This window comes from Rutidosis leptorrhynchoides, chromosome 1, assembly GCF_046630445.1.
Source record: "Rutidosis leptorrhynchoides isolate AG116_Rl617_1_P2 chromosome 1, CSIRO_AGI_Rlap_v1, whole genome shotgun sequence".
In the NCBI taxonomy this organism is placed as follows: Eukaryota; Viridiplantae; Streptophyta; class Magnoliopsida; order Asterales; family Asteraceae; genus Rutidosis; species Rutidosis leptorrhynchoides.
The window spans coordinates 602,943,426-603,015,514 of record NC_092333.1 but is presented as its reverse complement, the minus strand read 5'-3'; the positions used below and the strand labels follow the sequence as shown (position 1 = coordinate 603,015,514).

At 32.9% G+C, this 72,089-nt stretch overlaps 3 protein-coding genes across 4 annotated transcripts; 2 read left to right on the top strand and 1 right to left on the bottom strand.

Annotated features, from left to right (window-relative positions):
- Window positions 1–39,976: 39,976 nt before the first annotated feature.
- Window positions 39,977–44,830, top strand: LOC139884377 (heparanase-like protein 3). 2 transcript variants are annotated; one of them, XM_071868415.1, is made up of 9 exons: window positions 39,977–40,481; window positions 41,514–41,550; window positions 41,848–42,031; window positions 42,122–42,270; window positions 42,887–43,117; window positions 43,207–43,396; window positions 43,531–43,656; window positions 43,811–43,910; window positions 44,314–44,830. In XM_071868415.1, the coding sequence occupies exons 1-9, from the start codon at window positions 40,254–40,256 to the stop codon at window positions 44,677–44,679; spliced, it is 1,611 nt and encodes a 536-aa protein (XP_071724516.1). In that variant the 5' UTR covers window positions 39,977–40,253; the 3' UTR covers window positions 44,680–44,830. The 2 variants fall into 2 exon arrangements, with proteins under 2 accessions (XP_071724516.1, XP_071724525.1); XM_071868424.1 differs by lacking the exon at window positions 39,977–40,481 and having other exon boundaries at window positions 41,513–41,603; window positions 44,314–44,828.
- A 1,085-nt stretch (window positions 44,831–45,915) lies between these two features.
- Window positions 45,916–48,131, top strand: LOC139884371 (protein LATERAL BRANCHING OXIDOREDUCTASE 1-like). The gene is made up of 4 exons (XM_071868408.1): window positions 45,916–46,145; window positions 46,973–47,220; window positions 47,418–47,745; window positions 47,838–48,131. The coding sequence occupies exons 1-4, from the start codon at window positions 45,921–45,923 to the stop codon at window positions 48,072–48,074; spliced, it is 1,038 nt and encodes a 345-aa protein (XP_071724509.1). The 5' UTR covers window positions 45,916–45,920; the 3' UTR covers window positions 48,075–48,131.
- Window positions 48,132–49,242: 1,111 nt separating this feature from the next.
- LOC139884359 (uncharacterized) lies at window positions 49,243–53,445 on the bottom strand. Its single transcript, XM_071868401.1, has 2 exons — window positions 53,328–53,445; window positions 49,243–52,560 (listed from the first exon to the last, which is right to left on the bottom strand). Exon 2 carries the CDS (start codon window positions 52,549–52,551, stop codon window positions 49,456–49,458), a length of 3,096 nt encoding a protein of 1,031 aa, XP_071724502.1. The 5' UTR covers window positions 52,552–52,560; window positions 53,328–53,445; the 3' UTR covers window positions 49,243–49,455.
- Between the last annotated feature and the right edge of the window lie 18,644 nt (window positions 53,446–72,089).

Below are 72,089 nucleotides of genomic sequence, written 5' to 3'. Positions count from 1 at the left end.
CGTCAACACCTTCAACAGCTTAAAATTTCGGGACGAAATTTATTTAACGGGTAGGTACTGTAGTGACCCGAACTTTTCCATGATTATATATTAAATGAAAACTATATTTACATGATTAAATGTTTCCAACATGTTAAGCAATCAAACTTGTTAAGACTTGATTAATTGATATAGGTTTCAGGTAGACAATTGACCACCCAAGTTGACCGGCGATACACGAACGTTAAAACTTGTAAAAACTATATGATGATATATATTTATATATGGATATATATATATACATATATATATATATATATATATATATATATATATATATATATATATATATATATATATATATATATATATATATATATATATATATATAGTTAACATGATATTATGATAAGTAAGTATCTCATTAGGTATATTAACAATGAGTTATATACATAATAATGAGACTACTAAGTTAAGAAACTCGAAACGATATATATAACGATTATCGTTATAACAACGTCTTACTAAATACATATGTATCATATTAAGATATAGTTACACTATATTTAACATGATAAAATGATAATTATATATATCATTAAGTATGTTAACAATGAACTACATATGTAAAACAAGACTACTAACTTAAGAATTTCGAAACAAGACATATATGTTACGATTATCGTTGTAACGACATTTTAATGTATATATATCACATTAAGATATATTCATACATCATAATATCATGATAATATAATAATTTAACATCTCATTAGATATAATAAACAATGGGTTAACAACATTAAATGAGATCGTTAACTTAAAGGTTGCAAAACAACACTTACATGTAACGACTAACGATGATTAACGACTTAGTTAAAATGTGTATACATGTAGTGTATTAAGATGTATTATTACACTTTTGAAAGACTTCATGACACATACCAAAGTACTTATACTTAACAAAAATGCATACAATTACATTCTCATTCATTTTCATCAACAATTCTACTCGTGTGCACCCATATTCGTACTCGTACAATACACAGCTCCTATATATATATACTATTGATATATACACTTCAATGATCAGCTCTTAGCAGCCCTTGTGAGTCACCAAGACATGTGGGAACCATCATTTGGCAACTAGCATGAAATATCTAACAAAACAACAAACTAATGGAGCCTATATTGACTCCATTCATTCACGTGAAAGAGCACACACAAACACACTTTCATTTTCAACTTTCATGCATCAAATTGATCTCTCTCTTGTTCTCTCATTATGTTCTAAGTGTTCTTGATCATTTTCTTCATAATCTACATCAATCTAGTTCATAAATTCTAACCTAAATCAACTTACAAAACAACTACTCAAGAAAACTTCAAGAACACTTTCAAGTTTGCAAGTCTACTTCCAAGCTTTCTAATCCATTCCAATCAATCATCTAAGATTAAGAAAACTTTGTTATTTACAGTAGGTTATCTTCCTTATTCAAGGTAATACTCATATTCAAACTTTGATTCAATTTCCATAACTATAAACCATCTTAATTAATTCAGGTAAAAATCTTACTTGAACTTGTTTTCGTGTCAAGATTCTATTTCAAGAAATTTCAAGCCATCCAAGATCCTTTGAAGCTAGATCATTTCTTGTCACTTCCAGTAGGTTTACCTACTATAATTGAGGTAGTAATGATGTTCATAACATCATTCAATTCATATATATATATAACTATCTTATTCAAAGATTTAAACTTGTAATCACTAGAACATAGTTTAGTTAATTCAAAACTTGTTCGCAAACAAAGTTAATTGTGATGACCCGTCCAAATCCACTTGGACAAATACATCATTCATTGATTTCATAGTGAGGTTTTGACCTCTATATGATACGTTTTGTAAACATTGCATTCTTTTGAAAAGGCACACCATAATTGAATATATAAATCCAAGGTTTTCAGCATCTGATGATTTCTACATATAGAAAATCACCGTAAATAATAGTTTTTAACAATACTACATCCGTTGACAATGCAGTCAAAATAAGATACATGGTGATGATTTTGTGAATGCAAAGTGTTCTCGAATAAAGCATGTATGACTCCATGCACATAGCTTGTATAACGTATAAGCAAACAGCGGAAGACTTCTAGAAACCTGAGAATAAACATGCTTAAAAGTGTCAACACAAAGGTTGGTGAGTTCATAGTTTTAATGTTGCGCATAATCTGTATATAAAGGTGAATCACAAGTTTTCAATTGTTTCATCCAGAAACGTTTATCAAAATATTCTACGAAATTGAGCACCCTGGTAACTAAACTTAACGTATATATAATTTATACCCTTTGTATAATCATCTTAATAATACACGCAAACCAACGTGTAAGCTTCTCAAATAGCATACGTTCGTTAAAAGGCTAGTGCTCTAGCTCAGACGGGGATATCAAGCCCTATGGATCCATATACAACTACTCGCGCCCACCAGTTCTTATAACTGGCAGTTACTAGTTACCAAAGCTAAGGGATTTTCGGTTCAAATTCAGTGTAGAATTCAGTATGTACTTGTGTCCATTGTGTTTAAAATAAAGTGCATGTATTCTCAGCCCAAAAATATAGATTGCAAAAGCAATTAAAAAGGGAGCAAATGAAACTCACCTTAGCAGCACATAAGGCCATTCACCGAAATGTGACCGAAACTCGGAATACAAAATAACTGTAGATCTCAACCTAGAGAACATATGTTGGTCAATACATGTCTAACAAGCTAGGTCAGGTCATAGTGTATCACAATCCTAATGCTCGAGACTGACATGCAAAAGTTAACAAAAGTCATCTCAAAAGTCAACCTGACCCAATATGATCTTTAAATCTATACATGTTTATTAACATAATATAAGTCTTGATAATTGAACGAATTTATAGTTTATCAAAATCAAAATATTATTTATTTCAGGAGCTATAATATATTTGAATTATTATGATAATCGAACATATTTTATTATTTCACATAGTTTTTTCAATACTTGTAAAATTAGATTATAGTGTTTATAAAGGTTTTAAAACATGATAATACAGTCAACTTTGACAATTGATTAACAAAACAAAATGTGCCTTATATAGAAATTCATTTACTCGATTAGTAATATCTAAAAATCCAATCTATCAATCTCATAGACAAGTTGTTTAAATATTAATTTACAGTTTCAAACACAATTTCAATTAACGTTAACCATCATTCAGTTGACCATATCTTTTAATCCGTTCATCGAAATCACGCGATTTCTAAATGAAAAGTTAATAATTTTTCGTCAGCTTTCCAAAAATATGCATATCATATACTAGACATGGATACACTATTAATATATAAAAGTTAAGTTATGAGTGCTCACGTATCAATATTGTGATTCAATATTGCAGGAAAGTACGTAGATGCAATGGAGATGATAAACACTAGATTTGACTCATGAGCATACCCCCGATCCATACCCATAACCTCCATAGCTATAACCCATAATTTCCTTAGCTCTATCCCTCTCGAAAAACTCCATTTGATATCGCTCCCACATACCCTCGTCGTAGTATTTTATGTATAATATTAATAATAATAATAATAATAATAATAATAATAATAATAATAATAATAATAATAATAATAATAATAATAATAATAATATTATGATTAATAATAATAATATAAATAATATAAATAATAATATGGAGTAAGAATATATACCTTATGTGTGTGCAAACTGAGAAACGAGTTCGATATATAAAGGAGTCTGGTGGCCGACAATCATGCGAGAGCATGAGTGTTCCATAGTTCATCCATGCGAGCGCAAGGATACATATAACACTTCAATCATTTGTTTTACGACACATTTTATTATTATTTAATATATAATATATTTAATCTTTAGAATTAATTAAATATTATATTATATTCTCGTGTATAGTTGATTTGTAATTTTAGCACCGATGAATAGTACGTTGACACTCGACTTACGTGCCAGTTTCGATTTCTCGAACGCTATTTCGTACGCTTAGAAAACTCGTACTTTACATTTTGTGACACGTACCTTTATCAATAATTAGACTTATTTCACCAATAATTATACTCCATGAAATGTAACTTACGCATTTGAATGTTTTGGTCATTTTCTTCTACAAATCGACGTCCCGTTATATATACATATGATAATTTAAATCAAAACATTTTGTATCTAGTTAATATTATATTTAATCATTTTGCAATATATATATATATATATATATATATATATATATATATATATATATATATATATATATATATATATATATATATATATATATATATATATATATATATATATATATATATATATATATATATATATATTCTCAAAGAAAAATATAATTTTGTACGTATTATATAAGATTGAAATATTTATTTAATAATATTATATTTTAGTTTTTCAAAAAAATAATTTATATTTCAACGTTCAATATATATAATTTGAAATAGATATTATTATATCACCTAACGTTTATGCTCTAGAACTTAATCTGATATAATTCATTTATACGCCAACGTTTATTTTAACTTCTCAAACGTTCTAAAAATTAATCGAATCGAATAACCAAATGTTACTATCGTTTATTTAACTAATTTTGAAATCACATATATTCAATATTCATAACCACGTTTTAAATACACGATGTAAGTTATTTATATGTATAGTTCTAACAATTTACATGATATAAAGATAAAGTTTAAATTTGGTCGGAAATTTTCGGGTCGTTACAGTACCTACCCGTTAAAGAAATTTCGTCCCGAAATTTGATTGGGATGGTCATGGCTGACAATAAGTATGTTTTCATGACTCATATGAGTTGGAAATTAGAGTTTTATCATCATTGAGTAATATGGATAAAACAACTCGATTATTTGAAGAGTATAAGTGAAGCTATTGTAAAAGAGTGAAATGAGTAATTGTAGATTCGTCATATCTTTTGACGTAGACAGGATTGATTCCCAGAGTTTAAGGGATTTGGAGAAAATCTTTGTAATAAGATTTAATTCTTCGGTAATTAAAGAAATTAGGATCCTCTTCGGTTAAATGCGATGATTTGTCTCGATTGCTCTGTCGGATTTTTCGCTATAAATCCACTCTCTTCGTTTACTTATTTTCAACAGCTCATACCTTTTGTTCTTTCTCCTCAATTCATATTTTAAAGCATTCGTCAATATGCTCCATCCAGTTCTGCTTCTTGATATACTCCTAACTTTCATATCTGTCATTCTTCTTTTTCATCTGCCACCAGAGGAAGTTATTTTCTTCTACTATTACCTTGGGGTTATAATGTTTTTAATTCTCCCGTGTCTTTACGTTGCAATACGTATTGATATACACGGTTTGTAATTTATGTGTTGTTGTCAGGCTTTATATTTTCCTTATATTTCGATGTTTCTGCTTCTGTCTTTTTATAATCATTGACATCCACAGTTAATGCTCTCTCCTATTTGCTGCGATTTATACTCCCATTTCTATTTCGGAGCTTCATGCTTTTGTTTTCTTCTTCTTCCCGACTTCAAGTCAAGCGAATAATGGTCCAGAATTCGTAGGTATGGAGTTTCAAATGATCATAATATACAAAGCAGAAAGGAAAGGTAATAGCACGATTTAATTTGCCAAATTACCAGAATATCCGGAAAAGACCGAATCATCAAGAAAAATATTTTCTTGATATGTTCAGAGGTTAAATAGAATGAAAGAGTTATGTAATATGGTTCATGATGAGGGCATGATCTGTGAACCTTTATCACGTTCCATTAGAAACTCAGCATGACTTACTGTAATATAATCACGTTGATCAAGTGTCATTATATTATACTAACTCATGCTTCAGTTCCCAACACTACTTCAATAACATTCATAATTTAAGTTCAAACTTTTCAGAATTTAGAAACTAAAACAGTTTACTTTTTGATGTATACAGATAACGCGAAGAGATATATGATTTCAGATAAGAATAGTTATGAAAATATCTTCAGAAATATCGAGGATATTTATAATGAAAGATACGATAATATCTTAGAATTTCTAATATTGAAAGATGATAAAGAAGATTTGTCCGTAAAGGTTTTGAGTCAGGAGCAAGGTATTCGTTAATGACTTCAGCAGATACTGAATCATTTGGATTCTTTGAAGGCAGGTTTAATCTTTGTGATTTATCCACAGCCTCCTTCATGGTTTGCTCAATCCGTTTTTCAGTACCAAATTTTCTCTTTTTCTGAGCTTTGCTAACACCTATTCTTTATCATCAAACTTTTGGCTGTTAAGGTCATTTACAGTTTTTGCTGCTTCATCAGTATTTTTCAAAATTCAGAGTATTGATTCGTAGACTGGTTGCTTTTCAGATTTTCAGAATGAAAGCTCACAATTCTAAGAGATGAATGTTATATGTATACATATGATGTTCTAGTACAGTTTTGAATTCAAAGTATGACATTTGATAGATGTAAGAATCTAAGAGTGATGTTTTCTGTTAAATCTTGGCTTGGATTCTGATTTTTCAAAATCAGAATATGTAATTGAATTTGAATGAGTATGGTTGTTTTGATTTCTATGAAAGAATATATCTCGTTGTGAAAGTAGTGAGTATAGTAGATGATTTGTTGAATCAGAATCGAAGAATGTAACATATTAAATGTGAATTTATATATCTTTCGGGTATTACCTACCCGTTAAAAGTTTCACAAGTAATATTTCGTACCAGAGATTTTTATTACAGTCTTTATGAAAATATATATATGTATATTTTCTTCAGATGTAATACAGATTTAATGAGTTAATATCATATTAAGCTCATTTGATTTTCGGCTGGATTAGAAGTGAATAATCTCTAAAATATTAAAGATTTCATAATCTTCCCGGAGTATTTCACTAATGTAATTAATACTTCGTTATTCAGTTTTATTGATATTTCCTCAGTGAATCATGTTGGTGCTTATGTAACTCTTGCTAACTTCGCAAGGTATGAATGATGTTTTCTGGAAAGTTTCAAGTACATCGAAAATAAAAGTGTAAAATCAAACATGTATTTGAATAATACACTTGATTTATTATGAAATAGAATATATTAAGTCGAAGCAGAGATTATAGTTAACGATTGTTAAGTCATTAACGAAGGATGTACATCATAGCATATTAATAACATGAACTAACCGAGTAGTTAAGATTCACACGTAATAGCTTAGTACGAAAAGATTTATTTTGATCTCAAAATTCATATATATATATATATATATATATATATATATATATATATATATATATATATATATATATATATATATATATATATATATATATCAAATATACATATAATTTGTTTAGATGGAATGAGTTAATACTTCATAACTCGTTAATGAGATATACGTGTTGTTGATTAGTGATGATGTTTGCGGTGATTATGGATCTGGCGGAGCTTGTGATGTTGTAGATGCTGCTGATGCTGACGATGCTGATGGTACTAACGGTGCTGGTGATGCTGACGGTACTGTTGATGCTGCTGGTAAAATAGATCTAGCTTGTAAATCGTGCACCATTTCGATCAGGGTTTTATTTCATCATTTCTATTCGCTTACTCATCTGGTTTACAATTAGAACTAGAATAAGTAATCTCTAAAACTTTTAGAAACTACATATTCTCTGTAGAATATTTCTTCGATGAAGTTATGAATCAATACTTCATCGTTTGTTGTTGTTGGTATTCCTTAGTATCTATGATGCGTATGACGTTGATGTTCGAGGTACAGATTGTGATATTGAGGTGTGGGATGCAGATGTTGTTGTTGGTAGTGGTAATGATACTGTTGGTGTTGATGATGGTGGTACTGTTGATGCCGGTGATGCTTGTAATCTTTGCACCGTATTCTCCAAAGTCACTACCCGAGCGCGAAGCTCGTTGACTTCTTCTACTACACCGGGATGATTGGCGGTTCGGACGAGCGGATGAATAAGATCCAGAATTTGAGATAGTATATAATCATGACGAGATACTCTGGAGATGAAAGAGAAAATGGTATTACGAACAGGTTCACCGGTAAGTGCTTCAGGTTCTTCGCCAAGAGGGGAATGTGGTGGATGGAAGGGATCACCTTCTTCTTGTCTCCAATGACTAAGTAGGCTACGAACCCATCCCCAATTCATCCAGAATAGGTGATGGCTAATTGGTTGATCCATTCCGGTTACACTGTCTTTAGAGTTCAGGTGAATATTCATATTGGAATAGCTGTCGGAGTTTAAGGAATTTGAACTAGATACAGGATCCATTTTGTATAATCAGGGAAATGATTTTTGATGTGAAATAGATTATAGGACTTAGATTTGGTATTCTTCAATACATAATTTACATATGTATATATAATACCAAAATCCCATAAATTACGGAGAAATTTTCGGAAGATGTCAGGAAAAGTTTAAAGTAACAGATACTCTAAGATATGAATTTTGTCGATACACTATCTATGCAGTAAATGTAGTAAGATATGTCTAGACTTAGGAATGATAAGCAAGTAATTTCTGACAAGAAATGATAAGTAAAACTCGGTAAAAACAGATACGGTCATAGTCCAGACTCACTAATGCATCCTAACAATTACCAGTGAAACACACTAATGCAAATCCTGGTTCCCTATGACCTCAAGCTCTGATGCCAACTGTGATGACCCGTCCAAATCCACTTGGACGAATACATCATTCATTGATTTCATAGTGAGGTTTTGACCTCTATATGATACGTTTTGTAAACATTGCATTCTTTTGAAAAGGCACACCATAACTGAATATATAAATCCAAGGTTTTCAGCATCTGATGATTTCTACATATAGAAAATCACCGTAAATAATAGTTTTTAACAATACTACATCCGTTGACAATGCAGTCAAAATAAGATAGATGGTGATGATTTTGTGAATGCAAAGTGTTCTCGAATAAAGCATGTATGACTCCATGCACATAGCTTGTATAACGTATAAGCAAACAACGGAAGACTTCTAGAAACCTGAGAATAAACATGCTTAAAAGTGTCAACACAAAGGTTGGTGAGTTCATAGTTTTAATGTTACGCATAATCTGTATATAAAGGTGAATCACAAGTTTTCAATTGTTTCATCCAGAAACGTTTATCAAAATATTCTACGAAATTGAGCACCCTGGTAACTAAACTTAACGTATATATAATTTATACCCTTTGTATAATCATCTTAATAATACACGCAAACCAACGTGTACGCTTCTCAAATAGCATACGTCCGTTAAAAGGCTAGTGCTCTAGCTCGGACGGGGATATCAAGCCCTACGGATCCATATACAACTACTCGCGCCCACCAGTTCTTATAACCGGCAGTTACTAGTTACCAAAGCTAAGGGATTTTCTGTTCAAACTCAGTGTAGAATTCAGTATGTACTTGTGTCCATTGTGTTTAAAATAAAGTGCATGTATTCTCAGCCCAAAAATATAGATTGCAAAAACAATTAAAAAGGGAGCAAATGAAACTCACCTTAGCAGCACATAAGGCCATTCACCGAAATGTGACCGAAATTCGGAATACAAAATAACTGTAGATCTCAACCTAGAGAACATATGTTGGTCAATACATGTCTAACTTGCTAGGTCAAGTCATAGTGTGTCACAATCCTAATGCTCGAGACCGACATGCAAATGTTAACAAAAGTCATCTCAAAAGTCAACCTGACCCAATATGATCTTTAAATCTATACATGTTTATTAACATAATATAAGTCTTGATAATTGAACGAATTTATAGTTTATCAAAATCAAAATATTATTTATTTCAGGAGCTATATTATATTTGAATTATCATGATAATTGAACATATTTTATTATTTCACATAGTTTTTCCAATACTTGTAAAATTAGATTATAGTGTTTATAAAGTTTTTAAAACAAGATAATACAGTCAACTTTGACAATTGATCAACAAAACAAAACGTGCCTTATATAGAAATTCATTTACTCGATTAGTAATATCTAAAAATCCAATTTATCAATCTCATAGACAAGTTGTTTAAATATTAATTTACAGTTTCAAACACAATTTCAATTAACGTTAACCATCATTCAGTTGACCATATCTTTTAATCCGTTCATCGAAATCACGCGATTTCTAAATGAAAAGTTAATAATTTTTCGCCAGCTTTCCAAAAACATGCATATCATATACTTTATATCAGTAGCATATGTATCAAATTCGTGATTCATCATAAACTATCTAACGACAAAATTAAAGCATACAAGCATGCATAAACATATATACTTGAGCACTAGACATGGATACACTATTAATATATAAAAGTTAAGTTATGAGTGCTCACGTATCAATATTGTGATTCAATATTGCCGAAAAGTACGTAGACACAACGGAGATGATAAACACTAGATTTGACTCATGAGCATACCCCCGATCCATACCCATTACCTCCATAGCTATAACCCATAATTTCCTTAGTTCTATCCCTCTCGAAAAACCCCATTTGATATCGCTACCACATACCCTCGTCGTAGTATTTTATGTATAATATTAATAATAATAATAATAATAATAATAATAATAATAATAATAATAATAATAATAATAATAATAATAATAATAATACTATTATTATGATTAATAATAATAATAATATAAATAATATAAATAATATAAATAATAATATGGAGTAAGAATATATACCTTATGTGTGTGCAAACTGAGAAACGAGTTCGATATATAAAGGAGTCTGGTGGACGACACTCATGCGAGCGCATGAGTGTTCCATAGTTCATCCATGCGAGTGCATGGATACATATAACACTTCAATCATTTGTTTTACGACACATTTTATTATTATTTAATATATAATATATTTAATCTTTAGAATTAATTAAATATTATATTATATTCTCGTGTATAGTTGATTTGTAATTTTAGCACCGATGAATAGTACGTTGACACTCGAGTTACATGCCGGTTCCGGTTTCTCGAACGCTATTTTGTACGCTTAGAAAACTCGTACTTTACGTTTTGTGACTCGTACCTTTATCAATAATTAGACTTATTTCACCAATAATTATACTCCATGAAATGTAACTTACACATTTGAATGTTTTGGTTATTTGCTTCTATAAATCGACGTCTCGTTATATATACATATGATAATTTAAATCAAAACGTTTTGTATCTAGTTAATATTATATTTAATCTTTTTGCAATATATATATATATATATATATATATATATATATATATATTCTCAAAGAAAAATATAATTTTGTACGTATTATATAAGATTGAAATATTTATTTAATAATATTATATTTTAGTTTTTCAAAAAAATAATTTATATTTCAACGTTCAATAGATATTATTATATCACCTAACGTTTATGCTCTAGAACTTAATTTGATATAATTCATTTTACGCCAACGTTTATTTTAACTTCTCAAACGTTCTAAAAATCAATCGAATCGAATAACCAAATGTTACTATCGTTTATTTAACTAATTTTGAAATCACATATATTCAATATTCATAACCACATTTTAAATACACGATGCAAGTTATTTATATGTATAGTTCTAACAATTTACATCATATAAAGATAAAGTTTAAATTTGGTCAGAAATTTCCGGGTCGTCACATTAATCCTTCTAACTTAAATTTTAAAATCAACTAAACAAATGTTCTATATCTTTATGATATGCTAACTTAATGATTTAAAATCTGGAAACACGAAGAACACCGTAAAACCGGACATACGCCGTCGTAGTGAAACCGAGTGCTGTTTTTGGTTAGATAATTAGAAAATATGATAAACTTTGATTTAAAAGTTGTCCTTCTGGGAAAATGATTTTTCTTATGAACATGAAACTATATCCAAAAATCATGGTTAAACTCAAAGTGGAAGTATGTTTTTCAAAATTGTCATCAAGACATCGTTCTTTCGACTAAAATAGCTACCTCTTACAAAAACGACTTGTAACTTGTATTTCCGACTATAAACTTATACTTTTTTTGTTTAGTTTCATAAATTTCAGTTCATTATGAAACCATAGCAATTAGATTCACTCAAAACGGATTTAAAACAAAGAAGTTATGGGTAAAACAAAATTGAATATTTTTGCTTGTTGTAGCTACTTGAAAGTTGTAACAAATCCATACTAACCATAACTTAACTAACTTATATTGTATTATACATGTCTTGATAGACCATAGACACGTATACAATGTTTTGACATATCATATCGACGTCATATATATATATATTATTTGGAACAACCATAGACACTCTATATGCGGTAATGATCGAGTTAGCTATACAGGGTTGAGGTTGATTCCAAAATAATATATATACTTTGAGTTGTGATCGAGTCTGAGACTTGTATGCACTGGGTCGTGGATTGATTCGAGATAATATATATTGATTTATTTCGGTACTACTAACTTTGGACAATTATTTGTGAACTACAAACGTTGGACTATCAACTTAACAAACTTAAATCGTTAAAATGTAATAAAATATGGTATAATTATATTTTGCTCATAATTTGATATATATATATATATATATATATATATATATATATATATATTTGTTATAGGTTCGTGAATCAACCCGTGGCCAAGTCTAATTCTCGAGGAATTGATAATCTGTGAAAGTGAGTTATAGTCCCACTTTTAAAATCTAATATTTTTGGGATGAGAATACATGCAGTTTTATAAATGTTTTACAAAATAGACACAAGTACGTGAAACTACATTATATGGTTGAATGGATCGAAACCGAATATGCCCCTTTTAGCATGGTAATCTAAGAATTAGGGAACTGGCCCCTAATTGACGCGAATCCTAAAGATATATCTATTGGGCCCAACAAGCCCCATCCATTGTTGCGGATGCTTTAGTACTTCGAAATTATCATGTCCGAAGGATGTCCCGGAATGATGGGGATATTCTATATGCATATTGTTAATGTCGGTTGTGATGACCCGGAAATTTTTGACCAAATTTAAACTTAATCTTTAACGTTTTCGACACGATAAGCAAAGTCTATGAAGTTGAAACTCAAAATTTTGAACTATTCAATTACCCTTCGATTGTTATCAACGATTCGCGAACAATTATATGTAAATAGATACATATACTATAACTTGAAAACGTAATAAAGTGTTAAGTAAATGATACTGTGCATTAAACTTATTGGTTTGATTATCTGATTGATATATTCAACTACGGAGTTAAAATATTATGCCAAACGATTGAATTAAAAGATATTTATTAGGCCTCATAATGATTATGATATTTTTACGGGTCTCTGTTATGAGGTCCACACTGATTTGAGAAATCATTCATTTTTAATGGTATTCGGAAAATGGTAAAGTGTTAGATAATGAAAGTTAGATAAAAGTTAATGGAGAACTAAACTGCATAATATTGAATTGATTTTGTTTCAAACGTGCGAGAATGTATTTCGATATAATAAGATTGGTTAATTAAGGGTGGTTGTTTAAATAACGTAATTTGGACACATACAATAATTAGAATATTAATTGTTAAGAATTAGATATATGAATAACTTGAGAGATGTATTTTAAAAACGTGTTTATAAATGTTGAAAATATATATTTAACAATACGATAAAATATAATATTAACTTGGTCATAAAACGAATTGTTATTCTATATATATATTAACAAATAGCGAGACGATGATTTATAGAAGTAAATGACCAAAATACTCAAAAGTTTAAGATATACTTTGAGTGATATAATTTAGGGATAATTTAAGGCTATATTTTGACAAAGGTACGTGTCCTAAAATGTAAATTACAAGTTTTCTCAGCGTACGAAGGGACACTCGAAAAACCGGAACCGGGGCATAAGTCGAGTGACGACGTACGACTTATCGAAGCAAAAGTTACAAGTCCACTACGCACGGGAATAAAATATAATATATAATTAATTAATTTAAATTATATATATTATATATATTATTATTAAATTATGTCGACAAACAAAAAGTTAAAACAATGTGAGCTGGATCAGAGGGCCATGCGATCGCATGGCCTTGATGCCCAAAAACCATGCGATCACATGTCAGGGGCTGGTGGCTCAAATCTATAAATTCGCACAAGTTCGTTTCAGTTCTTCATTTCCTCATCAATCTATCTCTCTGATCTCTATATATATTTATATTATAATAATAATAATAATAATAATAATAATAATAATAATAATAATTATTATTATTATTATTATTTATATTATTATTAAGATTAATATTATTATTAATCTTATTATTATTAGTAGTATTATACATAAAATACTACGACGAGGTCATGAGCGTGTCACTTTCAAAATGGTTTTTAAGCGGGATAGAGCTAAGGAAATTATGAGTTATTGCCAAGGAGGTTATGGGTAATGTTCGGGGGTATATTTGTGAATCAAACCTAGTGTTTATCATCTCCGTTACATCTACTTACTTTCCTACAATATTGAATCTCAATATTGATACGTAAGCACTCATATTTTATCTTTTATATATTAATTGTGTATCTCTGACTAGTACTCGAGTATATATATTTATACATGCTGGTATGCTAAATTTCGTCGTTAAACAGTTTATGATGAACCACGAATTAAATACATATATTACTGGTAAAAGGTATATGATATACATGTTTTTGGAAAGCTGGCGAAAAATCAATAACTTTTCATTTAGATATCAAATAGTTTCGATGAACGGATTAAAAGATATGATCAACTGAATTATGATTGACGTTAATTGAAATTGCTTTTGAATCTGCAATTAAGATTTAAACAACTTATTTACAAGATTGATAAAATGGATTTTTAAATATTACCAGCCGAGTAAATGAATCCTTATATAAGGTACGTCTCGTTTATTGAACTATTGTCAAAATTGACTTTTTGAAAAAACATTGGATAACTTTTGTATGTCGATATCGAGCATTAGGATTGTGATACACTATGACCTGACCTAGCTTAATAGACATTTATTGACCAACATATGTTCTCTAGGTTGAGATCTACGGTTATTTGGTAATCCGAGTTTCAGTCACATTTTGGTGAACGACTTTATATGCTGCTAAGTTGAGTTTCATATGCTTCCTTTTTAATTGCTTTTGCAATATATATTTTTGGGCTGAGAATACATGTAATTTATTTTAAACGCAATGGACACAAGTACATACTAAATTCTACACTGAGTTTGAACCAAAAATCCCTTAGCTTTGGTAACTAGTAACTGCCGGTTATAAGAACTGGTGGGCGCGAATAGTTGTATATGGATCCATAGGGCTTGACATCCCCGTCTGTTCTAGGTATAGAAACCCTAGCCTGAACTATAAAACAGACGTATGCTATTTGAGGTTAGTACACGTTGGATTGCGTGTATTGTACATGTTGGTTGCATGTATGTTAAAACAGGGGTACTTATTATAACGTTAAAGCTTAGTTACCAGAGTGCTCAATCTTGAAGAATATTTTGATAAACATTTCTGGATGAAACAACTGAAAATCTTGTAATCCACCTTTATATACAGATTATGCGAAACACTAAAACTATGAACTCATCAACCTTTGTGTTGACACTTGTTAGCATATTTATTCTCAGGTTCCCTAGGACTCTTCAGCTGTTTACTTATATGTTAGACAAGCTATGTGCATGGAGTCTTACATGGCATATTTATCAAGGAAACGTTGCATTCACAAAATCATCACCATGTATCTTATTTTGATTGCATTGTCAATGGAAGTACTATTGTAAACTATTATTTACGGTGATTGTCTATATGTAGAAATCATCAGATGTCAAAAACCTTTGATTTAAATATTCATTTATGGTGTGCCTTTTCAAAAGAATGCAATGTTTACAAAATTGTATCATATAGAGGTCAAATACCTCGCAATGAAATCGATGAATGACGTGTTCGTCCATATGGATTTGGAGCGATCGTCACAGTTGGTATCAGAGCGTTAGTCCTAGCGAACCAGGTCTTGCATGAGTGTGTCTAACTGATAGTTATTAGGATGCATTAGTAAGTCTGGACTTCGACCATGTCTGCATGTCAAAAGTTTTGCTTAGCATTTCTTGTCGGAAATTACCTGCTTATCATTCCTAGTTTAGACACGTTTTACTGCATTGATTGCATGAATAGTGTATAGACAAAATTCATATCTTAGCGTATCTGTTACTGTAAACTTTTCCTGGCATCTTCCGAAAATTTCTCCGTGATTTATGGAATTTGGTATTATATATACATATGTAAATTATGTATTGAAGAATACCAAACTAAATTCTATAATCTAATTCATATCAAAGATCATCTCCCTAATTATACAAGATGGATCCCGTATCTAGTTCAAATTCCTTAAACTCCGACAGCTATTCCGATATGGATATTCACCTGAATTCTGAAGACAGTGTAACCGGAATTGGTCAACCAATTAGCCATCATCTATTCTGGATGAATTGGGGATGGGTTCATAGTCTACTTAATCATTGGAGACAAGAAGAAGGTGATCTCTTCCATCCACCACATTTCCCTCTTGGCGAAGAACCTGAAGCAATTACCGGCGAACCTGTTCGAGACACCATTTTCTCTCTCATTTCAAGAGTATCTCGTCACGATAATATACTATCTCAAATTCTGGATCTTATTCATCCGCTCATCCGAACCGCCAATCATCCCGGTGTAGTAGAAGAAGTTAACGAGCTTCGCGCTTGGGTAGTGGCTTTGGAGAATATGGTGCAAAGGTTACAAGTGAAATGTCCCGTTCTTATTGATTAAAAACGTTCCATATTAATTGATTTCGTTGCGAGGTTTTGACCTCTATATGAGACGTTTTTCAAAGACTGCATTCATTTTAAAACAAACCATAACCTTTATTTCATCAATAAAGGTTTAAAAAGCTTTACGTAGATTATCAAAAAATGATAATCTAAAATATCCTGTTTACACACGACCATTACATAATGGTTTACAATACAAATATGTTACAACAAAATAAGTTTCTTGAATGCAGTTTTTACACAATATCATACAAGCATGGACTCCAAATCTCGTCCTTATTTAAGTATGCGACAGCGGAAACTCTTAATAATCACCTGAGAATAAACATGCTTAAAACATCAACAAAAATGTTGGTGAGTTATAGGTTTAACCTATATATATCAAATCATAATAATAGACCACAAGATTTCATATTTCAATACACATCCCATACATAGAGATAAAAATCATTCATATGGTGAACACCTGGTAACCGACATTAATAAGATGCATATATAAGAATATCCCCATCATTCCGGGACACCCTTCGGATATGATATAAATTTCGAAGTACTAAAGCATCCGGTACTTTGGATGGGGTTTGTTAGGCCCAATAGATCTATCTTTAGGATTCGCGTCAATTAGGGTGTCTGTTCCCTAATTCTTAGATTACCAGACTTAATAAAAAGGGGCATATTCGATTTCGATAATTCAACCATAGAATGTAGTTTCACGTACTTGTGTCTATTTTGTAAATCATTTATAAAACCTGCATGTATTCTCATCCCAAAAATATTAGATTTTAAAAGTGGGACTATAACTCACTTTCACATATTTTTACTTCGTCGGGAAGTAAGACTTGGCCACTGGTTGATTCACGAACCTATAACAATATATACATATATATCAAAGTATGTTCAAAATATATTTACAACACTTTTAATATATTTTGATGTTTTAAGTTTATTAAGTCAGCTGTCCTCGTTAGTAACCTACAACTAGTTGTCCACAGTTAGATGTACAGAAATAAATCGATAAATATTATCTTGAATCAATCCACGACCCAGTGTATACGTATCTCAGTATTGATCACAACTCAAACTATATATATTTTGGAATCAACCTCAACCCTGTATAGCTAACTCCAACATTCACATATAGAGTGTCTATGGTTGTTCCGAAATATATATAGATGTGTCGACATGATAGGTCGAAACATTGTATACGTGTCTATGGTATCTCAAGATTACATAATATACAATACAAGTTGATTAAGTTATGGTTGGAATAGATTTGTTACCAATTTTCACGTAGCTAAAATGAGAAAAATTATCCAATCTTGTTTTACCCATAACTTCTTCATTTTAAATCCGTTTTGAGTGAATCAAATTTCTATGGTTTCATATTGAACTCTATTTTATGAATATAAACATAAAAAGTATAGGTTTATAGTCGAAAAAATAAGTTACAAGTCGTTTTTGTAAAGGTAGTCATTTCAGTCGAAAGAACGACGTCTAGATGACCATTTTAGAAAACATACTTCCACTTTGAGTTTAACCATAATTTTTGGATATAGTTTCATGTTCATAATAAAAAGCATTTTCTCAGAATAACAACTTTTAAATCAAAGTTTATCATAGTTTTTAATTAACTAACCCAAAACAGCCCGCGGTGTTACTACGACGGCGTAAATCCGGTTTTACGGTGTTTTTCGTGTTTCCAGGTTTTAAATCATTAAGTTAGCATATCATATAGATATAGAACATGTGTTTAGTTGATTTTAAAAGTCAATTTAGAAGGATTAACTTTTGTTTGCGAACAAGTTTAGAATTAACTAAACTATGTTCTAGTGATTACAAGTTTAAACCTTCGAATAAGATAGCTTTATATTTATGAATCGAATGATGTTATGAACATCATTACTATCTTAAGTTCCTTGGATAAACCTACTAGAAAAGAGAAAAATGGATCTAGCTTCAACGGATCCTTGGATGGCTCGAAGTTCTTGAAGCAGAATCATGACACGAAAACAAATTCAAGTAAGATCATCACTTGAAATAAGATTGTTATAGTTATAGAAATTGAACCAAAGTTTGAATATGATTATTACCTTGTATTAGAATGATAACCTACTCTAAGAAACAAAGATTTCTTGAGGTTGGATGATCACCTTACAAGATTGGAAGTGAGCTAGCAAACTTGAAAGTATTCTTGATTTTATGTAACTAGAACTTGTAGAATTTATGAAGAACACTTAGAACTTGAAGATAGAACTTGCGAGAGATCAATTAGATGAAGAAAATTGAAGAATGAAAGTGTTTGTAGGTGATTTTGGTCGTTGGTGTATGGATTAGATATAAAGGATATGTAATTTTGTTTTCATGTAAATAAGTCATGAATGATTACTCATATTTTTGTAATTTTATGAGATATTTCATGCTAGTTGCCAAATGATGGTTCCCACATGTGTTAGGTGACTCACATGGGCTGCTAAGAGCTGATCATTGGAGTGTATATACCAATAGTACATACATCTAAAAGCTGTGTATTGTACGAGTACGAATACGGGTGCATACGAGTAGAATTGTTGATGAAACTGAACGAGGATGTAATTGTAAGCATTTTTGTTAAGTAGAAGTATTTTGATAAGTGTATTGAAGTCTTTCAAAAGTGTATAAATACATATTAAAACACTACATGTATATACATTTTAACTGAGTCGTTAAGTCATCGTTAGTCGTTACATGTAAGTGTTGTTTTGAAACCTTTAGGTTAACGATCTTGTTAAATGTTGTTAACCCAATGTTTATAATATCAAATGAGATTTTAAATTATTATATTATCATGATATTATCATGTATGAATATCTCTTAATATGATATATATACATTAAATGTCTTTACAACGATAATCGTTACATATATGTCTCGTTTAAAAATCATTAAGTTAGTAGTCTTATTTTTACATATGTAGTTCATTGTTAATATACTTAATGATATGTTTACTTATCATAGTATCATGTTAACTATATATATATCCATATATATGTCATCATATAGTTTTTACAAGTTTTAACGTTCGTGAATCACTGGTCAACTTGGGTGGTCAATTGTCTATATGAAACATATTTCAATTAATCAAGTCTTAACAAGTTTGATTGCTTAACATGTTGGAAACATTTAATCATGTAAATATCAATCTCAATTAATATATATAAACATGGAAAAGTTCGGGTCACTACAGTACCTACCCGTTAAATAAATTTCGTCCCGAAATTTTAAGCTGTTGAAGGTGTTGATGAATCTTCTGGAAATAGATGCGGGTATTTCTTCTTCATCCGATCTTCACGCTCCCAGGTGAACTTGGGTCCTCTACGAGCATTCCATCAAACCTTAACAATTGGTATCTTTTTTTGCTTAAGTCTTTTAACCTCACGATCCATTATTTCGACGGGTTCTTCGATGAATTGGAGTTTTTCGTTGATTTAGATTTCATCTAACGGAATAGTGAGATCTTCTTTAGCAAAACATTTCTTCAAATTCGAGACGTGGAAAGTGTTATGTACAGCCGCGAGTTGTTGAGGTAACTCAAGTCGGTAAGCTACTGGTCCGACACGATCAATAATCTTGAATGGTCCAATATACCTTGGATTTAATTTCCCTCATTTACCAAATCGAACAACGCCTTTCCAAGGTGCAACTTTAAGCATGACCATCTCTCCAATTTCAAATTCTATATCTTTTCTTTTAATGTCAGCGTAGCTCTTTTGTCGACTTTGGGCGGTTTTCAACCATTGTTGAATTTGGATGATCTTCTCGGTAGTTTCTTGTATAATCTCCGAACCCGTAATCTGTCTATCCCCCACTTCACTCCAACAAATCGGAGACCTGCACTTTCTACCATAAAGTGCTTCAAACGGCGCCATCTCAATGCTTGAATGGTAGCTGTTGTTGTAGGAAAATTCTGCTAACGGTAGATGTCGATCCCAACTGTTTCCGAAATCAATAACACATGCTCGTAGCATGTCTTCAAGCGTTTGTATCATCCTTTTGCTCTGCCCATCAGTTTGTGGATGATAGGCAGTACTCATGTCTAGACGAGTTCCTAATGCTTGCTGTAATGTCTGCCAGAATCTTGAAATAAATCTGCCATCCCTATCAGAGATAATAGAGATTGGTATTCCATGTCTGGAGATGACTTCCTTCAAATACAGTCGTGCTAACTTCTCCATCTTGTCATCTTCTCTTATTGGTAGGAAGTGTGCTGATTTGGTGAGACGATCAACTATTACCCAAATAGTATCAAAACCACTTGCAGTCCTTGGCAATTTAGTAATGAAATCCATGGTAATGTTTTCCCATTTCCATTCTGGGATTTCGGGTTGTTGAAGTAGACCTGATGGTTTCTGATGCTCAGCTTTGACCTTAGAACACGTCAAACATTCTCCTACGTATTTAGCAACATTGGCTTTCATACCCGGCCACCAAAAATGTTTCTTGAGATCCTTGTACATCTTCCCCGTTCCAGGATGTATTGAGTATCTAGTTTTATGAGCTTCTCTAAGTACCATTTCTCTCATATCTCCAAATTTTGGTACACAAATCCTTTCAGCCCTATACCGGGTTCCGTCTTCCCGAATATTAAGATGCTTCTCCGATCCTTTGGGTATTTCATCCTTTAAATTTCCCTATTTTAAAACTCCTTGTTGCGCCTCCTTTATTTGAGTAGTAAGGTTATTATGAATCATTATATTCATAGATTTTACTCGAATGGGTTCTCTGTCCTTCCTGCTCAAGGCATCGGCTACCACATTTGCCTTCCCCGGGTGGTAACGAATCTCAAAGTCGTAATCATTCAACAATTCAATCCACCTACGCTGCCTCATATTCAGTTGTTTCTGATTAAATATGTGTTGAAGACTTTTGTGGTCGGTATATATAATACTTTTGACCCCATATAAGTAGTGCCTCCAAGTCTTTAATGCAAAAACAACCGCGCCTAATTCCAAATCATGCGTCGTATAATTTTGTTCGTGAATCTTCAATTGTCTAGACGCATAAGCAATCACCTTCGTTTGTTGCATTAATACACAACCGAGACCTTGCTTTGATGCGTCACAATAAATCACAAAATCATCATTCCCTTCAGGCAATGACAATATAGGTGCCGTAGTTAGCTTTTTCTTCAATAACTGAAATGCTTTCTCTTGTTCATCATTCCATTCAAATTTCTTCCCTTTATGCGTTAATGCAGTCAAGGGTTTTGCTATTCTGGAAAAGTCTTGGATGAACCTTCTGTAGTAACCAGCTAGTCCTAAAAACTGGCGTATGTGTTTCGGAGTTTTCGGGGTTTCCCACTTTTCAACAGTTTCTATCTTTGCCGGATCCACCTTAATACCTTCTTTGTTCACTATGTGACCGAGGAATTGAACTTCTTCCAACCAAAATGCACACTTTGAAAACTTAGCGTACAATTCTTCCTTCCTCAATACTTCTAACACCTTTCTCAAATGTTCACCGTGTTCTTGGTCATTCTTTGAGTAAATAAGTATGTCATCAATGAAAACAATGACAAACTTGTCAAGGTATGGTCCACACACTCGGTTCATAATGTCCATGAACACAGCTGGTGCATTAGTTAAACTAAACGGCATGACCATAAACTCGTAATGACCGTAACGTGTTCTGAAAGCAGTCTTTGGAATATCATCTTCTTTCACCTGCATTTGATGATACCCGGAACGTAAGTCAATCTTTGAATAAATAGACGAGCCTTGTAGTTGATCAAATAAGTTGTCGATTCTCGGTAGTGGGTAGCGGTTCTTGATGGTAAGTTTGTTCAACTCTCGGTAGTCGATACACAACCTGAATGTACCATCTTTCTTCTTGACAAACAAAACAGGAGCTCCCCACGGTGATGTGCTTGGTCGAATGAAACCACGCTCTAAAAGTTCTTGTAATTGGCTTTGCAGTTCTTTCATCTCGCTGGGTGCGAGTCTGTAAGGAGCACGAGCTATTGGTGCAGCTCCTGGTACAAGATCTATTTGAAATTCAACGGATCGATGTGGGGGTAATCCCCGTAATTCTTTCGGAAATACATCGGGAAATTCTTTTGCAATGGGAACATCATTGATGCTCTTTTCTTCAGTTTGTACTTTCTCGACGTGTGCTAGAACAACATAGCAACCTTTTCTTATTAGTTTTTGTGCCTTCAAATTACTAATAAGATGTAGCTTCGTGTTGCCCTTTTCTCCGTACACCATTAAGGGTTTTCCTTTTTCTCGTATAATGCGAATTGCATTTTTGTAACAAACGATCTCTGCTTTCACTTCTTTCAACCAGTCCATACCGATTATCACATCAAAACTCCCTAACTCTACTGGTATCAAATCAATCTTAAATGTTTCGCTAACCAGTTTAATTTCTCGATTCCGACATATATTATCTGCTGAAATTAATTTACCATTTGCTAATTCGAGTAAAAATTTACTATCCAAAGGCGTCAATGGACAACTTAATTTTGCACAAAAATCTCTACTCATATAGCTTCTATCCGCACCCGAATCAAATAAAACGTAAGCAGATTTATTGTCAATAAGAAACGTACCCGTAACAAGCTCCGGGTCTTCCTGTGCCTCTGCCGCATTAATATTGAAAACTCTTCCGCGACCTTGTCCATTCGTGTTCTCCTGGTTCGGGCAATTTCTAATAATGTGGCCCGGTTTTCCACATTTATAAGAAACTACATTGGCATAACTTGCTCTGACACTACTTGCTCCACTATTACTCGTTCCGACACTATTTGTTCCTTTCGTTCTATTAACCCCTGGTCCGTAGACCTCACACTTCACCGCGCTATGACCATTTCTTTTACACTTGTTGCAAAATTTGGTGCAGAACCCCGAGTGATACTTTTCACACCTTTGGCATAGCTGCTTCTGATTGTTGTTGTTGTTGCAGTTATTATTGTTGTTGGGATGATTGTTGTAGTTGCTGTTGTTGTTGTTGTTGTTGTTGTTGGGCCGTTTGTTGTAGTTGCGATTGATGTTGAGATTGTTGCGATTATTGTTGTAATTGCTGTTGTTGTTGTATTGGTGATTCTTATCACCGTTTTCCTCCCACTTTCTTTTGACTTGCTTCACATTGGCCTCTTCAGCAGTCTGTTCTTTAATTCTTTCTTCAATCTGGTTCACTAGTTTGTGAGCCATTCTACATGCCTGTTGTATGGAGGCGGGCTCGTGTGAACTTATATCTTCTTGGATTCTTTCCGGTAATCCTTTCACAAACACGTCGATCTTCTCTTCCTCATCTTCGAATGCTCCCGGATACAATAGGCACAATTCTATGAATCGTCTTTCGTACGTGGTAATATCAAATCCTTGGGTTCGTAACCCTCTAAGTTCTGTCTTGAGCTTATTGACCTCGGTTCTGGGACGGTACTTCTCGTTCATCAAGTGCTTGAATGCTGACCACGGTAGTGCGTACGCATCGTCTTGTCCCACTTGCTCTAGATAGGTATTCCACCATGTTAACGCAGAACCTGTGAAGGTATGCATAGCGTACTTCACTTTGTCCTCTTCAGTACACTTACTTATGGCAAACACCGATTCGACCTTCTCGGTCCACCGTTTCAATCCGATCGGTCCTTCGGTTCCATCAAATTCCAAAGGTTTGCAGGCAGTGAATTCTTTGTAGGTGCATCCTACACGATTTCCTGTACTGCTAGATCCAAGGTTATTGTTGGTATGTAGCGCAGCCTGTACTGCGGCTATGTTTGAAGCTAGAAAAGTACGAAATTCCTATTCATTCATATTCACGGTGTGTCGAGTAGTCGGTGCCATTTCCTTCAAAATAGTCAAATGGAACAAGTTAATCATACAGAATATTAAGAGTAGTTAATAGTATTTCATAGCATAATATGAACTCATTTATAAAAGCTTTTTCTTCATATTAGCGTTTTATAAGTTTAAATTCGGGTAGTACCTACCCGTTAAGTTCATACTTAGTAGCTAATATACAATTCAACTACTACAATTCTATATGAAAAACTGATTATAATAATATTTCGCGTTCAAACTTTTACACAATATTTTACAAACTTACAATACCGCTTATTTTACATATAGCATGAAATATAGCACACAATAAATTTGATACAAGATGGTTGTGAAGATAATTCTAGCTAGTACACAAGTCGTTCAGCAAAGGCAATAAAGACACGTAATTCATACGTCCAGAAACAAGTCATGCATTCTGGTTTTACTAGGATTACTTCCCATCCTTGGTCTTGTGGGACATAACCGTTATGGCCGTTGATAAGACAGCGTGTTGTAACGTCGTCAAAGGGACGAGGGTTACGTAATGTCCAACAGTCCCGTAACAATCTAAAAACCTCATTTCTTACCCCAATTATCGACTCCGTCACTTGTGGGAACGTTTTGTTTAATAGTTGTAGCCCGATGTTCTTGTTCTCACTTTGGTGAGAAGCGAACATTACTAATCCGTAAGCATAACCTGCTTCTTTATGTTGCATGTTAGCCGCTTTTTCTAAATCACGAAGTCCAATATTCGGATATATTGAGTCAAAATAATTTCTTAACCCATTGCGTAAAATAGCATTTGGGTTCCCCGCAATATATGCATCAAAGTAAACACATCGTAACTTATGGATTTCCCAATGTGATATCCCCCATCTTTCGAACGAAAGCCTTTTATAAACCAAGGCATTCTTGGAACGTTCTTCGAATGTCTTACAAACTGATCTCGCCTTAAATAGTTGTGCCGAAGAATTCTGACCGACTCTAGACAAGATTTCATCAATCATGTCTCCGGGTAGGTCTCTTAAAATATTGGGTTGTCTATCCATTTTGTGTTTTTATACTGTAAAATAGACAAGAGTTAGATTCATAAAAAAAAATACTTATTAATACAAGCAATTTTTACATATATCATAAAGCATAAGCACACTATATTACATATATTACACCACACGAATACAACTATCTTATTCCGACTCGCTTGTTTCTTCTTCTCCGGTTTTGGTTTGTTTTGCCAAGTTTCTAGGGATATATGATGTTCCCCTAATACGAGCCGTCGTTTTCCACATTGGTTTAGAAAAACCTGGTGGTTTAGAGGTTCCCGGGTCATTGTTACAACTTAATGACTTCAGGGGTTGACGATACATATAAAGTTCATCGGGGTTGGAATTAGATTTCTCTATTTTTATGCCCTTTCCCTTATTATTTTCTTTTGCCTTTTTAAATTCAGTTGGGGTAATTTCTATAACATCATCGGAATTCTAGTCGGAATCCGATTCATCGGAGAATTGGTAATCCTCCCAATATTTTGCTTCCTTGGCGGAAACACCATTGACCATAATTAACCTTGGTCGGTTGGTTGAGGATTTTTTTTTTACTTAACCGTTTTATTATTTCCCCCACCGGTTCTATTTCTTCATCCTGTTCCGATTCTTCTTCCGGTTCCGATTCTTCTTCCGGTTCCGACTCTTCTTCCGGTTCCTCTTTGGAAACTTGTGAATCAGTCCACGAATCATTCCAATTTACATTTGACTCTTCATTATTATTAGGTGAGTCAATGGGACTTGTTCTAGAGGTAGACATCTATCACATAATATCAAACGCGTTAAGTGATTAATATATCACATAATATTCACATGTTAAAAATATATAGTTTCCAACAAAATTTGTTAAGCAATCATTTTTCAAGTAAACACGGTCGAAGTTCAGACTCACTAATGCATCCTAACAAACTCGATAAGACACACTAATGCAAAATTCTGGTTCTCTAAGACCAACGCTCAGATACCAACTGAAATGTCCCGTTCTTATTGATTAAAAACGTTCCATATTAATTGATTTCATTGCGAGGTTTTGACCTCTATATGAGACGTTTTTCAAAGACTGCATTCATTTTAAAACAAACCATAACCTTTATTTCATCAATAAAGGTTTAAAAAGCTTTACGTAGATTATCAAAAAATGATAATCTAAAATATCATGTTTACACACGACCATTACATAATGGTTTACAATACAAATATGTTACAACAAAATAAGTTTCTTGAATGCAGTTTTTACACAATATCATACAAGCATGGACTCCAAATCTCGTCCTTATTTAAGTATGCGACAGCGAAAACTCTTAATAATCACCTGAGAATAAACATGCTTAAAACATCAACAAAAATGTTGGTGAGTTATAGGTTTAACCTATATATATCAAATCATAATAATAGACCACAAGATTTCATATTTCAATACACATCCCATACATAGAGATAAAAATCATTCATATGGTGAATACCTGGTAACCGACATTAACAAGATGCATATATAAGAATATCCCCATCATTACGGGACACCCTTCGGATATGATATAAATTTCGAAGTACTAAAGCATCCGGTACTTTGGATGGGGTTTGTTAGGCCCAATAGATCTATCTTTAGGATTCGCGTCAATTAGGGTGTCTGTTCCCTAATTCTTAGATTACCAGACTTAATAAAAAGGGGCATATTCGATTTCGATAATTCAACCATAGAATGTAGTTTCACGTACTTGTGTCTATTTTGTAAATCAAATTATAAAACCTGCATGTATTCTCATCCCAAAATATTAGATTTTAAAAGTGGGACTATAACTCACTTTTACAGATTTTTACTTCATCGGGAAGTAAGACTTGGCCACTGGTTGATTCACGAACCTATAACAATATATACATATATATCAAAGTATGTTCAAAATATATTTACAACACTTTTAATATATTTTGATGTTTTAAGTTTATTAAGTTAGCTGTCCTCGTTAGTAACCTACAACTAGTTGTCCACAGTTAGATGTACAGAAATAAATCGATAAATATTATCTTGAATCAATCCATGACCCAGTGTATACGTATCTCAGTATTGATCACAACTCAAACTATATATATTTTGGAATCAACCTCAACCCTGTATAGCTAACTCCAACATTCACATATAGAGTGTCTATGGTTGTTCCGAAATATATATAGATGTGTCGACATGATAGGTCGAAACATTGTATACGTGTCTATGGTATCTCAAGATTACATAATATACAATACAAGTTGATTACGTTATGGTTGGAATAGATTTGTTACCAATTTTCACGTAGCTAAAATGAGAAAAATTATCCAATCTTGTTTTACCCATAACTTCTTCATTTTAAATCCGTTTTGAGTGAATCAAATTGCTATGGTTTCATATTGAACTCTATTTTATGAATCTAAACATAAAAATTATAGGTTTATAGTCGGAAAAATAAGTTACAAGTCGTTTTTGTAAAGGTAGTCATTTCAGTCGAAAGAACGACGTCTAGATGACCATTTTAGAAAACATACTTCCACTTTGAGTTTAACCATAATTTTTGGATATAGTTTCATGTTAATAATAAAAATCATTTTCTTATAACAACAACTTTTAAATCAAAGTTTATCATAGTTTTTAATTAACTAACCCAAAACAGCCCGCGGTGTTACTACGACGGCGTAAATCCGGTTTTACGGTGTTTTTCGTGTTTCCAGGTTTTAAATCATTAAGTTAGCATATAATATAGATATAGAACATGTGTTTAGTTAATTTTAAAAGTCAAGTTAGAAGGATTAACTTTTGTTTGCGAACAAGTTTAGAATTAACTAAACTATGTTCTAGTGATTACAAGTTTAAACCTTCGAATAAGATAGCTTTATATGTATGAATCGAATGATGTTATGAACATCATTACTACCTTAAGTTCCTTGGATAAACCTACTGGAAAATAGAAAAATGGATCTAGCTTCAACGGATCCTTGGATGGCTCGAAGTTCTTGAAGCAGAATCATGACACGAAAACAAATTCAAGTAAGATCATCACTTGAAATAAGATTGTTATAGTTATAGAAATTGAACCAAAGTTTGAATATGATTATTACCTTGTATTAGAATGATAACCTACTCTAAGAAACAAAGATTTCTTGAGGTTGGATGATCACCTTACAAGATTGGAAGTGAGCTAGCAAACTTGAAAGTATTCTTGATTTTATGTAACTAGAACTTGTAGAATTTATGAAGAACACTTAGAACTTGAAGATAGAACTTGAGAGAGATCAATTAGATGAAGAAAATTGAAGAATGAAAGTGTTTGTAGGTGTTTTTGGTCGTTGGTGTATGGATTAGATATAAAGGATATGTAATTTTGTTTTCATGTAAATAAGTCATGAATGATTACTCATATTTTTGTAATTTTATGAGATATTTCATGCTAGTTGCCAAATGATGGTTCCCACATGTGTTAGGTGACTCACATGGGCTGCTAAGATCTGATCATTGGAGTGTATATACCAATAGTACATACATCTAAAAGCTGTGTATTGTACGAGTACGAATATGGGTGCATACGAGTAGAATTGTTGATGAAACTGAACGAGGATGTAATTGTAAGCATTTTTGTTAAGTAGAAGTATTTTGATAAGTGTATTGAAGTCTTTCAAAAGTGTATAAATACATATTAAAACACTACATGTATATACATTTTAACTGAGTCGTTAAGTCATCGTTAGTCGTTACATGTAAGTGTTGTTTTGAAACCTTTAGGTTAACGATCTTGTTAAATGTTGTTAACCCAATGTTTATAATATCAAATGAGATTTTAAATTATTATATTATCATGATATTATCATGTATGAATATCTCTTAATATGATATATATACATTAAATGTCTTTACAACGATAATCGTTACATATATGTCTCGTTTAAAAATCATTAAGTTAGTAGTCTTATTTTTACATATGTAGTTCATTGTTAATATACTTAATGATATGTTTACTTATCATAGTATCATGTTAACTATATATATATCCATATATATGTCATCATATAGTTTTTACAAGTTTTAACGTTCGTGAATCACTGGTCAACTTGGGTGGTCAATTGTCTATATGAAACATATTTCAATTAATCAAGTCTTAACAAGTTTGATTGCTTAACATGTTGGAAACATTTAATCATGTAAATATCAATCTCAATTAATATATATAAACATGGAAAAGTTCGGGTCACTACAACAAGCACCAGCAGCATCACCGACATCAACAGTACCACCGACAACAACACCAACAGTACCATTACCACCACCAACAACATCTGCATCGCAAACCTCAACTTCACAATCTCTTCCACGAGCATCAACGTCATACGCACCATAGTTACCAAGAAATACCAGCAACAATAATCGATGAAGTATTAACTCATTTCCCCTGAAGAAATTTTATGTATATTTAATATATATGAATTTTGAAATCAAAATAAATCTTTTCGTACTAAGCTATTACGTGTGAATCTTAACTGGTAGGTACTACTCGGTTAGTTTATATTACTAATATGCAATGATGTACATCCTTCCTTAACAACTTAACCATTGTTAACTACAATCTCTGTTTCAACCCAATGAATTCCATTTCATAATAAACCAAGTGTATTAATCAATTACATAATTGATTTTACATTTTCAATTTCGATATACTCGAAACTTTCCAGAAAACATCATCTGTGCCTTGTAAGGTTCACAAAAATTCCACGAGCACCAACATCCTTCACCGAGGAATATCAATAAGAATAAATAATGAAGTGTTGATTTCATTAGTGAAAAACTCCGCAAAGATTATGTAATCTTTAATGTTTTAGAGATTAATCATTTCTAAGTCAAGCCAAAAATCAAATGAGCTTAATATGATATTAACTCATTAAATCCGTATTACATCTGAAGAAATATACATACATATATTTTCATAAAGACTGTAATGAAAATTCTTTTGTACAAAATATTACTTGTGAAATCTTTAACGGGTAGGTAATTCCCGGGAAATATATAAGTTCACAATTAATATGCTATACTGTACATTCTTCAACTTTATTTCAAAAATTATTAACTATGCTCACAGCTATATACAATCATTTCCATACAAATTCAATTACATATTCTGATATTGACGGATCATAATACAAGTCAAGATTTAACGGGTGACATCATTCTTAGATCTCTACATCTTTCAAAGCTATACTTTGACTTCAAAAATGTGAAAGATCCTTTAGCATTGTTATTACTGAAAATAATATTGCAATCCCTTTTCAAAGTATCCAGTTTTACCACACTTTTAACCAGTCAACTTCGACTTTTCAGATTAACCTTATTATAACCTTGACATATACGTTCTTGTTACTGGGAAACCTTTCATGTTCCACCACATTAGTAGTAAATTTACCAACAACTTTATTAATCCTTGACCTTTCGAAAAATCCTTATACTCATTGAAACCCTATCATGTACTCATCCACATCTTGTAACAATAATTGCCATACCAACCACCGGGAATTAGCAATCAGTATTTTGAATCTCGAAGCATTTTCTACGACAACAGTTATATATAGATAACATCTATCCTCTAGACTTACATACTTTGAATGTGAAGTTTCTGAAAAACATCCCAAACTATGAACTAGTTTTCTGAAATTGGAACAATGCTGATGAAGCAGCAAAAACTGTAAACGACCTTAACAATCAAAAGTTTGATGATAAAGAATAGTAAGGTGGTAAAGCAGAGAAAAAGAGAAGGTTTGGAACTGAAAAACGGATTGAGCAGACCAAGAAGGAAGCTGTGGACAAATCACAAAGATGAAATCTACCTTCAAAGAATACAAATGATTCAGTGTCTGCTGAAATCATTAGCGAATACCTTACTCCTTACTCTAAAACCTTTACGGACAATATTCTTCATCATCATCTTATCTTAAATATGCTAAGATATCATCGTATCTCCCATTATAAATATCCTCCATATTTCTGAAGATATTTTTCGAAATCATTCTTATCTGAAATCATTACCTCTTCGCAATATCTGTGTTACAATATAAAAGAAACTATTTTAGTTTCTAAATTCAGAAACCTTCAAGTTTAAAATATGAATGTTTTGAAGTAGTGTTGGGAACTGAAGCATGAATTAGTATAATATAATGACACTTGATCAACGTGATTATATTACAGTAAGTCATGCTGAGTTTCTAATGGAACGTTATAAAGGTTCACAGAACCCACCCTCATCATGAACCATGTTACATAACTCTTTCATTCTATATAATTTCTAAATATATCAAGAAAATATATTTCTTGATGATTCGGTCTTTTCCGGATATTCTGGTAATTTATCAAATCAAGATCATGCCATTACAATTTCTTTCTTAGAACATTAAGTATGTTCATTTTAAAATCCATACCTACGAATTCTGAACCATTAATCGCTTGACTAGAAGTCGGGAATGAAAAACGAAAGCATGAAGCTCCGAAATATAATAGAGAATATAAAGCCCGATAAAAACACATAAATCACAAACCATGTATATCAATAAGTATTGCAACGTAAAGATACGGGAGAACTAAAAACAATATAAAGCCAAGAGTATAGTAAAAGTGAATAGATTCCTCCGGCGGCAGATGAAAAAGAAGAATGATAGATATGAAAGTTAGGAGTATATCAAGAATCAGAAATGGATGAAGCATTTTCACTATCTTTTGGAAGTATGAAATAAGGAAGAAGATTATAGGAGTGGTGAAAATAAATGAAACGGAAGAGGTCAATTTATAGCGAAATATCAGACATAGCAATCGTGGCAGATTACGCATTTAATCAAAGAAAATCCTAATTTCCGAAAATTTCGAAGAATCAAATCTTATTTAGATAATGAAGATTTTCTATTCCTTAAATTTCGAAAATCAATCGTTACTACGTCAAGAGATAAAACGAATCTCTATTCTTCATTTCACTCTATTACGATAACTTCTCTCATACTCTTCGAGTAATTGGATTGTTTTATCCATATTATTCAACGGTGATAAAAATTCTATTTATCAACTCATATTCGTCATGAAAACATTTTTATTGTTAGCCATGACGACCTCACTCAAATTTCGGGACGAAATTTCTTTAACGGGGAGGTACTGTGATGACCCGGAAATTTCTGACCAAATTTAAACTTAATCTTTAACGTTTTCGACACGATAAGCAAAGTCTATGAAGTTGAAACTCAAAATTTTGAACTATTCAATTACCCTTTGATTGTTATCAACGATTCGCGAACAATTATATGTAAATAGATACATATACTATAACTTGAAAACGTAATAAAGTGTTAAGTAAATGATACTGTGCATTAAACTTATTGGTTTGATTATCTGATTGATATATTCAACTACGGAGTTAAAAGATTATGCCAAATGATTGAATTAAAAGATATTTATTAGGCCTCATAATGATTATGATATTTTTACGGGTCTCTGTTATGAGGTCCACACTGATTTGAGAAATCATTCATTTTTAATGGTATTCGGAAAATGGTAAAGTGTTAGATAATGAAAGTTAGATAAAAGTTAATGGAGAACTAAACTGCATAATATTGAATTGATTTTGTTTCAAACGTGCGAGAACGTATTTCGATATAATAAGATTGGTTAATTAAGGGTGGTTGTTTAAATAACGTAATTTGGACACATACAATAATTAGAATATTAATTGTTAAGAATTAGATATATGAATAACTTGAGAGATGTATTTTAAAAACGTGTTTATAAATGTTGAAAATATATATTTAACAATACGATAAAATATAATATTAACTTGGTCATAAAACGAATTGTTATTATATATATATTAACAAATAGCGAGACGATGATTTATAGAAGTAAATGACCAAAATACTCAAAAGTTTAAGATATACTTTGAGTGATATAATTTAGGGATAATTTAAGGCTATATTTTGACAAAGGTACGTGTCCTAAAATGTAAATTGCAAGTTTTCTCAGCGTACGAAGGGACACTCGAAAAACCGGAACCGGGACATAAGTCGAGTGATGACGTACGACTTATCGGAGCAAAAGTTACAAGTCCACTACGCACGGGAATAAAATATAATATATAATTAATTAATTTAAATTATATATATTATATATATTATTATTAAATTATGTCGACAAACAAAAAGTTAAAACAATGTGAGCTGGATCAGAGGGCCATGCGATCGCATGGCCTTGATGCCCAAAAACCATGCGATCGCATGTCAGGGGCTGGTGGCTCAAATCTATAAATTCGCACGAGTTCGTTTCAGTTCTTCATTTCCTCATCAATCTATCTCTCTGATCTCTATATATATTTATATTATAATTATAATAATAATAATTATTATTATTATTATTATTATTATTATTATTATTTATATTATTATTAAGATTAATATTATTATTAATCTTATTATTATTAGTAGTATTATACATAAAATACTACGACGAGGTCATGAACGTGTCACTTTCAAAATGGTTTTTAAGCGGGATAGAGCTAAGGAAATTATGGGTTATTGCCAAGGAGGTTATGGGTAATGTTCGGGGGTATATTTGTGAATCAAACCTAGTGTTTATCATCTCCGTTACGTCTACTTACTTTCCGACAATATTGAATCTCAATATTGATACGTAAGCACTCATATTTTATCTTTTATATATTAATTGTGTATCCCTGACTAGTGCTCGAGTATATATATTTATACATGCTGGTATGCTAAATTTCGTCATTAAACAGTTTATGATGAACCACGAATTAAATACATATATTACTGGTAAAAGGTATATGATATACATGTTTTTGGAAAGCTGGCGAAAAATCAATAACTTTTCATTTAGATATCGAATAGTTTCGATGAACGGATTAAAAGATATGATCAACTGAATTATGTTTGACGTTAATTGAAATTGCTTTTGAATCTGCAATTAAGATTTAAACAACTTATTTACAAGATTGATAAAATGGATTTTTAAATATTACCAGCCGAGTAAATGAATCCTTATATAAGGTACGTCTCGTTTGTTGAACTATTGTCAAAATTGACTTTTTGAAACAACATTGGATAACTTTTGTATGTCGATATCGAGCATTAGGATTGTGATACACTATGACCTGACCTAGCTTAATAGACATTTATTGACCAACATATGTTCTCTAGGTTGAGATCTACGGTTATTTGGTAATCCGAGTTTCAGTCACATTTTGGTGAACGACTTTATATGCTGCTAAGGTGAGTTTCATATGCTCCCTTTTTAATTGCTTTTGCAATATATATTTTTGGGCTGAGAATACATGTAATTTATTTTAAACGCAATGGACACAAGTACATACTAAATTCTACACTGAGTTTGAACCAAAAATCCCTTAGCTTTGGTAACTAGTAACTGTCGGTTATAAGAACTGGTGGGCGCGAATAGTTGTATATGGATCCATAGGGCTTGACATCCCCGTCTGTTCCAGGTATAGAAACCCTAGGCCGTAACTATAAAACAGACGTATGCTATTTGAGGTTAGTACACGTTGGATTGCGTGTATTGTACATGTTGGTTGCATGTATGTTAAAACAGGGGTACTTATTATAACGTTAAAGCTTAGTTACCAGAGTGCTCAATCTTGTAGAATATTTTGATAAACGTTTCTGGATGAAACAACTGAAAATCTTGTAATCCACCTTTATATACAGATTATGCGAAACACTAAAACTATGAACTCATCAACCTTTGTGTTGACACTTGTTAGCATGTTTATTCTCAGGTTCCCTAGAAGTCTTCCGCTGTTTGCTTATATGTTAGACAAGCTATGTGCATGGAGTCTTACATGGCATATTTATCAAGGAAACGTTGCATTCACAAAATCATCACCATGTATCTTATTTTGACTGCATTGTCAATGGAAGTACTATTGTAAACTATTATTTACGGTGATTGTCTATATGTAGAAATCATCAGATGTCGAAAACCTTTGATTTAAATATTCATTTATGGTGTGCCTTTTCAAAAGAATGCAATGTTTACAAAACGTATCATATAGAGGTCAAATACCTCGCAATGAAATCGATGAATGACGTGTTCGTCCATATGGATTTGGAGCGATCGTCACATCGGTTACCAGGTGTTCACCATATGAATGATTTTTATGCAGATTGCATGTTATTGAAAGATGAAATCTTGTGGTCTATTATTACAATTTGATAAATATATAGGTTAAACCTATAACTCACCAACATTTTTGTTGACGTTTAAAGCATGTTTATTCTCATGTGATTATTAAGAGCTTCCGCTGTTGCATGCTAAATAAAGACAGGATTGGAGTCTGCATGCTTGTATAATATTGTTTAAAAATTGCATTCGAAGACTTAAGTTGTTGTGTAATATTATTGTAAACCGTTATGTAATGGTCGTGTGAAAACGCTATATTTTAGATTATCATTATTTGATAATCTTTGTAATGTTTTTAAACCTTTATCGATAAAATAAAGGTTATGATTTGTTTTAAAAATCGAATGCAGTCTTTGAAAAACGTCTCATATAGAGGTCAAAACCTCGCAACGAAATCAATTAATATGAAACGTTTATAATCGATATGAACGGAACATTTCAAAAGATAGCTTAAAGTAAGTTAAATACGGACGACTATCCTACCCTCGATCTTGTTTTCCCTAAAAACCTTTCATCACCTATTCCTATCCCAGAAAAAAAATACCCCTGTTGATAATGCTAAAAACGAACATTTATTTCATAGCATTATCCCTCAAGAAAGACAAGCTTTTAGTTGCAATTGTTCTATTTACAAGTGATATTCGTTTAAATAATAAAAGGTGAAGACAAAAGACAGATTCGACGAATTGAAGACGCAAACGACCAAAAAGCTCAAAAGTACAAAGTACAATCAAAGTGGTTCAAATTATTGATAAGAAACGTCTCAAAATTACAAGAGTACAAGTCGCAAAACGCAAAATACAAGATATTAAATTGTACGCAAGGACGTTCGAAAATCCGGAACCGGGACCAGAGTCAACTCTCAACGCTCGACGCAACGGACTAAAAATTACAAGTCAACTATGCACATGAATATAATATAATATATAATTAATTCTTAAAATTATATATATATATATATATATATATATTATATTATTATATAAAACCGTCGGCAAGAAGAAAACAACCAAAGTTGAGCTGTCCCAGCTGGCCATGCGATCGCATGGCTTTGAAGAAGGATTTCCATGCGGTCGCATGACCCAAAAAGTCAGGCCACACCCCTATAAATTCGCAGTTTGGTGATCGATTAAACATCCATCTACCTCTCTATCTCACTCGTATAATATATATATATATATATATATATATATATATATATATATATATATATATATATATATATATATATATATATATATATATATATATATATTATATTTTAATTTTAATTTTAATTTTAATTTTAAATTCTAATAATAAGGGTATGTTAGCGAATGTTGTAAGGGTGTAAGTCGAAATTCTGTCCGTGTAACGCTACGCTATTTTTAATCATTGTAAGTTATGTTCAACCTTTTTAAATTAATGTCTTGTAGCTAAGTTATTATTATGCTTATTTAATGCCGAAGTAATCGTGATGTTGGACTAAATATTAAAATTGAGTAATTGGGTTTTGGACCATAATTGGGGTTTGGATAAAAGAACGACACTTGTGGAAATTAGACTATGGGCTATTAATGGGCTTTATATTAACTAAACGATACCTCGTTAATTTAATATATAGACTTATAATTTGACGTATTTATATATAACCACATACGCTTGACTGGGTACGGTGGGCGGGATATCTATAAATACCAATAATTGTTCATTTTACCGGACACGGAACTGGATTAATAGTTAATAGACTTGTTGAAACAGGGGTGGATTACATTCAAGGGTAATTGGTGTAATTGTTAACAAAGTAGTAAAACCTTGGACTACACGCAGTCGATAACCTGGTGTATTCATTAAACAAAGTATTAAGACCTTGTTACAATTCGAATCCCCAATTAGTTGGAATATTTGACTTCGGGTATAAGGATAATTTGACGAAGACTCTCGCGCTTTATATTTATGACTGATGGACTATTATGGACAAATCCGTATGGACATATCGAATAATCCAGGACAAAGAACAATTAACCCATGGTACTAAACTAAAAACAACACGTCAAACATCATGATTACGGAAGTTTAAATAAGCGTAATTCCTTTATTTCATATTTAATTTCCTTTATTTCATATTTAATTGCACTTTTAATTATCGTACTCTTTAATTATCGCAATTTTATTTTATTGCACTTTTAATTATCGCAATTTTATTTACCGTTATTTTATTTATCGCATTTTAATTATTGTCATTTACTTTACGCTTTAAATTAAGTTATATTTATTTTTAATATTTTACATTAGGTTTTAACTGCGACTTAAGTTTTAAAATCGACAAACCGGTCATTAAATGGTAAAAACCCCCTTTTATAATAATAATACTACTTATATACATTTTTGTATTTTTACAATTATAAGTTAAAAAAATATAGCTTTAAACTTGGCGAGTTCCCTGAGGACGAACCGGACTTACTAAAAACTACACTACTGTACGATTAGGTACACTGCCTATAAGTGTTGTAGTATGGTTTAGGTATATCCATTCTATAAATAAATAAATATCTTGTGTAAAATTGTATCGTATTTAATAGTATTTTGTAGTAAAAATATAACTATTTTGTACACCACCTCGCACACATCACCTGTTAACCCTTCTTATATCGAACTCGACATCTCCTTCGCGGCCAAAGTCAACATAAATCGAAATTCACCACAGGATATTGAAAACAAATATCGAACCCGACATCTCCTTCGCGGCCAAAGTCAACATAAATCGAAATTCACCATAGGATATTGAAAACAAATGCATCGGTACTAGCTGTCGCAAATCTTGTGAAGAAATTAAAAACCGTTGCAACCTGGAAAATTGCAATAAAACTATTTTTCTAGAACCAAAAGTGGCAGCCAAAAAGAAGGGTAAAAACAAGGTACATAGTTGGATCGACGAGGTTCCAAACATATTCGATTTATTCGACACAACGAGCGAGATCAGTTATGTAGTCGGGCAAAAATGTTCTCTTAACAACAACAATCAAGGTGGTAAAGAATTCCGGTATAAAAAGCTCACCTATAAAGAAGAGTTACAAAACTTCGGCATGTTAATGCAAAAAATGGCGGACGAGGAGACTCCCACCAAAAATTCTAAACAACGAGGCTAGCCTCATCGGACCCGACGTCTCCTTCGCTTTACGATTTAATTAAAGCCCATGAACTTAATTGCTTTCTGTCAGGTCTTAAGCTTTTGGATAATGAAATGGACCAGGTTGTTCGGGCCGCTGACCCAACTGGCATGTTCTCTGTACGATGCTATTTGCATTGTTAGGCAATCCGAAAACATTGTTCTTCCCGTGTGGCCCAAAGTTATTTGGGGTAACGTCCTGTCAAAAATAATGCTTTTTCATTGGCTCGCAATTAATAATAGTTTTTCGGTGAGAGATGTCTTGGCCAGAAGACATTTTCTCCCGTCAAATCAAACGACCTTATGTGTTTGGCGTATGGTAGAGGTTGAGACCAATGAGCTTTTGTTGTTACATTGCAAATGATCCTTTGGTATTTGGTTGATTTTATTTCTTTGGTAGAATTTACGGTGGATCTTACCGAAATCGATGGTCGATTTTTTCTTCGATTGGTACTTTTTCATGGGCGTCAAGGTCTCGAGTTTTTGGATATTGATTGGACCCGCAACCATTTGGGCTATTCGGATGGCTCAAAACGACATCTTCTTTGATGGTAAATTCACATGCCGATCAACCATTGTGCGAAATATCTTACTAAAAGTCTTCCTTTGGGCTTCTATTCTCAATTTGGTGCATTGTCTCTAAGCTTTCATTTGGAATTAAAGTCCCTTCCTTTTATGCTTTTAGACTTTTTAGTCTCTTGTATGTGTTTTCTTTCATGAACGACTAGATCCGTTATTGTACTTGTTATCGATATTCTTCATTGTTTTGATGAAGTTATCGTTATTATTAATAATATTCTCCTTTTCGCCGTTAAAAAATAAAATAAAATAAAAAAAAAAAGTTTTTTAAGGGTTTTCAGTTGGTAGTTAACATAAATGAACGTAACTTTTTGAAGTGGATTGCATCACTCGAGTCATACTATTTTTGTTGGGACTTCAACATCATATTCCAAGCAGAAGAGTCAAAACAAAGGCACAAACACACACGATACCCCACCGCCACAGCATCCAAATCTCTACCAAAAATCTAGTATCCATATACTTTTTCAATAACCCTAAATCTTTTCAAGAATCAGTCTTTTTTCCCCATATTTTTCTCAACAATCTTGTTACAAAAACAGTATAAAGTTCCCATCTTTTTTCAGCTCCCAGTTTGTTACAAGATAAACTTTTTATTCATTATTGAATAGTGTTATGTATTACTAACAAATAGGTTAAAATTGATGGGTTTTTTGTCCTGTCAAATGGGTATCTGTTTTTTGGTTTTGTTGTTCATTTCCAGGTGTGTATTTGTAGAATCAAAAGCTGAAAATGGGACTGTTTATATAGATGGGGAAAGTGGTATAGCAGAGATTGATAATGATTTTGTTTGTGCTACTATGGATTGGTGGCCACCTGAAAAATGTGATTATGGTACCTGTAGCTGGGATCATGCTTCACTCCTCTATGTGGTATGCTCTTTTTATTTTTAGATTATTGTTTTCTTTTCAAAAATAAAAAAATCCAATAAATAAAAGAGAAGAATGATTTATATGATGATATTGGTTTACTTAATAATTAATGAACTAACCATTACTTTCCTAACTTACTAGGCTTCTAATTAGTTGGTTATCATTTATGTGCGACCAGTGGCGATTATAGGATCAAAACTCATTAGAAACCTATACAATTTGAGTAATTTGAGTGGTACTTTGTATTTTTTTTTCTCTAAAGAATGACTATTTAGTTCAAATAAAACCACTAATTTTAAAAATAAGGGGTCATATATATAAAGTTAGTGGTGTCCTATATAATTTTAATAGCATATTACTTGGTATGCTATACATTCGCCACTGTGTGCAACCAGTGGCGGTACCAGGATTTTTTTTCACTGGGGGCAAAAAAAAATTTAAAACCGTAGCAATTTTTTGGGCAAAATATGGAAGTTTTGGGGCAAAAAATTGAGGTTTTTAGGCAAATTATAGAGGTTTGTGGGCAAAATTTGAAGGTTTTGGAATAAAATTTGGAGATTTTTGGGCAAAATCTGAAGGTTTTGGGGTAAAATATGTAGGTTTTGAGGCAAAAAAAAAAAAAAAAAATCCACCGGGGGCAAAGTCAAAAAATCCAAAATTTTTACACTGAAAATTGCAAATCCACTGGGGGCGGCTGCCCCCGCTTGCCCCCAAATAAAACCGCCCCTGTGTGCAACGGTCTAATCATTGATCATATATGTTAATGGATGAGTTATTGTCTTTGTAATCTTTCTAACACATTTGTTAGCATAATTTGACGTTTATCATGTGTCAAATGTCTCATTCTCATTTTTGGTTATTTTATACGTAGTACTATGTTTCAATTACATGGACTCGATGTTACATGCTTGTGAAAAGACTATTAAACCGTTTGTTCAGTTATGAGTATGTTGTTGTTTCACAATTTTTGTTTCTACATTTATAAGTTTTTAGAAGATATCAATACTATTCTTTGTCTGATTGTCTTTGCAGGATCTTAACAACACGATTTTTCAAAACGCAATCAAAGGTGCAGAGTACTCACTTGTCACTTTTTTGTGATCTGCTTCTGGCATTTTGAAAGTCAGTGTTAGTAATTTTAAAATCGAATAAATACAGATACTTTTAGTGTTTCAAATTTAAATGTTTCAGCTTGTTTAAAATCTCTTTTAGTTCAATGTAGTTCACAACTAGGAGCCTACTACTACACAATGCTATAAAACATTTGAGTAAAAAAGTCAAGTCATTTAAATAATCAAATCATTAAAGTCAAACTGTTAGATATATAAATAGCTTAAATTTTCGCCTTTCTTGAAAAATTATGCAGCATTTTCACCGTTGAAGATAAGATTAGGGGGAAGTTTGCAAGACAAACTTATATATGAAACTGAAAATCAAACGGAACCATGCAATCCCTTCGCCCAAAACACATCAGCAATGTTCGGTTTCAACGAGGGCTGCCTGCCTTTAACCCGATGGGACGAACTAAATAGTTTCTTCAACATAACCGGGTAACCAAAATTACATCTTCTTGTCTTTAAAATTTAATCATAATTTGTTATTTAGAAACTAAACCGACTCATTCAGTCTTTTCTAATCAGGGCTGTAATTATTTTTGGTTTGAATGCTCTTAACGGAAGGACGTTGTTAGATGATGGTTCATCTGATGGTGCATGGGACTCGACTAATGCTGAATCTTTTATGCGTTATACGGTTAAGAAAAATTACAAAATGTATGCTTGGGAACTCGGTAAGTTATCTACCCAATACTTGTTTATACTATTTTGGTTTTTTTGTATATTTTTTTAAAAAAAGTTGGTTATGTGAGTGTTTAAAAGTAAGTTAATTTGGGTATGGAACTATGGATTGGAGACATGTGGCATGTCTATGACTTCAGATTACAACACAATTTTCTAAAGGTGGCAGTTTTGACCCAATTACTCAATACTGGGTCGATTAGGATTGTGTTTTGTCTCAAACGGGCCAATGGGTCATATAGAAAGAATGAACAAATGGGTCAAATCAGTCAAATTGGATAAAAGTCGTTCAAGTCTATTTCTATACAAACCACCTTTTTGATTCTAAGATCTAAATTACTACTTAATTAGTGTAATTACGTTGTTACTGAATTATAATTTAATAATTAGTTTACTAGGAGCTTGTACAAGAAGGGCCAAAAGTGTTTGTGGGTCAACCCGAACTGACTTATTCATTAGTACTTGAAATGACCCGTTTAAACAGAGCCCATACCAGCTCAGCCCGCCCATCTTGTGACATCTACTATTTGTCTTTCCTTTCTGTTTAAAGTAAGCTTATAATTTGAATAATTTACTTTGAGGCTCAATAATTCACTCTTCATTTATTAGGAAACGAGTTAAGTGGAAGTGGAGTCGGAACAAAAGTAACAGCATCTCAATATGCCATTGACACATTGACCCTAAAAAACTTAGTCGAAGAAATTTATGATAGTATCGAGCCTAAACCAAGGATTATCGCACCTGGAGGCTTCTTTGATGCGAGTTGGTTCAAGACGTTCATAAACGAAACAACCGACATCCTTGATGTGGTCAGTCACCATATATACAATCTTGGTGCAGGTATCTTTTTGTAAAATTATTAAACTAGAACAGTTTGATTTCATAAAATGATTTTAAAGTTTAGAACTTTACAATGTTGTCGCAAGCAGGAGTTGATGAGGACCTAGTTGATAAGATTCTTGATCCATCTTATCTTGATGGTGAGGCTGATACGTTTGCGCAACTCGAGAACATTCTAGAAACTTCTGGAACGTCGGTATCGGCTTGGGTTGGCGAGGCTGGTGGAGCTTATAATAGTGGTCATGATCTCGTGACTAATGCATTCGTGTTCAGTTTTTGGTAAACAAAGTTCTATATTTATACAAAGTACTCTAGTTGATGCGCGAGGTGATACCATTTTGTTTGCTTGGTTTGACTTGTTTGCGGATGCTGTCATAACTTGTACCCTGTGCATCAATATGTATACTGTACAGGTATCTCGATCAGCTAGGAATGTCGGCTGTTTATGACACGAAGACATACTGCAGACAAACATTAATAGGAGGAAATTATGGTTTACTCAACACAACTACTTTTGTTCCTAACCCGGATTATTACAGGTATACCCTGACTTTTAAGGTCAAACTATGACTTATATAATTCAACATTAATATGGCTTGTATGTAAAATATATTACTAATGATTTAGTTAGAACCATTTTTCTTTATAAATAGTTGGAAATCAAATGCGTAATTCTATTTATCTTCGTACCAGCGCTCTTCTTTGGCATCGACTAATGGGAAGAACGGTTCTCTCCACAAATTTCACCGGGACCAAGAATTTGCGCTCTTATGCACATTGTGCCAAAGAACCTGTAAGTTTGAATAACAAACTGTAAATCATAATAAAAAAAAAATAAAAAAATCCTTTATAATTAAATGTAAGACAATTTTACAGGTCTATGTGGTTATCAGATTACACTCATGGTCCTATTGCTTTTTACCGGTCAAGGATGGTCCCGTGGTTTGCACTTGAATCACTGGTGGCGATGACGATGATGATGAGTCTCGGAAAAGTTAACTGGCGTTAATGACAGAGACCACCGGTGATTCAAGTGCAAACCACAAGGATCATCCTTGACTGAAATTAGCACATGGACCATGAGTGTAATCCGATAAAAACCACAGGGACCATCCGTGAAATGTTCTGTAAATTTAATAAACAGGGTTGCGAATGCATGGTAATTGTTAAATGTGTCTTCTAATTTTGTTTTATAGGATGGAATAACACTCTTACTCATCAATCTAGACAATGTAACTACCGTTAATGTGAATTTGACACTTGCTACACAACTCGAATCTCTGCCACAAATTCGACTGGTAACACGAGATACAGAAATGGGCGGATCAAGTACACGAGAGGAGTACCATCTGACAGCAAAAGATGGAAACTTGCATAGTCAAACAATGGTGCTTAACGGTAAGGATTTGACATTGAATCCTGCTAGTGAGATACCTCCATTAGAGCCTTTGTATGTAAGCTCATTAGAACCAATAGTTGTGGCCCCTTACTCTATTGTATTTGCCCACATCCCATATCTTACTTTGGATGCTTGTGGTGGTGATTCGGCCGTTGAGTTATAAGAGTATACTAAAACTCTTTGTAAACAATCTCGTTTCTTTATTTGTTTTGCGAGTTTAATATCGAAAGCACTGTTGGTGTTGTTGTTTCCGAATGAAAGATTGATTGTTCGAGTCATGAAAATAGCTTTTGAAAGTGAGGAGTTCTAATTCTAATAATGTTGTTGACAAATCTTAAAATGGTTTTGCTAGCAACTCATAGGACTATGTATAGTCAACATACAACCTCTAAAGCATAGATTATGGGTTTACTTTTTTTTTTCTTTCTAATTTGCATGTTTCCATTTGACTCTCTTTAAGAAGAGGTGTTTAATTTTATGTCTCATAGAAACAGACTAATTTTCATATTAAGTGACAAAGATCATTAAGTGGAAGATAAATAGGTTCACAGTTTAGATAAATTTTGAAAGTGCGATCACTTTCAGAAAATTAGTCACTCGGTCTTGGCCTTTTCAGTAAATTTAAATATGAAAGTATTAGTTGTTGATTGATGGGCTATTATCATTTGTTTTACAACTAGATTTTTCTTCCGCACTTCGCAGTGGAGTTAGGAAACCCAAAAAAAAAAAAAAAAAAAAAAACAACCTACAGTGTTTACTACAGTGCCGGAATAGTGACCGGTGGGGTCGACCCGATCGGTCAGCCCCTTTGGAACGATGAGGTGGCATTTTGTGGTTGGATGTTGACCTACTATAATTGAATTTAAAATCGCTATATAATAGTGAAGCTGGAAGTTTGACTACAAATTCACAACTTTGAAATGGTTTGATCGCATTGTAATATAATATAATAATAGGGTGATGATTTTCACACACAGTATTTTTTGATCCTCACACACCCTTTTACCCTATTATTAGGGAGGAGTTCAAGTAAATTGATGTGTGAGAATCAAAAAACAGTGTGTGAGAATCATCCCCATAATAATAATAATAATAATATGATAGATATGATGATGATAGAGTATTAAATATTAAATTAAATTTTAAATATTAATAATCCAATATAATAAAAAAAATGTTTGTTCTCAATCTCAATAAAATGCTATGACTCTGCCTTCAAAGATGCTGATTAAAACTGCAGATGGTTTACAATGAGTGGGTGAGTACAAGGTGATAAAGTTGACCATTGACTTTGGATTTATATATCAATCTGATCAGTGTTTCCATAACCAAATACCATACGTTGATCATCAATCAATCAATATTCAGTCAAATACAGAAACAAATACGTAGTAATAGTTAGCAATGAATACGCAAGTTCAAGAAATAGCAGAGGAGGACTGTAAACAGGTACCGGAAAGATATGTACGTAAACAAGATGAAGAATACGGTCATGCTACTACCACCTATGATGCCACATCTCCTAAAACTGCCCAGATTCCTATTATTGATTTAAGTCTATTAGCTTCATCATCAACCTTAGAGCTCCAAAACTTAAAATCTGCAATTTCAACTTGGGGTTGCTTTCAGGTCTATATCTTCTATCTTTGTTACAATCATCAATTGAGTTACGAGTATTATTTATTTATTGAATTATTACAACAACAACAACAACAACAATACCCAATCCCGCACATGCGAGGTATGGGGAGGTGAGATGTAGACAATCCTTCCTCTACCCTAGAGTAGAAGAGAAGTCGTCCCTCTAACCACAAGTTAGTTTAATTGATGTAGTATTTACAGAATGGTAGATTATATCTTATGTTTGTTGTGAGAGTTAGTTGAGTACTAATGATTTTGACAATTAAGTCATATATAGTCACTAGTCATGTATTTTTATTTATTTTTCACATATATAAAGCTTTTTTACACATATAAAGCTGGTGTTAGTGGTTAATACTAAGTTACTAACATGTGGTTCTCATCTAAAGGTAGAAGGTTTTCCCTGTTCGACTGATGTACGCAGCCTAGCAGGATTACTCCCTGGCTGTTTCCAACCCTTCCTTGGCCATCACAAAATATTCGTCATGGACAAGATTCGAACATGAGACCTCCTAATCACTGGGGTATCTTGTGATGGTTCTCATCTGTTATATATATTTTGCCTATAATTTTTCATATAGAATAGAAATAAAAATGAGATTGGAATAACACAAACATTTTCCTTATGATTCTTACTAAATAGATTTATAAAATAAACACTACTTTGTATAATAAGTTTCAGATGTAATGAATAATTAGATTGACAGAAAGGGATGGAACTGAATCTGTTTCCTCAACACAACGTACTTTAACACCAAAGAATATTTATGTTTGTAGATATATCTCTTATGAAATACATTGTCATTGGTTTCCAGGCAATTAACCATGGAATTGAAAGTTCCTTTTTGGAAGAAGTACGCGAAATCAGCAAACGTTTCTTTAAATTACCAGCGAATGAGAAGAAGAAATACTCGAGAGAAGAAAATGATGTCGAAGGTTATGGGAACGACATGGTTCTCTCTGATAAACAAACTCTTGATTGGACCGATCGGCTTTATCTAACCGTTCTTCCGCAAGACCAACAACGACTTCAGTTTTGGCCTCAAAATCCCACTCACTTCAAGTAAGCCTCCCAGTTCACAAATGTTTACGTTTATGTTTTACATTACGTTTTACATTCACGTTTACCTTTATGTTTTAGGGTTTTTTTTTTACATTTAGGTTTTTGTTTTACGTTTTACTTTACACTTATGTTTATGTTTTAAAGGATACTTATATTATATATATTTTCACTGAACTCTTGCAATTGTGATGTCTCAGGGAAGTTGTTGATGAATATAGCTCTAAAATAGAGTTAATTAAAGATGTTGTACTTAAGGCACTGGCTAGATCACTGAACTTGGATGAAAACTGCTTTTTGGATCAATACGGATCGACGGCCAAGATGCAAGCAAGATTTAACTACTACCCTCCATGTCCATGGCCTGAAAAAGTGTTGGGAGTTAAACCGCATGCTGATGGTTCGGCCATCACCGTTTTGTTGCAAGACAAAGAGGTTGAAGGGCTTCAACTTTTGAAAGATGATCAGTGGTTTGAAGTTCCTATTGTCCCTGATGCTTTGACCATAAATGTCGGTGATCAAATCGAGGTACTCTGCGACTAACCCGATTATTAACTATTGGTTTCTATAGCAGGACTAGATGTACGAATATAAAGTTTACGGATCCTAATTTTTTGCAGGTAATGAGTAATGGGATATTCAAGAGCCCAGTGCACAGGGTGTCAGTAAACTCAAAATGTGAACGGATGACTCTGGCAATGTTCTGCATGCCTCAAACAGAAAGGGATATCGGACCCGTGGAAGAGCTGATTACGGATGTAACACCGAGGTTATATAAGAATGTCACGTTTACTATCGACTTCTTTTTCAAGAATTACCAGCAAGGTAGGCGAGCCATCGATGCTTGCAAGATTTGACTATGCTTAGAAGATGGTCTTTTCATCAGCTCTTGAGTGTTGTATTATATTTTGCAAAAATACTATATTTTTTTTAGTCTGTAAGTGTTGCAAAATGAGATTATATACCACTGTTGTATGGTGTGTATAAGCTTATTAGTATCCTGGTAGTAAGAGAAAATAACATATAAACAAGTATCCTGTAATTTTCTGTCATGTTTTTTGGTCAACGATACGAGCAATACAAAATAAAAAAGCTACTATTGCGTCCATTTAAATGTACTTGTATTTGCCTCCTGTCCTATTTCTATTGCGTACCCTTCAGTTATGAATAGTGGTATCAATCACCGTTGCAGCTAAGCTTACCGGGTATAATTTATAATTTAATAATACATACAAAATCCAAATTTGGCATGTGTTCCTGTTATATATGAAACCTTATTAAAACCTGTTAAGTCTCATTTATGGAGGAAGTCCATTGACTATTTGAGTGTCTTTTTAAACCAAATTGTGAAACACTTTTCCTCAGTGTCAAGCTCTTCATACCACATTCAATGTTAGTATGTTTCATTTTGATTTTGAGTACAACAAAATTTCTGAAACTTAAGTTTAAATGATCATTTTCATTTTTTGTCTATTGCAGCCTTCAAGTTACATGACTCTCGAATGTAATCATCATCAAAGGAAGTTGGGTGTTTTACGTTTTTTATTTGCCTATTTTCCTGCCTAAATTGTATATATATGTTTATTTGTTTTTTTTATTTTTTTTTTATCAACTATTGAAGTTAACATGTAATGAATGCTTAAGCCAATATAAGATAATTGTCCCTGTTAACTTTCTGCATTATTTTTCTAACATCTACTTTTACCAGACAAATGCTCATTCATCATGCTCATGAGTATCAAGGAAGGTTCACCAAATGCCGGCTACCATTCACCAAATCGTCACCGCCACCACAATCTTGATCTTGCATTGCTAAATCAGCGTCATGGATCATTAGCAGTAACCCAAAATCCATCATATCCAGTCAATAACCTTTTAAAGTATTACATGTTCTTGGTTTTAAAACATCACCCAAGTCAAGAGTATAGCCGGACACAAAATGAAGTATGCTGCTATTGTGTGTAGAGATACACATTGCCTAAATTGAGAACTAGTCAAAAACACCATAATTGACTAGAATCAAGAAGAAAGCCAGAGCGAGTGTGACCCCGTCTTATAATGGTCTAAATTTCCAGCCAACTAAAGTTTCATTCGGATACATGATTAAATATAGTTCTCTTAAAATGCTACAAACCTACAGAACTCATCAGATGTTGGTCAAACGACACATCAAGATTCAAGTTACACGACAATGCACAAAGAAAAAAGCTAAAAGATATGTACAAGATATTTGAGTACCTATAACACGATCTTGCAAGACTTTTTGTTATGCCCGGGTTGCTTGCACTTGCTACAAGTTACCGTACTTTTCGGTTCTCCGTCTGTTTCAGCAAATTCAGCCTCTTTCTCTTTCTTTAACATCAACGCAAACGATTTTGTAGGAATTGGAGGGAGCATAAGCACATTTGGATCCTCATTTTCTTCTCTAACATTACCCATATCATCCACTTCTTTTACCACATCCAACTGCCTATCTTCTTTTTCAAAATCCACATCACCACCCTCATCTTTCTCCACATCCACATCACCACCCTCATCTTTCTCAACAACTACATTACCACATTCATCTTTTTCAACAATCACATTACTACCTTCATTTTTCTTAGGGTTTTGCAAAGGTGGCCCATCAATGGGTACTGGGTGTATCGACTCAGCATACGTTGAACGATACGCATCAGCTGAGAAGTAACCAGAACAGAATTCGTATGGGTTTTTCCCCGTCACCAAAAACACAGCAAGCGCATGGCGGCATGGTAGGCCCCTTTCCTTCCACAACATGCATGTACAACTCCTGTCACTAACATTCACAACATGGCTCAAAACATCGCGAACCTCAAAAATATTATCAGAAGAAATCAGAACTTTTAGTCCATGTGCTTTCACTCTTTCGTCTTCCAGTTCTTTCTCCTTTGAAAAAGTAAGTTTTCCTGACCACTTACTTGCATTCATTTTAGCATCCTCCACGTCATCAATTATCGAACCAATTAAAGCATCGATCTTTTGTAATATTGTTGAGTGTTTGTACTCCTCGATTAACTTAGCATATGACTCGCCAACATCTTTAGTGACGAAATTAAACCGCTCACCCTTAAAGGAATAAGTTGCCCAACGTTCAGGTTCACTTTGCATGACCCAATTATACGCATGTGAAGATATCAGTTTTATCTGTTCCATTGACTTTTTAAAACCAACAATACGTACTGCATGAGCCGCAGACAATAAATGAACTGGTAGAAAACCTCTCCCCTCGCCAATGAAAGGACCCCTCATGTTTCGCTTAAAACTTACTATCAAATGGTAAATGGAGTAACCAACATGCGCATTTTCAAAAACTGCAAGTACAGAATCCTTCAAGTTCTTATCTTTATCGACCACGAAAGTGATGGGCTGTAAGTTCGATATCGAACCTCTTAACTGCTCCAGAAACCAACGCCAACTGTCATCATCTTCAACATTCACTATAGCAAATGCAACCACGAAGAAACTGTCATTTCCATCAATCGCATTTGCTGTCAGAAGAATTTCTCCATACCTAGACTTCAAAGAAACAGATTCCAAGAAAATAATAGGACGACAACTGTTCTGAAACCCGATAAGTAACGTATGAAACGACACAAAAAGAGACTTAAATCTTTTATCTTCACCAATAACTAGGTTAGCAATACTACCAGGATTTGTCTCAACAAGCTTCTCACAAAACCAAGGTAACTTATTATACGATTCTTTATATGGCCCGTGAAGTTGTTCACGTGCATCCCCAATCCCACGCCATATTCGTGTATAACTCAATTTGACCCCAAAATCCTGCAACAGTTCATTAGCAATTTCTTTTGGTTTTATATATGGTGATTCACGTAACCTGTCCTTTATGGTACCAACCAACCAATTTTTATCTGAGTGAGCTGATATTCGAGACTCCACATCACATGTATGTACATTGTAAAATTTTGTGATCATAAATGACTTGTTGTCCCGGACCCACACAGCTTTAATCTTCCATGTACACCCTTCTGCAACACATAAACCAATGGCACGAATCGTATCATTTTTCTTATACTTATACTTGAATCTATTTGCAATAGCATATTTTTTCATTGAAGCCCGAAACTCATTTACATTAGCAAATTGCTGACCAACACCAGTTATGGCTGACTTCCATACTTCAACAGTATCTTCAGGTACAGCATGGGCATTTTCGTCATAAACAGCAGGTTCTTTTCCATTAATCATACAAACTTCTTGATCACTGTCATCAACTAATGGGCCACCACCACTATTTCCGCCCCAACTCATTTCTAGAAGACTATCTTCTTCATCAACCAACCTCAAACTCTTTCTCTGTAACTTTCTACCTTCAGAAAATTCAGTTTTCTCACCAGATTTGGGCCCCGCAGAATCATTATCGGGAGAGGTAACAATTGTGGGACGACCATTTGCACTAAACTTCCATAATTTAGTATTCCCACTCTTTTTGGGCCCCGCGGAATCTTTAACGAAAGAGGAAACAATAGTGGGCCGGCCATTGGGACCAAACTTCCATACCGGGGTCTGTCTCCTCTTCTTATCACTATTAGCAGGGCGAACGGGACCCACCGATTCACAAATTTTATTAACCACAACATCGATATCAATCTCACTTTGACTGTTACGTTTTCTCTCAACTTCAGACATATCAGGTCTATAGTCTGAATCAGAATCTGCCTTCTTATAGTCACAGTCCGAAGGACTGCTTAAGGAAGTTTCATTAACAAAACCATCTGCCATGTCATCATCATCATCATCAACATCATCATCATCATCATCAACATCATCATCATCATTATCATCAGGAACCACTGCAGTTTTGACAGCAGCAATGGCACTACGTGTCCTCTTAACTTGAGGACTTGTTGGCCCTTTATCATCAATTTTGGCCTGCGGTCTAGATCGTTTTGCAGGCTCTGTTTTCTTGTTAACCACATCATCATGGTTCAATGTCTCATCTTTGTCAGTGGACTGTATCTCAACATTAGGACGTTCAAAACCTGGTGTTCCAAACACAAAGACTTCGGCTGTGATCGCATCCCCATGAAAACTAATCATTCTTTTTACATCTTTATCGTTCCTTACAATAATCAGGTTCTTCTTGTTTCCAGGTAGAAAGTATTTAATAGTCACCGTCTTCTGATCCAAATTACATTCCTCGGCTAACTCTAACTTTATATCATTCAATGGAGTCTCGGTAGTAATATTTATTGCATTTGCTTCTCCGCCATTATATGAAAGGGTCCCATCATCATTAGTCACGAAATCACCGCCTGAGTGGCATATTAGAATAAGTTTCCCCTTTGCCATAGCATATACCTGCATATATTAACTGAGTTTAGATCATTTTTTATGTATACTCCATTTTGTCACTATGACCATATAAGTAGTTTTAGGAACAATACAAACAACTTTTTTTTTGGACATCTGTTTGTGATCACCCAGGGGGACTTAACCACTCAAGCGTTCATCTTTCGTAGTTGCATAACCCGCCCCAACTACTGGCCCTGGAGGAGGAAACCCTGGAAAATCCGAGGGCATGGCCGGTAAAACCACCCCTCCCCGCTACCCCCGTACTAAGCGAAAGATGACATGGGTGGATACTTCAGGTCAGGGATAACAATGAGTGCAATGTTGCAGCACAGCGGAGTCGAACTCCTACTCCTGACCTCTCGCTAAGAGAGGCAGACCGCTATCAGCTGAACTACAACTCAATGTGTGAACAATACAAACAACTATTTCACCTCAACAAGAAATTGCTTTCATTACGAAAATTCTTACGATAACTTTATTGCGCAGCTGTTAATGAGCCAGCTGCATACTGGAGTACTGACATATTAACTAGATCAAGTTTGTATATAACATTAGATGAAATAATTTAAGCATATGTATTAAGATCCTACTACATAATTGTTATAAAACTGAAATGAGCTCTACATAATGCATAACAAACGAATAAATTGAGTACTGATTGCATAAAGTTTAACTAAAGAAGCACATACATAACAAGGCATAGTAACTTGTGAGCTAGGGTTCGAAAATTAAGTTGGTAAAGATTAAGCAGATCATGAAAGAAAGTAACATACCTAGCAATTTTGCTTCTACAGCTATAGCTTGATTTAATGAAAACCTTAATTAGGTGTGGAAGATCAGGTTAAAAATTGAGGATCTAGAATGAGAGATGTTTGATGGTTTATCCGGGTCACGTCAACGGCGGAGGAATTGAGGGGGTAACATGGAATTAGGGCAAAATTGGGGGAAAACGAAAATCGATTAAATTACGTAAAATTTGCATTTATTTATTTTATACATAAAATTTAGGGGTAGTAATTTATATTTACACTAGTGAAATGACCCGTAAAACTACGGTTTTATTTAAATAAAATAATTTAGTAATATGTTTTATGTATTAAGAGAATGTAAATGATAAAGTCATTTAATTTAATGACCCGTGGAACACCGAATACTTGTCGTTGTTTTTACAAATATATTGATGTACTTAACTTTGTAAGAATAAATAAACTACTTTGATATACTTAACTTTATCATAAAAGCCTACATTACAATCTTTTATTGAGACATGTATTTCGCATACATATGTAACGTAATTAATCTCGTAAAAAGCACTCATATTTGAATAATAATAATAATAATATAATAACTATAATTATAATTATAATTATAATAAATAATAATAAAGTTTGTTTAAAAATTGAGTATTTATATTTTTAATAATAATTATTAGTAATAACAAATGTCTCTTGATAAATTTTTAAAAATTAAAATACAATTATTATATGAAGGTTGTACAATATGCTTTAAAGTTTGTACACGTGTTGTGTTTACGAGGTGATTTGTAAATGATTGTACAATTTGTTTTAAAGTTTATGCATATGGTCATGTGAGTGTTTTTTCATAAGGTTGTACATAATGCTTCAAATATTGTACATATGGTCCTGGGGTGTTTACCATAAAGTTGTACATAATGTTTTTATATATTGTACATTTGATCATGAGAGTGTTTTATCATAAGGTTGTATATAATGCTCCATATATTATAAAATTAACATTTTAATATTTTTACTAAATATAATTAATTATTTTAATGACATCATTATGAAGACTTAGAATTTTTTTCTTTATTTTTGATTTTTTTTTAAACTTAGATAATCATTATTTATGATATTATTAAGTAGATTTAATTTAATTATAAAAATAATTCTATTTATGACATCACCTACATGTCCTTACAATTTTTCTTTTTTTTTTTTTAATTTTTTTATAGAAGGAAAAAATGTAATTATTGCATCATCATTTTAGGATTATAATAGAACTTATAGATAGATAGATTTTAATTTATATTTTATATTTCATATTTTATATACATATATATTTTTATATACATATATCCTAATTATTGTAAGTCGAGCTTAAATATCATTGGCTAATATTCTAATTATCGTAAGTCAAACTCAAATATGATTGACTAATATGGGTTTTAATGATAGAAAAATGATTGTTTACATCTCACCTCTTTCATACCTCACACGTGAAATTGAATTATATTGTTGGTATTGTTGTATAATATATATTCTTGTAAGTCAAACTTAAACATTATTAGCTAATATTCTAATTATTGTAAGTCAAACTTAAACATGATTGGCTAATATGAATTTCTACAATAACTACTTTATTATTATTAAAACTTTAAGCATGAACTTCTAACATAAACATATTAGTTAGACATGAGCTTTTAAACATAGTGGTTAAACATGAACTTACATTGGCTTTAAAACATAAGCTTATAAGAAATATATGGACGATGCTAGACGTATCATTTAGAACTACGGTTAAGCATGTCATGATTAAGTTTTAAAATCCGGTTGAATTAATAGCAAGTCATAAATATTTTTATTTTAATATCGACTTTTCTTATATAATTTTGGTATTAAAGTTATTAATGCAATGATTAGATATAAATATGAAATTAATTAATATATGGAATGTTTAAACGTAGTCATTAGAACTATGCTTTACATTTTCCATAATATATAAAAATGGTTTACATATACATTAATTTGTAGTTTAAAACTTTTAATGCTCATTGTAAGTAACTAGAGGGGGGTGAATAGTTACTTAGTCAATTTTACAAAATTTTCTTTATGTTTTTTTGAACTTGAACTTAATATAGTGTGACTTGAAATGTTTGTTCTCAAATGATACTTAACAAGATATATGTATGTAAAGATATAATCAAAAAGATAAGGGAAGAGAGAACAAACACAACGATTTATAGTGGTTCGGGAAGATGTTAACTAATATTCCTTAATCCACTCCTCAATTCTACAAATTGAGATTTTTCTTCACTATGATACTCCAAACTCGGTGGAGTGTCCGGATACAACACTAGTACTTCGATAAGCCGCAACTTGTGAACCCTTACGTCCCTTTGAAGACTTCACAAACACCTATAACTCTTACCACAAGCTCCTAATGCACTATCCTAGTGAAAAGCACAACTACCTTCTAGATTCCTTTAAGAAGATAGTTTACAAGTAAACTTACAACTTAAGCTTACAAGTACTCTTGCTAGAATCACTCTAAAAGATTTCAATTTAATTGTAAGAATGATATCAGCAAGTATGTGAAAAATATGAGTGCAAGAGGTGAGTCTTTAAATGCTTCAAGGCTTGGCTTTTATAGGAAAGAGAAATCTGCTTGGAAGCTACACGGCTCGCTGCACGGTCGACCGTGGTTTGACCGTGTACCTCTGACATCTGAATCTTATGACAGTTTTTGTCCTTTGAAAATTGTTATTTTCCCTTGTTGAATAGCTGCAACTAAAGGCCAATCATCTCTGAAATTATCCCCATTACCCCTTTTGTTTTAGACATAAGTATGGAAGTTGACATGTCCATAAAAGAAGAAAGTCTTCAAGCTTTGACCATTTGTCATTGATTACCAAAAGAAGTAATTGCAGAATTTTGTCTCTTGACAAACCATTATCTTCCAAAAGCTTCATCAACATTTCTTAATTACTTGTCATTTTGTTTATGGGAGTATATCGTCCTTTGGAACATTGTTGCATCTCAAATGAACTAGTTTGAGTCTAGTTGAAACTTAATTATCTTTGTTACAACCTTAACTAGCTTGGACTAATTACATTTATAAACATACAATGGTACATAAAAACTAATGGGAGAGCAACTCTTTAATTGGGACTTCAATGACCATTATTAGTATGTTTAAATGACATTATGTACTAGGATGAAAAGATATAACACTTGTGTGTTTAAGCTAAATTTGGCTTAAAATTTCATTAAGATGTCATTAGGTGTGATTAGTAAAACTTAACCTCTTTTGGTTCAAAACTCTTTTGAGATAAAAAAGGGCAACTATTATAAGTATGTTTAAAAAGGTTCTGTAAATTATAGATGCCTCGAAGTGGTCTAACTCAAAGTGGATGATTTTGTTAACAGAGAAAACTGCGGTCGGGATGCGGTTGACCGTAAAGTTAGCCGTAGATTGTCAGTTTTAGAAAAACCTGAATTTGTTGGTTGTAACACCGGCCATTTTTTTTTTAAAACACAGCGGAAGACTTTTATATTAAAATCACAACATTAATTACATCACAGCAGATATCTACATAATTAAGTTTAAGTTTACAATACTGTGTTACTTATTACAAAATACATGTTACAAAAGTCCACATCAGAGTTCACACGTCAAACATGTCTTCAACACTAGCACCCATCCAAACTAGCAGTACCTAAACCTGCAAGGGTGGAAATGTGGGAGATTAGCATAATGCTAAGTGAATGGAATCTATCTAACAGATATCGCATAAGCACCACACATGCGAACAATATCACTAACATGCTAACAACCAACTAGCATACAACATAAAGACAATATGAGGATCGGCGGCTTGTACGAGCACACGACTCCTAGTTGATCCAGCTAGAGTCTACCGATAGTCCTTACTACATGATTCATAGCATAGTTATCCGGACGCAGGGGATGCGTCATTCAATACTATACTCCACAATCGGTAGTCCTTGGACCCAACCTCCTCAGGCCCGGTTGACCACACACGAACTCTAACCTCCTCAGGCCCGGTTATGAGTCCCCAGCCTCCTCAGGCCCGACTGGTGCCAAACACAATGCGCACATAATATCACATAATCACAATAAACATGTAATAAACTCACTAGCATGGCAACCGATATCTAAACATGGTAATAACATTATAGCAAAGCATGGTAATAGAATAAATCACAGTAGCATGACATGCTACTTAAACTCTATCCGGAGATAGACTCACTCACCGATTACCAGCTACAGCTCAGTTATCTTACTTCTGAGCTTCTTACTTGTTCTTATCACCTGAGAACAACATAAACGAAGTCAATATACATATCTCAATCAATATTATAACCAAATCATACTATAAACTAGGTCATAACATCATTTCACAAGTCCACAACGTAACTCCATTCACTACTGTCAAACAAGTACGTGGAAAACGGGACACGCACGCCAAAACCTATTTTACCACCCCAAATATAGTTTGATCCATCTTATTAAAAGCTAATCATTGAAAAGTACTCTTCAATACTATTCCAACGATATTTTATTCATCAAAAACGGAGTTACGGTTTGAAAGTTATGACCAAAACAAATTTCTCAAATTGCTGAAAAGACACACTACCCAACTCGGTAGTATGTGTCATAGACACTCGACCGAGTGTGTAGACACACGGCCGAATGAGTAGAGACACTTGACCGACTGTCTTTTCAAAAGACACACTACCGAGTGTGTAGACACACGGCCCACTTCAAAAGACACTCGACCGAGTGTGTACACACACGGCCCACTTCCAAAAGACACTCGACCGAGTGTGTTCTTGAGCTGCTGAAAATTGGAAAAATGTCAGGTTTGAGCCAAATCTCGACCATATACTCGTTTTAAACCTCAAAACTCATCACATCTTGTTTATAAAACCTTCTGGGACATAAACCCACAAACATTTCCTCAAAACAACAACAAATTAAGCAATTTTGACCCAAAATCACACTTTTGTAAAACCTAGCACAAAAACTCCATTTTTACACAAATTCAAACATGAAAACACATGATTCTTACCTTGTTTGAATCAGTAAAACACAAAGAATCGATTTCTAACACAAATTATACTTCAAATCGAGATTTGGAGAATTAGGGTTCAAGAGGGAGATGAAGTTAGGTACGGGGTGTAATTTGGGAATTTTAGAGAGAAGGAGGAAAATGAGCTGAACCACAGCTCTCTAGTCACTTATTTGGGTTAAAAACCATGCCCCTCAACACACGGGTATTTATCAGTTGTCTAAAATCTTTCGTACCTCGTTAGGCGGCCCTAACGGAGTCCAAATTAAATAAACAAACCTGTTCCGTGACCCTTGTCACAAACTGGTCTTAACCAAATAATAAAATAACACTATTCACATAATTAAAAAAAAAGCATATAAAACACATAATAAAATCCTAAGGGCAAAATAGTCCACTTACAACTAGCCCATGTTTCAGTCTGTTACAAATCCACCCCCTTAAAGAGATTCCGTCCTCGGAATCTGGTCTTGGTCAAACAAACGAGAGTAACGGGTTCTCATCAACTCTTCTGTTTTCCACGTAAGATTAGAACCCAAATTGTGTTTCCACTCAATCAATACCATCAGTATCTCTTTCTTTCTCAACTTCGTCACCTTTCGGTCAACTACACGGACCGGCTCTTCCACTAATTTCTTATTCAAATCGACCCTTAAATCTTCTAATGGAAGAAGTTGCGTTTCATCGTCGACTTTACACTTACGAAGATAACACACGTTGAATGTATTATGAATACCGGCTAACTCTGGTGGAAGATCTAACACCACAGTCTGATCATTCAACCCTTCACCGATCGGAAACGGACCAATAAATCTCGATGCTAACTTACCACGTTTACCGAATCTGATAACCCCTTTCCATGGAGAAACTTTTAGATACACTCGTTTACCCACATTAAAGGTTACCGGACGTCTACGTGGATCAACATACATTTTCTGCCTATCTCTAGCGGCTTTCAACTTTTCTCTCGCAATTGTAACTTTTTCGGCTGTCATTTGAACAATTTCGGGACCTGCAAACTGTTTCTCCCCGGCTTCTAACCAACAAGTCGGAGTTCTGCAATGATGACCGTATAACATTTCATAGGGTGGCATCCCTATACTCGAATGATATGAATTATTATACGCGAATTCGACCAACGGCAAATGTGTATCCCACGAACCACTGTATTCTAACACACAAGCCCTTAACATATCCTCCAAAGTCTGTATCGTTCTTTCACTCTGACCATCTGTCTGAGGATGATAAGTTGTACTGTGACGATCGCTCCAAATCCATATGGACGAACACGTCATTCATCGATTTCATTGCGAGGTATTTGACCTCTATATGATACGTTTTGTAAACATTGCATTCTTTTGAAAAGGCATACCATAAATGAATATTTAAATCCAAGGTTTTCGACATCTGATGATTTCTACATATAGACAATCACCGTAAATAATAGTTTACAATAATACTTCCGTTGACAATGCAGTCGAAATAGATACATGATGATGGTTTTGTGAATGCAACGTTTTCTTGAATAAAGCATGCAAGACTCCATGCACATAGCTTGTATAACATATAAGAAAACAGCGGAAGACTTCAAGGGAACCTGAGAATAAACATACTAACAAGTGTCAACACAAAGGTTGGTGATTTCATAGTTTTAGTGTTTCGCATATCTGTATATAAAAGTGGATCACAAGATTTCAGTTGTTTCATCCAGAAACGTTTATCAAATTATTCTACAAGATTGAGCACCCTGGTAACTAAGCTTTAACGTTTATCTAATAAGTACCCCTGTGTTTAACATGCAACCAACATGTACGATACACTCAAATAGCATACGTCTATTTTATAGTTCAGGCTAGGGTTTCTATACCTAGAACAGACGGGGATGTCAAGCCCTATGGATCCATATACTACTACTTGCGCCCACCAGTTCTTATAACCGGCAGTTACTAGTTACCAAAGCTAAGGGATTTTCAGTTCAAACTCAGTATAGAATTTAGTATGTACTTGTATCCATTGTTTAAAATAAAGTGCATGTATTCTCAGCCCAAAAATGTATTGCAAAAGCAATTAAAAAGGGATCAATGAAACTCACCTTAGCAGCATATAAAGTCGTTCACCAAAACATGATCGAAACTCGGATTAGCAATTAACCGTAGATCTCAACCTAGAGAACATATGTTGGTCAATAAATGTCTATCAAGCTAGGTCAGGTCATAGTGTATCACAATCCTAATGCTCGAGATCGACATACAAAAGTTATCAAAAGCTATTTCAAAAAGTCAATCTGACTCAATACAATAGTTGAATAATCATGGTAATCGAATCATTTTAACATTTCTCATAGTTTCCCAATTTTTGTAAAATTAAACTATAGTTTTTATAAGGCTTTAAAATATGATAAAACAATCAGTTTTGACAATTGTTCAACAAAACGAGACGTGCCTTATGTAAGAATTCATTTACTCGGTTGGAAATATTTAAAAATCCATTTTATCAATCTCATAAACAAGTTGTTTAAATCTTAATTGCAAATTCAAAAGAAATTTTAATTAACGTCAATCATAATTCAGTTGATCATATCTTTTAATCCGTTCATCGAAACTATTTGATATCTAAATGAAAAGTCATTGATTTTTCGCCAGCTTTCCAAAAACATGCATATCATATACCTTTTTCTAGTAATATATGTATTTAATTCGTGATTCATTATAAACTGTTTAACGACAAAATGTAGCATACAAGCATGTATAAACATATATTCAAGCACTAGACATTGATACACAATTAATATATAAAAGATAAAATATGAGTGCTTACGTATCAATATTGAGATTCAATATTGTAGGAAAGTACGTAGACGTAACGGAGATGATTAACACTAGGTTTGTCTTGCCAATAATACCCATGACATTACCCATAATCTCCATAGCTATATCCCATAGTTTCCTTAGCTTTGACTCACTCGATAACCATTTTTGAAATCGTTTGGACATAACCTTGTCATAGTATTTTATGTATAATACTAATAATATAATATTACTAATAATAATTAGATTAATAATAATATTAATCTTAATAATAATAATAATAATAATATTAATAATAATAATAATAATATAAGTATATATAAAGAGACAGAGATGAGAGTGAATTGAATTGTGAGAAACAAATCGCGAATTCGATCAAATTTATAGACGTGGCCTGTCCCAGCCCTCCATGCGATCGCATGGGTCTGAGGCACAATGGCCATGCGATCGCATGGCCTCTTTTTCCAGCTCACAATCGTTGTTGTCCTATGCTTGTCGACATATTAATTAATTATATTTATAAATATAATTTATATAATTAATTATATATTATATTAAATTCACGTGCATAGTTGACTTGTAATTTTTGTTCCGATAAGTAGTACGTCATCATGCGACTTATGTCCCGGTTTTGGTTTTTCGAATGTCCATTCATACGCTGAGAAAACTGGCTCTTTATGTTTCGTGACTCGTACCTTTATTAAAATATAGTCTTAAATTATCAATAAACTATATCACTCAAAGTGTATCTTAAACTTTCGAGTGTTTTGGTCATTTACTTCTATAAATCATCGTCTCGTAGTATATACATATACATTTTTATTTTGAAATAGTGTTTTATTGTAGCAAAGTAACTGTAGTAAAGTTTTTTTACTGTAGCAAATAGTGATTTTCGAAAACACTGTAGCTTTTCGGGTACTGTAGCAATTCGAAAATACTGTAGCAAATTAGTGTTTTACTGGTTCATCTTAAACGTTTTAGTTAACTTATCTAAATATCAATCGAATCAATAATCGAATGTTACTATCATTTACTAAATAACTTGAAATCATGTATATATATATATATATATATATATATATATATATATATATATATATATATATATGCACATTAAGTTATATATATATATATATATATATATATATATATATATATATATATATATATATATATATATATTGTTTGTGAATCTTCGAGAACAGTCAAAGAATAATTGATTACATGAATATAGTTCTAAAATTTTGAGACTCAACATTACAGACTTTGCTTATCGTGTCGAAAACATTAAATCATTTAAAGATAAAGTTTAAATTTGGTCATAAATTTTAGGGTCATCACAGTACCTACCCGTTAAAGAAATTTTGTCCCGAAATTTGAGTGAGGTCGTCATGGCTAACAATAAAAATGTTTTCATGATGAATATGAGTTGATAAATAGAATTTTATCATCGTTGAATAATATGGATAAAACAATCCGATTTCTCGAAGCGTATGAGAGAAGTTATCGTAAAAGAGTGAAATGAAAGAATAGAGATTCGTCTTAACTTTTGACGTAGTTACGATTGATTTCCGGAATTTAAGGAATAGAAAATCTTCATAATCTAAATAAGATTTGATTCTTCGAAATTTAAGGAAATTAAGATTTCCTTTAAATGCGAAATCTGCCTCGATTGTTATGTCTGATATTTTGCTATAAATTAACCACTTCCGTTTCATTATTTTCACCACTCCTACATATTCTTCCTTATTTTATACTTCCAAAAGATTGTGAAATGCTCAATCCAGTTCTGATTCTTGATATTTTCTTGGCTATCGTATCCTTCATTCTTCTTTTTCATATGCCACCAGAGGAAGTTATTTTCTTCTACTATTACCTTGGGGTTATAGTATTTTTCATTCTCCCGTGTATTTATATTGCTATACGCATTGATATACATGGTTTGTAATATATGTGTTGTTGTCAGGCTTTATATTTTCCCTTATATTTAGGAGCTCCATGCTTTCGTTTTTCCTTCCCGACTTCAAGTCAAGCGAATAATGGTCCAGAATTCGTAGCTATGCATTTCGGAATGAACATAGTTAATGTTCTAAGAAAGAAATTGTAATGGCACGATCTTGATTTGTCAAATTACCAGAATATCTGGAAAAGACCAAATCATCAAGAAAAGTATTTTCTTGATATATTTAGAGATTAAATAGAATGAAAGAGTTATGTAACATGGTTCATGATGAGGGTGTGATCTGTGAACCTTTATCATGTTCCATTAGAAACTCAGCATGACTTACTGTAATATAATCACGTTGATCAAGTGTCATTATATTATACTAACTCATGCTTCAGTTCCCAACATTACTTCAAAACATCCATTTTTCGAATTTTTCAGATTTTAGAAACTAAAATAGTTTCTTTTATGATGTAACAAAGATAGCGCGAAGAGATGAATGGTTTCAGGTAAAAATAATTATGAAAATATCTTCAGAAATATTGAGGATATTTATAACGAAAGATACGATGATATCTTAGAATATTCAAGATAAGATGATGATGAAGAATATTGTCCGCAAAGGTTTTAGAGTAAGGAGAAAGGTATTTGCTAAGGATTTCAGCAGACACTGAATCATTTGGATTCTTTGAAGGCAGGTTCAGTCTTTGTGATTTATCCACAGCCTCCTTCATACTTTGCTCAATCCGTTTTCCAGTTTCAAACCTTCTATTTTTCTCAGCTTTACCACCATATTATTCTTTATCATTAAACTTTTGACTGTTAAGGTCGTTTACAGTTTTTGCTGCTTCATCAACATTTTTCCAAAATTCGGAGAACTAGTTTCATAGTTTGGGGTGTTTTTTGGAAACTTCACATTCGAAGTATGTAAGTCCAGGAGGTAGACGTTATATGTACACATATAACTGTTGGCGTAGACGTGCTGCAAGATTTCAAAATACTGATTGCTAATTCCCGATAGTTGGTATGGCAATTGCCGTTACGAGATGTGGATGCGTACATGATACGGTTTCAATGAGTATAAGGATTTTTCGGAAGGTCAAAGATCAATGAAGTTATTGGTAAATTTACTGCTAATGTGGTGGAACATGAAAGATTCTCCAGTAACAAAAACATATATGCCAAAGTTACAAGTCTGAAAGGTCGTCGTTGACTGGTTGAATGGTTGATAATACTGGATACTTTGAAAAGGAATTGCAAGGTTATTTTTGGTAAAAACAATGCTAAAGGATCTTGCATAGTTTTGAAGTCAAAGTATAGCTTTGAAAGATGTAGAGATCTAAGAATGATGTCACCGGTTCAGAGTTATGGCTTGGATTCTGATCCGTCGATATCAGAATATGTGATTGAATTTGTATGAAATGATTGTGTATCATTGTGAAGATAGTGAGTATAGTTAATGATTTTTGAATCAAAATTGAAGAATGTACAGTGTAACATATTAATTGTGAACTTAAATATTTCTCGAGTAGTACCTACCCGTTAAAGATTTCACAATTAATACTTTGTACAAAAGAATTTTTATTACCGTCTTTATGAAAATATATGTATGTAGATTTTCTTCAGATCTAATACAGATTTAATGAGTTAATATCATATTAAGCTCATTTGATTTTCTGCTTGACTTAGAAATGATTAATCTCTAAAACATTAAAGATTACATAATCTTTGCGGAGTATTTCGCTAATGTAATCGATACTTCATTATTTATTCTTATTTCTCGGTGAAGGATGTTGATGCTTGTGGAATCTTTGTGAACCTTACAAGGCACAGATGATGTTTTCTGGAAAGTTTCGAGTACATCGAAAATGAAAATGTAAAATCAATTATGTAATTGAATAATACACTTGGTTTATTATGAAATGAAATTCATTAAGTTGAAACAGAGATTGTAGTTAACAATGGTTAAGTTGTTAAGGAAGGATGTACATTATTGCATATTAGTAATATGAACTAACCGAGTAGTACCTACCAGTTAAGATTCACACGTAATAGCTTAGTACGAAAAGATTTATTTTGATTTCAAAATTCATATATATTAAATATACATGAAATTTCTTCAGGGGAAATGAGTTAATACTTCATCGGTTATTGTTGCTGGTATTTCTTGGTAACTACGATGCGTATGACGTTGATTTTCAAGGTACATATTGTGATGTTGAGGCTTGCGGTGCGGATGTTGTTGGTGGTGGTAATGGTACTGTTGGTGTTGTTGTCGGTGGTACTGTTGATGCCGGTGATTCTGCTGGTGCTTGTAACCTTTGCACCATATTCTCCAAAGCCACTACCCGAGAGCGAAGCTCGTTGACTTCTTCTACTACACCTGGATGATTGGTGTTTTGGATGAGCGGATGAATAAGATCCAGAATTTGAGAGAGTATATGATCATGACGAGATATTCTGGAGATGAGAGAGAAAATGGTATTACGAACAGGTTCGCCGGTAAGTGCTTCAGGTTCTTCACCAAGAGGGTAATGTGGTGGATGGAAGGGATCGCCTTCTTCTTGTCTCCAATAATTAAGTAGGCTACGAACCCATCTCCAATTCATCCAGAATAGATGATGGCTAATTGGTTGATCCATTCCAGTTACACTGTCTTTGGAATTCAGGTGAATATCCATATCGGAATAGCTGTCAGAGTTTAAGGAATTTGAACTAGATACGGGATCCATCTTGTATAATTAGGAAGATGATTTTTGATATGAATTAGATTATAGAATTTAGTTTGGTATTTTTAACGCCTTTAAAACGATAGAAATTTTTTTTTTTTATAAAGGGGTGACTGCCCAGGTCAAGGCAATTGCCGCGGCGTGGCTCCCTTTGTCGCGGCGCGACATATAAAGGATTTTATGACACTTTTTAACAGCCGTTCTGTTACCAAAACATGACCAATGCCGCGGCGCGGCACCATTTGTTGCGGCGCGACATTACACGTGAGCTGGGACATTCCTGCAACTTAATAACAAAACCATATTTTTAACAATTCATCAATCCAAAACCCATTATAACAACATAATACATAACCAAACTTAGTTAAATCAGTTTCTTACACCGTCAAACGTCACGAGGATCTTTTAAACCACGAAAACGTGTTAACACATTTCAAAGTCATAATTTGGTCCCGAAAGCTTAACGACAACATAATTGACAATTACAAAGGACTCGGCGTTGGTAAGCGGTACCAATAGAGCTTGATTCTAAAAGAGACTTGTATTACCACTTACTCTAATGCCAATGCTCCGCTACCTTCAAACGGGTTCCTTACCTTCACGATGGCTTTTAGTTCCTAAAATATAAAACAACATGGGGGTAAGCTTTTACACTTAGTGAGTTATAGGCGAATAATAAAGCATAAAACATTGGGCATAAAAATCACATTACTCGTCTTTCAACCTAACGGTTGCTTGCTTACTTTCGGATCCGACTCTTACTTACCATAGACATAACTTACTAGGCCAACCCTAGTAATCATGTCTAAGCTAACCATAGGCATACTCTTATGCCTAAGCTACCATAGTCTCATCTCATTCTCATAAACATACATAGACACTTAAAGTGTCTAAGCTAAATCATACCATAGGCAAGATTACTAGCAAAGTAATAATCTTGCTTAAGCTACACATCAACCATAGATACAATTATTAGGTGAACCTAATAATTCTATCTAAGCTACTCATCTAGTGCACTTAGTCGTTACTCTCTTGCACGGATGCAATCCGAGAACACTAAGCCACCCTTGACCCGCCCATTTTATCCCCTATAAACTCACCTTGATTAAACGGATTTCCTTGATCACTTGAGGCTCCTTTACAACATTCATAAACTTTCACACCTTCATACACTTATACATTGCCTTAACCCCCTACATACTACCATACACACATAAACACTTACATACATAGCATTTTAACTTACCTTTTCCAATATAACAACATTATCAAGCCAACGTCATTTCCTTAAACATACAAATCTCTAGTTCATCTCTCATAATCAAACTTGCAATTCTTTCAAGTATCTCAATAAACATTAAAAGTGCATAAATCCATTTTTATTACTAGCAACTCTAAATCATCAATTATCCAAATTTCATTACTTACAACAATAACAACAATTCATGTACAAACTTTCTCCTTCACAATTTGTAACTAAATCACATAAACATTTCATTGAGGCATTTCATCAAACACCTAGTGTGCATGACTTGATTCTAAGCTTGAACATCACCAAATTCACCACATTCATCTCATACACTCAAAATGAAAGTTCATTCATGAACTTACTTCCACAATTACTAACAATTTCGTTTTAAATCATTCAAGTGTCCACATTTTCAACATACAACAACTTTTAAGCTTAAGATTCATCACAAACACCCAATATTAGTAATACATAGACATAGAAATTCATACCTTGTCTTTAAGAGTTCAAGGACTCTAATTGTGCACAAAGAAGAGAAATTTGAAGAATTAAGACTTGCTAGGGTGATTAGAGTGCCTTAGATTTCACTAATTTATAATTGCATGGGCACAATTTCATCAATTGAGGTTCTCCTCTTCCTCCTCCTTGTTGTGTAGACACACAGCACACACACAAACACTTTCTGTAATTTTTTTGCAACTAAATAAAAATTCTGCATTTTTACTTCTTTTATTAAAATAACTTTGTCATATTTGCACTTTCTACCCTCCCCACCAAAACTCTATAATGGGAGGTCCTTAATTCTAACTTTTCATCTCTAGTCCCTTTCAACTTAACTAACAAACATTAACTCTTGTCCATTTATTTTACTAAATCATACCATCTATAAATATAATAATAAAATTACATAAAATAATACCTTAATTAATTGGGATGTTACAGTATTCTTCAATACATAATTTATATATATATATATATATATAATACCAAATTCCATAAATCACGGAGAAATTTTCGGAAAATGTCAGGAAAAGTTTACAGTAACAGATACACTAAGATATGAATTTTGTCTATACACTATTCATGCAATCAATGCAGTAAAATGTATCTAGACTAGGAATGATAAGTAGGTAATTTCCGACAAGAAATGATAAGCAAAACTTTTGACATGCAGACACGGTCGAAGTCCAGACTTACTAATGCATTCTAACAACTATCAGTTAGACACACTCATGCAAAACCTGGTTCGCTAGGACCAACGCTCTGATACCAACTGTAGATACAGTGGGGACAACCACCGTCCCACCCAGTGCCTTCCCAGCTAAATGCCTGGTGACCACTGAGTGTACCTCAGATACTGATTTTAGGGTCTGCCTCTCGGCTACTGCAAACCCTCGTAAGGGATCGCAAGGAGTAAGAGCCAATGCTTCGTCACAGGTAACACTGTGAGAACCTCCTTTACGACTAACCAGCCACGCATGGACGCGGTTATACCAGCTCTGATACCAACTGTGACGATCGCTCCAAATCCATATGGACGAACACGTCATTCATCGATTTCATTGCGAGGTATTTGACCTCTATATGATACGTTTTGTAAACATTGCATTCTTTTGAAAAGGCATACCATAAATGAATATTTAAATCCAAGGTTTTCGACATCTGATGATTTCTACATATAGACAATCACCGTAAATAATAGTTTACAATAATACTTCCGTTGACAATGCAGTCGAAATAGATACATGATGATGGTTTTGTGAATGCAACGTTTTCTTGAATAAAGCATGCAAGACTCCATGCACATAGCTTGTATAACATATAAGCAAACAGCGGAAGACTTCAAGGGAACCTGAGAATAAGCATACTAACAAGTGTCAACACAAAGGTTGGTGAGTTCATAGTTTTAGTGTTTCGCATATCTGTATATAAAAGTGGATCACAAGATTTCAGTTGTTTCATCCAGAAATGTTTATCAAATTATTCTACAAGATTGAGCACCCTGGTAACTAAGCTTTAACGTCTATCTAATAAGTACCCCTGTGTTTAACATGCAACCAACATGTACGATACACTCAAATAGCATACGTCTGTTTTATAGTTCAGGCTAGGGTTTCTATACCTGGAACAGATGGGGATGTCAAGCCCTATGGATCCATATACTACTACTTGCGCCCACCAGTACTTATAATCGGCAGTTACTAGTTACCAAAGCTAAGGGATTTTCGGTTCAAACTCAGTATAGAATTTAGTATGTACTTGTATCCATTGTTTAAAATAAAGTGCATGTATTCTCAGCCCAAAAATGTATTGCAAAAGCAATTAAAAAGGGATCAATGAAACTCACCTTAGCAGCATATAAAGTCGTTCACCAAAACGTGACCAAAACTCGGATTACCAGATAACCGTATATCTCAACCTAGAGAACATATGTTGGTCAATAAATGTCTATCAAGCTAGGTCAGGTCATAGTGTATCACAATCCTAATGCTCGAGATCGACATACAAAAGTTATCAAAAGTTATTTCAAAAAGTCAATCTGACTCAATACAATAGTTGAATAATCATGGTAATCGAATCATTTTAACATTTCTCATAGTTTTCCAATTTTTATAAAATTAAACTATTGTTTTTATAAGGCTTTAAAATATGATAAAACAATCAGTTTTGACAATTGTTCAACAAAACGAGACGTGCCTTATGTAAGAATTCATTTACTCGGTTGGTAATATTTAAAAATCCATTTTATCAATCTCGTAAACAAGTTATTTAAATCTTAATTGCAAATTCAAAAGAAATTTCAATTAACGTCAATCATAATTCAGTTGATCATATCTTTTAATCCGTTCATCGAAACTATTTGATATCTAAATGAAAAGTCATTGATTTTTCGCCAGCTTTCCAAAAACATGCATATCATATACCTTTTTCTAGTAATATATGTATTTAATTCGTGATTCATTATAAACTGTTTAATGACGAAATTTAGCATACAAGCATGTATAAACATATATTGGAGCACTAGACATGGATACACAATTAATATATAAAAGATAAAATATGAGTGCTTACGTATCAATATTGAGATTCAATATTTTAGGAAAGTACGTAGACGTAACGGAGATGATTAACACTAGGTTTGTCTTGCCAATAATACCCACGACATTACCCATAACCTCCATAGCTATATCCCATAGTTTCCTTAGCTTTGACTCACTCGATAACCATTTTTGAAATCGTTTAGACATAACCTTGTCGTAGTATTTTATGTATAATACTAATAATATTATATTACTAATAATAATTAGATTAATAATAATATTAATCTTAATAATAATAATAATAATAATAATAATAATAATAATAATAATAATAATAATAATAATAATAATATAAGTATATATAAAGAGACAGAGATGAGAGTGAATTGAATTGTGAGAAACAAATCGCGAATTCGATCAAATTTATAGATGTGGCCTGTCCCAGCCCTCCATGCGATCGCATGGGTCTGAGGCACAATGGCCATGCGATCGCATGGCCTCTTTTTCCAGCTCACAATCGTTGTTGTCCTACGCTTGTCGACATATTTATTAATTATATTTATAATATATAATTTATATAATTAATTATATATTATATTAAATTCACGTGCATAGTTAACTTGTAATTTTTGTTCCGATAAGTCGTACGTCATCACGCGACTTATGTCCCGGTTCCGGTTTTTCGAATGTCCATTCATACGCTGAGAAAACTGGCTCTTTATGTTTCGTGACTCGTACCTTTATTAAAATATAGTCTTAAATTATCAATAAACTATATCACTCAAAGTGTATCTTAAACTTTCGAGTGTTTTGGTCATTTACTTCTATAAATCATCGTCTCGTAGTATATAAATATACATTTTTATTCTGAAATAGTGTTTTACTGTAGCAAAGTTTTTTTACTGTAGCAAATAGTGATTTTCGAAAACACTGTAGCTTTTCGGGTACTGTAGCAATTCGAAAATACTGTAGCAAATTAGTGTTTTACTGGTTCATCTTAAACGTTTTAGTTAACTTATCTAAATATCAATCGAATCAATAATCGAATGTTACTATCGTTTACTAAATAACTTGAAATCATGTATATATATATATATATATATATATATATATATATATATATATATATATATATATATATATATATATATGCACATTAAGTTTTATATATATATATATATATATATATATATATATATATATATATATATATATATATATATATATATATATATATATATTGTTCGTGAATCTTCGAGAACAGTCAAAGAATAATTGATTACATGAATATAGTTCCAAAATTTTGAGACTCAACATTACAGACTTTGCTTATCGTGTCGAAAACATTAAATCATTTAAAGATAAAGTTTAAAGATATACTGCAAACTCTTATGATCTGTACATATAACACAATGAGTTCCATACAAATAGTGTTTTCACAGTTTCAAAGCAAACACTACTGCAGCCATTTCAAGATCATGCACTGGATAGTTCTTCTCATGAACTTTCAATTATCGCGAGGCGTAAGCGATTACTTTATCTCTTTGCATTAATACACAACCCAACCCAGCATATGACGCATCACCGTATACCACGAAGTCGTCTAAACCTTTGGGTAAAGCTAACACTGGTGCCTGACACAGTAGCTGTTTCAAAATCTGAAAAGCCTTTTCCTGTTCATCAGTCCATCAAAAGGCTACATCTTTACGAGTCAACTTAGTCAACGGACCTGCTATTTTAGAAAAATCTTTGATAAACCTGCGATAATAACCAGCCAATCCCAGAAAACTCTTAATCTCAGTCGGAGTCTTCGGAGAATTCCAATTCATTACTGCTTCTATCTTTATCAGATCAACCTTTATACCTTCGGCACAAATTACATGACCCAAAAACTACACTTCACGTAACCAAAATTCACATTTTGAAAATTT

Coding starts and splice junctions, on each gene's coding strand:
- LOC139884377 (XM_071868415.1), top strand. CDS start 40,254: ATGGGTTTTTTGTCCTGTCAAATGGGTATCTGTTTTTTGGTTTTGTTG. Junction 43,657..43,810: donor CCTAACCCGGATTATTACAG/GTATACCCTGAC, acceptor TCTTCGTACCAG/CGCTCTTCTTTGGCATCGAC. Junction 43,911..44,313: donor CACATTGTGCCAAAGAACCT/GTAAGTTTGAAT, acceptor TTTGTTTTATAG/GATGGAATAACACTCTTACT.
- LOC139884371 (XM_071868408.1), top strand. CDS start 45,921: ATGAATACGCAAGTTCAAGAAATAGCAGAGGAGGACTGTAAACAGGTA. Junction 46,146..46,972: donor CAACTTGGGGTTGCTTTCAG/GTCTATATCTTC, acceptor ATTGGTTTCCAG/GCAATTAACCATGGAATTGA. Junction 47,221..47,417: donor CAAAATCCCACTCACTTCAA/GTAAGCCTCCCA, acceptor GTGATGTCTCAG/GGAAGTTGTTGATGAATATA.
- LOC139884359 (XM_071868401.1), bottom strand. CDS start 52,551: ATGGCAAAGGGGAAACTTATTCTAATATGCCACTCAGGCGGTGATTTC.